Genomic DNA, 72,089 nt, shown 5'->3' with positions numbered 1-72,089 from the left:
TTGCTACTATGAAAATCTGCTCAAAATTTTATTTGTTTACTTGTCTTCTTTGTCGTGTTTCTCTCTAAACTAGGACTCAAGGTGGCTCAGAACAAGGTTTAAAATGAATATGGATGAAAACAGATGAAACTAAATGTATACTATAATATAGGTATCATATTATAATACATATACTATAGTATTTTTAACAATACAGTGGTGCCTCGCTTAACGATTTTAATCGGTTAAAAAAAATCGCTATGTGAAAACATCATTAAGCGAAACACCATTTCCCATAGAGATGCATTAAAAACCGGATAATCTGTTCCAATTGGAACAGATTACCGTCCTTAAGCGAAAATCGCCATAGGAAAAAACGTTAAGCGAAACGCGGTTCCTCCATTGAAATGCATTGAAGCCTATTTCAATGGGGGGAAAAATTCACAAAAAATTCAAAAAGACTCAGAACAAAGCCAAATTAAGTTAACAAAGATTTTATTAGGTGCACTAATGATTCCAAGCATTTTAAACATTTTTAAACATTTTAGAATATTTTAAAAATAGCGAAAACGGGGCTGTCAAAAAAACGTTAAGCGAAAAAAGGGGACCTAAAACCAAAAACGTTAAGTGAAGCATGGTCCCAAAATCGTTAAGTGAAAATCGCCCATAGGGAAAATCATTAAACGAAGCATAAGATCGCTCCGAAAAAATCATTAAGCGAATTTTTCGTTATACGAAGCAATCATTAAGCGAGGCACCACTGTAATCATGTGCTGTCAATTCTGACTTATGGTGTACATTTTCAGAGTTTTCTAGGAAGTGAATACTCAGAATCTTCTGGGCTCTTGTCCCTGGCCACTGGGCCTCCTGGCTTTTCTCCCAGGAGGCCCAGTGGAGGAATTGAACTCGGCTCCGCAAGCAGGTACCTAAACCACTGAGCTTTCCAGCCTAGCTATAGTATTTTTACCTGTGCACATATCATATATTTGCACCCTGATAATATATTTATATATAACGTATAATGCTAAAACACAATTAAAGAGATTGTAGTGTTAATTTTTGATTTGGGTCTGTAGAGGGGCCTTCTGAGGACTTGCACCTTCCATTACGCCTTGGGACACCCAGGGAGTGCTGGGACAGTTTCCTTGTTTTCCACACAAGAAGCATGGAGACAAGAGTTCATTTGGACTCCGTCTCCCAGAATCCTTCCTGGTAGATTCTGGGCATACTCTGGAAACGGGAGTCCAAACAATCTGAAAATCCCATTCCTTAGCTGATAGTTTAAAGGAAAGTTGCTGCTACATTAGTAGCTCACAGATCCAGACATGGAGAGGACACTCTTTCCAGTGGATAAGCAGATAAACTGATTCTTATCGCCTGTCAGTGATTGGAGATAAGAGCTGTTTTTACAGACACTGACATTTTACTGCATTCTGAATCTGCATTTGAGTCTCCTCCTGGTGGCTGGGAGGCTGAAAGGAATTCTCATAGGTGGAACTGTGGATCCCAGTGGATTGGTTGCAACAGGGACAGTTGTTGTAATGCTGCACAAGCAGAAAAAAGGATGGAAATGCACAGCACAACAAGCATGGTAGGCACTACAAAGTTGTTTGTACTCCTGGAAGACTTAGGAATAAATAAGTACAATCCACATAAAGAGACTTTAAATTCTCTTCAATTAGTCTCCAGATGTGTTAAGCATTAACATCTGTTTTCTAATTGACTGTGGAGGCACATGGGTTTTCCTAAAATGCTTTTCAGTTCTTGTTCCCAAGATCTCTAGCTATTGAACAACAAATCTCAGGAAAATGGTCACCAACAGCAATACACACAACCCTTTATTGGACTACAAATCCCAGAATCCCCAGACTACCTTGGCTTGGCAGCTAGTGATACTGGCTGAGAGTTTCTGAGCATTGGTACCGAACATAGTAACTTCTCCAAGCCTGAATGATATCCTGGCGTTCTTCTGAAGAGCTTCAAGCCAGTGGTTCCCAACCTTGACTCCCCAGATATTCTTGGATTAGAAGTCCTAGAAATCCTGGCCAACACAATCAATGGTGAAGACTTTGGGGAGTTTTCATCCAACAGCATCTGGTGACCCAAATTTGGGAATCACTGCTCTAAGTGGTGTGTCAAGTTCAAAAGCATGACACTTGAACAATGACTTCAAAGCACTATAAAACTTCATAATACACCTTGGTCTGGAGTTCTCTGGCACAGTTGACATTTATCCCTGAAGGAGCAAATTCCAGTGTGGACCAGATAACCATCTCAGTTATATCAATGGTGATACAGAACCAATACAGCTTCCTTGGATTTAGATGGAAAGGAGAGGCAGAGTTGGGCATCATCTGCATACTGGGGACACCAAACCCCAAGACTCCGGATGACCTCTCCCAGTGGTTTCATGTAGATGTTAAATAGAGGACAAAGCAGAACCCTGAGGGGACACCACAGGTCAATGGCCAGGGTGTTGAACAAGAGTCCCCCAGCACCACCCTCTGAGTTCTCCCCTCCAGGAAGGACCCAAACCACCGGAAAACAGTGCCTCCGAGTCCCGTCCCAGAGACATGGCCCAAAAGGATACCCCAGTCGATGGCATTGAAAGCTGCTGAGGGTTCCAGCAAAACCAACAGGGACACACACACACTCCCCCTGTCCGGTTCCTGGCGTAGGTCATCCACCAAGGCGTCCAAAGCAGTCTCTGTCCCATAAACAGGTCTGGAGCCAGATTGAAATGGATCTAGATAATCCTTCTCATCCAGGAATCCCTGGAGCTGAGAACCCAGCACCTATTCCAGCCCCTTGCCCAAGAAGGGGATATTAGATATGGGCCAGTAATTATCCAGGACTATGGGGTCCAAGGAGGGCTTTTTCAGTAACAGTCTTACTGCTGCCTCCTTCAAGCAAGCTGGGTCCCTATCCTGCTGCAAGGAGGCATTCATGACCTCTTGGGCCCACTCGGCCAGTCCCTCTCTGGCAGTTTTTATAAGACAGGATGGGCAAGGGTCTCACAGGGACCTGTCCACATCATCAGGCTGCAGAAAGTGAAACTTATCCATCAACACAGGAGAAGCAGGAACTATAATTACATCTGCAGGACGTGTATTAAGCACAGCATCTAAGGCAGAGCAGATCCAAGCAATTTTGCCTGCAAACTGCTGTGCAAATTTTTCACAGTGAGCTACCTTAGTCTCATCTCTCTTCAGATGGTGAATATAAGCCATTGTTTCACTTACGGTGACATATTCTAGACATCCACCATTTACTCTTTCCCAGATAGAAAAATTATTCAGGCCAAAATAGTCTACCTATTTTTACAAACTTTATTCATCTACATTGCATCTATGCACGAGAATCCAAGAGTTATTGAAAATATCTAACTTTTTGAAAAGTCTCAGGCATGTTGCTGTTTCTGTGTCTTCAAAAAAAATCATTCTTACAGGTGTGAGAAAAAGCTGTAGGAGGTACAAATGCTTAAAAATCATGTGAGAGTCGTACAGAATTCCTACAGCTCTGAAAAGCTGCAAACAGAAGGACATGCAAAGAGTATAAAGGCAAAACCTAAGCTGTAAGGCAGAACTTAAATAATCAAAAAGGGCAAGGAGAATGTTTTAATTACATTCTAAAAATGCAGGGATTTATAGCCTTAAGACAGAGAACATTTCTCCAAAAACCATCATTAAAAATAAAAAGCACTATAGCTTTGAGCTATATTTAGCCTTTAGCATATCCAGGCACACATAAAATGTATTAGGTTTTCTCAGCCAAACCGTTGCCATTTGCCAGCTTGTATTTATGGAGAGAAATCCATGTTCGCAGTGTGATGCCTCCGTGCTGCTGTGTCTCCTGCCTGCTCCTTGCTTCTTCGCCTCTTTTGCCTGGTACCTGGTATTTGTGCTACTGGTATTTGGTGTACAGATTGCTGCCTTTTGTTTCCCTATCTTTGCTTTTCTCTCATTTGTTTATTTTTCTCCTCAGCTGTCAACAAAACAAGCCTTGTGGTGCAGTAGTTAAACTGCAGCACTGCAGTCAAGCCTCTGCTCACAATCTGAGTTTGATCTTGATGGATTCAGGTAGCCATCTCAAGGTTAACTCAGCCTTCTAGCCTTCTGAGGTTGGGAAACTGAATACCCGGCTCCTTGGGTGGTAAAGTGTTTCTTGCATAATTATCTTGCACACCACCAGAGAGGACTATGGGGCAGTATACAGTGGTGCCTTGCTTAACGGCGATAATCCGTTCCAGGAAAATTGCCGTTAAGCGAAAACATCGTAATGGCAAAAACAAAACAAAACAAAACAAAACCACTGAAATGCATTGAAACCCCTTCAATGAGTTCCAGTGGGGTCAAAACTCACTGTCCAGCGAAGATCCTCCATAGGGCAGCCATTTTTGCTGCCTGTATAGTGAGGAATCCGTCCCTAAACACAGCGGGGAGCCATTTTGTTTACCCGGTGGCCATTTTGAAACCGCCGATCAGCTGTTTAAAAAATGTCATTTTGCGAAGAATTGGTTCCCGAAGCAGGGAACTGATCATCGCAAAGCGGAAAAACCCCATTTAGACCGTCGTCTAAATGGGGGGCAATCGTAAAGCGAGACACGACTGTATAAGTTGAAACAACAACAACAGCCAACAATTGAAGCTTGTTGGTACAAGCAAACTTCTACCCCCACGGAAGACATTTTTAAAAGCTTCTATGATAATTTTTATTGCCTATGCTAAACCCAACAAATAGTTTGCCTTTTCAACAAAACAGGGAATTGCAATAGCAGCAAACGATCCTGGCGAGTCAGTGCTGCTGGTCTGTGAATTTGCATTGGCCCACTCTAACTGCAGCTTCCTTTAGCAGAGCAAGTGGCAGTTAAGAGTAGGCTTGCTTGCATCTGTGGGACTTGATGAATCACCAAATCCCCATCGATGCAGTGGCCCCTCTCGAGTGAAATAAGGAACAGATTTTGGCCAACAGACAATGTTGAAGGCAGGAGGAAAAGTTGAGGAATAAACATGAGATGGATTGACTCATTACAGAAACCACAACCTTGAGTACACAAAATCTGAGCAGGGTTAACCACAGGACCTTTCGGAGGTCACTCATTCATGTGGTTGCCATAAGTGAGAAGCATCCTGATGGCGCATAACAACACCAACGGATGTGCCACTGGCAGAAAGGAAGTAAATTGCACCACACAAATCCTACCAAATTCTGAGTTTCTTCGTACTTGTGATTTAAGTGGAAGAAATAGGATCCTAGCAAGGTTTTTATCCCCGCTCATAGAATGACCCAGGCAACATGACCCCTGGCAGTGCAATTAAATGCACCCACATCAGTTCACAGAAATGGCTTTTGATTTGTTTGTGTTTTCGAAAAATAGATTGTCTATTTAACCGAAGTCAGCTTTGACAGCCCTTTCAGGGGCAAATGCTGAGCCCTCCTGTGTGAGTGAAAAGCGAGATTCTAAAGACCCTGAGCTTGAGCAATCTCACAAGATGCCAGTGTTTTGGCTGGTAGGGGTGGGGCGGTGAGTGAAAAAAAAAGAGAGAAAACTTTCTATCTAAAATGAGATGGCAACCACAGCACAGAAGGCTGTGTGGGTTTGCAACCATCTGAACTGTGACTGTGATTGGCAGGTGCGATTTACAGCAGGGCGCAGTGGCGAAGAGCACCCCCATTCTGTGTTCCAATGAATCTTGTTCTGATGGTTGTTGTGGTTTTTTCGGGCTCTTTGGCCGTTGTTCTTCAAAGGGGTCATGGACCACATGGGGAAATTCTTTGAAAAAGCACAACCTACAAACAGTATTCAAGCCCACCACAAGAATGCAACAAATGTTACGGTCAGCAAAGGACAAAAGGGACCCCCTCACCACTGCAAGAGCATATTGGATAGCTTGCAGTTGTGGCCAGGTATATATTGGGACCACAAAACACAGCATCCACACCAGAATCAAAGAACATGAGAGACACTGCAGACGAAAACAACTGGAAAAATCGGCAGTAGCTGCACATGCCTTAAAAGAAGCTGGACACAAAATTCTATTTCAAAATACCGAAGTACTGGACAACAACACCAGTCTGTATGTTAGACTGCACAGGAAACCCATTGAAATCCACAAACCAAACACCAGCAGAGCTTCAATAAAAAAGAAGGAAGTTTAAAACTCAACAAAGCCTGGCTCCCAGCACTGTCTCCAGGTAGACTGAGGATACTCAGAAGTAGTTTGCCATTCCCTTCCTGGGACTGTAAAGCTTGCCCAAGGCCACCCAGGCTGGCTGTTCTCCCAGGAGGCACAGTGGGGAATCAAAATCCTATACTACTGAGGTATCCAACCAGCTCACAGAAATATTCTCCCCCATGTCCCCAAGCTACAGAAAGCCAGTAATTTCCCCCCGGATGGAGATATTCTATTTCATTATTTCTGGCACTCAGTATCCTATAGCCACAACATTGCAGTATTTTGGGATCTCCCAAAGTCCCCCACCCCCACCCCATTACTTCTTTTTATATTTCTCAGCAATTTCAGATCTTAGGAAAGTTGGCTTTTAGAACTACTGTTCCCACAATCCACAACGGATGGGCAATTCTGGAAGTCATCGTCTAAATAAGTAACCACAACTCCCAGAATAAGCCTAACCAGTGTGGCCACTTATTGGACTTGCAGCCTCCAGTATTAACTTCTTCGGGCCCTGTGCAAATCCTGGCGCTTCCTTGAGCCTGCTGCTATATTTTCTCATTCCTGGAAGTTGATCTTGTTGCAATGCTTCTGGCAGGTAACTTGAACCATTGAGAGTGAAGAATGTAGAGAACTATAGTCAGGGGTACCTAATAGGTAGATCGATATGTAGATTGTAATTCCTAGGCTTGACTTCCTTCCTGCTTCTTCCCCACAAGGATACCTGTTGTCCTTTCTTTGAAAAAGGCAGCCACATGGCTCTTCTAGAATGGGTGGAAGAACGTATGTGCATCTAACAGTTACCAGTGGGCCTTTTAAAAAGCAAATATTTTTCCTCCAGGATTCTCTCTGATTGGATTTTTTAAGAAACATGTACATTTCTTTTTTTTCCCCAGCCATCTACTTGTTTCAGTGGACATAAGCTTAGGACATAGACCACTACACTCTGCTGGTATGAAAAACCCTTACTGCCTATGATGGATAATTAGCGCTCTTTGGATTACACATGGATCGGCACTGAAGTCGTGCGGAAACAGTGGCGTTCAGATGCTAAGTGGACGCCATGTCCCATTGCCCCAATTAACACGCTCAGCTTTCAGGGGTGCATGGAGATGTAGTCAAAAACATCTCCATAGATTCACCACTCCAGGAGTATAGGATTTGGATCAATGAGAAGGAACAAGGTAGCTGGAAGAAAAAATCTTGCTGCCTTATGATTCTAATGAATGTTTTGTCTGGGCTTCTTTGATGCAGCCTGGAAAGTGTGGGATTCTTCTCCCCCCTTTTTTAGTCCCTGGAGAACCAATATCAGCTTCCAGCATATCAGAGGAGCCTGCATTAAAGTTGTAGCAAAGACCTTTTTTTCCTTCAGGCAGGCTTTTCCTTAATGAACGGTGGTCTGAGAAGGGTTTTAAATGGACGGCTGTGCTCCGTTGTTTGAAACGTGTTTTCATCTTGATCTTAGTTATCATTTTAATAACGTACTGTGTTTAATTCTTTTTTAAAATGTTTGTCTACTTACTGCTGATAGCTTTCAAATACTGTTTTAGTGATATAAGCCACCTTGGGTCCTTTTGGGGAGAAAGGTGGCATAGAAATGTTTTAAATAAATAAATAATAAATAGCACACAATGTTTGAAACCAACGGGAAAGTTTCCATCCAGATTTTGCATTGAGAGAATTGAGCCATGGGCGGGGAATAGGAATATTTCCAGATATTAATGGACTCTCCAGAAGTACCGTATTTTTTCCGTGTATAAGACACCCCCATGTATAAGACACCCCCACTTTTCTAATCCAAAATTAAGAAATCTAAGTGGGGCATAGCAAGTGTAGGGGGAAAGGGATAAAAGCGCTGCAGGATCACTTTGATCCCTGCTTTCCCCTCCACTTGTTTTTGTTCTCGCCTCAGCTTACTTCCGTGTATAAGATGACCCTCAATTTTTAGTCTAAAGATTTTAGACAAAAGTATAGTCTTATACATGGAAAAATATTTTCTTTTCTTTTTTCTTTCTTTCTTTCTTTTTTGGTGGTGGTGGTGGTGAAATTATTCCAGAAAAGAGAGATGCAATTTTAAAAAGAAAAGTAACGTCTGATATAGGTGGACCACCACAGGATTATTCATTTATTTAAATGAATAGTCCAGTGAAGCAAAGTGGGCTCTTGTGGCATTTCCCAGGCTCATTGTATTATATATGGTAGAGATAATAGAGCCTATATAATGTTGCAAGGAGAACTGTCAAGCATTCACACAGTCTCAGCAGCTCACTGACAAACGATGACTACTCATTAAATTTCATTAGCCTCTTCCCAGCTATTTCAGTTCATCTCGGGTTTCCTTTCACTCAGCCACGAAGGATGAAGATCAAAACCTCCTTTAGATCTACTTTCCATAATCTCAGAACCATAGCTGGCACCTGCAGATGAGGCCACAATACAGAAAAATCATGTGGCGACTCTGGAAAAGGTCTGACTGCGTCGTGAGCTTCATTAGCAGCTGCTGAGAGTTGGCGGTGCCCTCCGTTGCTAGCTCCTGCTGGCCTTTGCAACTATCTTTATTCATCCTAGTTTCTTTCTCTTCTTTATTTTGCAATGCAAAAGCCTCATGTGCTATGTCATGTATAGGCACAGAGCGGGATAAAGCAAGGGTGAACAAAGGCTGGTCCTCTGGAATTTTTGTTTTGGACCACAGCATCCATCATCCCTTGGTACCACAGCATGCTGGAAGTTGTTGTCCAAGAACCTCCGGAGGTTGAGCTATGCCCACCACTGGGTTAAATATATCTGTTTATCCAAACAAGTCAACAAGTCAACTCTTGTGTAAGCTGCATTGATCCATCAGTCCCATTGATGGTCTACTCCAGTGGTCCTCACCTTGGGTAACCCCAGGTGTTCTGGGACTGCAACTCCCAGAATCCCTGGCCAGCACAGCTGGTGGCGAAGACTTCTAAGGAACTGCAGTCCAATAACATCGGGTCTACCCAAAGTTGGGAATCACTGGTCTGCTCTATCTGGCGCTAACCACTACAATGAATTTATTTATTTATTTATTTATTGGACTTATATACTGCCCCAAAGTACTTCAAGCACTCTCTGGGCGGTTTATAAATTAATTATGCAGGCTACACATTGCCTCCCCAACAAGCTGGGTACTCATTTTACCGACCTCAGAAGGATGGAAGGCTGAGTCAACCTTGAGCTGGCTACCTGGGATTTGAACCCCAGGTCGTGAGCGCAGTTTTAGCTGCAGTACAGCGTTTTAACCACTGCGCCACGAGGCTCTATTATTTATTTATTTATTAATTTATTTGTTATTTATTGTTGGTGTTCTATTTCTAGAGACAAATAAAGACCCGTCAGGGCTGTCTCAAGATATTTTGCTGCCTGAGGCAAAAGACAAACTGGCACCCCCTCCATTCCCGAACTGGTGGCTGAATCTTACTTTTTTGATACTGCCAACTTGATACCCTTCTCCACCTCACCTGGGAACAGCAGGTGATATGATGATGCTTCCCTCTTATCCTTACAGCATCCTTGTGAAGTAGGTTGAGTGACTGTGACTGACCCGAGGTCACCCTGCGAGTTTGATGCTCACCTGGGGATTTGGATTTACATCGTTTGAGGTGTCGCCCAAGACCCTCATATTATCACACCATTCTGGCTCTTTCTTTAGGTGGTGGAGGTAGTCATGGAAGGAAGAAGGGGCCAAGGAACCCTCTCAAAACTGGAGTCAAAAGACCATCGGAAACCCTTCTCTCAGTGTTCCTGCCTTCAAAGGGCAAGGTACCTGTTGACTGAGGAGAGGACCCTCTCAACGGTCTCAACCCACTTGTCTATTTTCTATTATTTTTATATTTGTTCAAGTTTTTTGTTTTGTTTTGTTACATTAGCTTAGCTCCTTGCCATCCTCACGATTGCACAAGCTGAGGGAGAGTGACCTGCTTAAATTCACACAGCATGTGGCTTGGATCCTGGTCTCCTGAGTCCCAGAGCAACATGCTAACCACTACACCACACTGTCACATACTTCCCTCATGAGACGCTGATTGCAAGTCGCATCAGGCGCATTTCGGTGTATTTTTTCCAGCCATGGATCTATTTGCCTCTTTTATTTACAGTATACCTATTGTTATGGGCCTTGTTTTAATACCGGTGCATTTAAATGGTCTCATCCGGATCACAAGCCCGCCTTGTAGAAGGTGTGTGTGGGGGAAGCAGTACCTTTTCAAGCAAGTTAATTAAAGAGATAGCTCAACACACAGCCTTCTCTGTGTTCTATGTACGTGCTTTGGTGAGTGTATGGCAATTTTATTTAGAAAGGCCAGGGGTCTGTCATAGCTTCTGTGAAAGCAATTTGTAATTAAAATCTGGAGAAGTGTGAAAATAATTCGGATCAGATGCACAACATGTCCGCAGATACTCTCAATTGCCATTCATCTTGTTTCCAGTTGGTGTGGGTGCTGGCAGTGAAACCAGTTTTCAATCAAATGCCAGCACGCTCAATTTCTCCTGCCTTCCAGATAGGCATTGAAATAGCCAGTGACATGATCGAGCTGCTCTCCCATTCAGTTAGAACACCGTTCAGATCAAAGCTTTCAAATTTCACTCTTTTTGGATTTCAAATTCTACAACAGGCTGGGAGATTTTCCTGCCGAATAGCTCAGTGGTTTAGGTCTCTAGCTGCGGAGTTGGGAGTTCGATTCCCCCATTCTGCCTCCTTGACAGGGGCCTGACTTGATCATTCATAGGGTCTCCTCCACCTCTGCAATTCTGAGATTATTATTACGTCTAATTTATCCATGTGAGTCTCCTGATGCAAAAAGAGCAGCAGAATTTAAGCATGAGAGCCCATGCACTGTAGGGGACAGCATTATAGGGCTATGGCTCAGGAGATCTGGATTCAGATCCCCACAGGACCCTGGAAACTAGCTTGAAGGTAGCAAAATATTAGCCGGGTGTCTCTCAAGCATCTCCTCTTGGCTCCTATCTATCCCAAATGACCACAAGGGGATTCGGGCATAGAGCAGCCAGAGAAGATTCCCTGTCCATTTGAGTCTACTTCCTCCCGCTTCTTTGTCACACTGAGACTCTTAGAGGTCTGTCTACCAATCTCACTATCTTTCCTGTTTCTCTAAAAAGCAGACATGGTGTTTCTCCTCTTCCATGTGCTTTCTAGGACACACGTCTATCTAGTTAGGATTAGGGCTTAGGGTTTGAGATCTCTTTTTTTTTTTTGGTCTGGAGGATGTAACTTTCTTAAGGTAAAGGTAAAGGTTCCCCTTGACATTTTCAGTCCAGTCGTGTCCGACTTTAGGGGGCGGTGCTCATCCCGTTTTCAAGCCATAGAGCCAGCGCTTGTCCGAAGACAGTTTCCGTTGTCACGTGGCCAGCGTGACTAGGGAACGCCGTTTTACCTTCCCACCGAGGTGGTACCTATTTATCTACTCCCATTTGCATGCTTTCGAAATGCTAGGTTGGCGGGGAGCTGGGACAAAGCGACGGGAGCTCACTCCGTCGCGTGGATTCGATCTTATGACTGCTTGGTCTTCTGACCCTGCAGCACAGGCTTCTGCGGTTTAGCCCACAGCACCACCACGTCCCTTGTAACTTTCTTAATAATGGTTAAATATTTGTTTTCAACCACTTCTCCTACTTTATTGTGTGCCTAGTATGCCTAAGCCGCACCTAGTTAGCTGTACAGAGAGAAACGTTAAAATTTTCCTTCTCTTGCACCTTCTGAACTTTCACAATATCACATGTGTTGAAAACCCTGCTATGATTGTCAGAATTTGGCAGCAATGTGATTTCACATAACAAAAACACTTAAAGCAGGCATGCTAAGGACAAATACGTGCATAATGAGAGAACGTAAGGGTGGTGTTTTTAGAGCATGCTCCAGGAAGGCTCTTCCAGTTCAAAGGACATCCCAAGGGTTCACTCCCTGGTCTCAAGATTTTACCGTGAAATCTTTAGGAACAAGAAACGGTTAACCTTGCAATGCTAGCAGAGAAAATTTAGGTCCTGTGTACCGTCTGAGAATGGCTTGTGATAAGGGAAAGGGAAGAAGTCACCCTCTTATTCCAGTTCATGAGCCATCTTTGGTCTCCATTTACTGGATTATTCCCAATAGCGGAACACAGAGAAGGATCCCTCTGGCAGACCAGTCTGATCAATAAAAGGTGGCTCTAGATCAGTGGTTCTTAACCTTTTTGAAAGAAACGCCCCCTTGAGCCATTGAGGAAGTTATCATCGCCCCCCTCCCCACGCTGATATCTTATTATTGATTGATTGATTGATTGATTGATTGATTGATTGATTGATTGATTGATTTATGACACTTAAATCCAATGACCCCTGAAAACAAAATTCAATTCCAAGAAAATGAAATGCCCCAAAAAAGTAACATTTAATGATTTAGTTGCAAGTGAATTTCAAGACGCAAAAAGAAATATAAAAAGAGCATAAAAACAAACTGCAATGCAGGAACTAAAAATTTCAAGATGAAAACTCTGAAACTAAATTAAGATTGGAGGAAAATATGTATTCATGCACATTGTAAAAAGGCTGCAGCCATCTTCACAGGTTTGGCTTGCTCCAGAGCCCCCCTACCGCCCCTTTCTGCTCCACCGCCCCCACACCGCCCCTTTTCATTCTACCGCCCCCCTGAAAAATGAAATCACCCCCTGGGGGGCATTATCGCCCATGTTAAGAACCACTGCTCTAGATTACTCAACTCAATTGTGTGCTGTCATTTCTTCCTCGTGGCCTCTGTGAATGACACTATGGGTAATCCGCGAATGTGTGGAGCCTCGTCGGAATATTCTAGAGGCTCTCCTTTCAGTTTCTTCCAACTGCCGCGTTGAGAACCTTTATCATTGCTTCTGTAAGAAATCTGAAAACGAAAGAAGGAAGGTTATTGAACTTTATTAATTATTATTATTATCCTTATTATTTTCAAAAGATACGCGCCGGCCTTAAGGCTGAAGCGTCCCCACCTCCCACCTTTCCGGTTCTCGGTTCATGGCCTTTTCAGGCCAATTTAAAAGCTGTGTAGCCTGCGATGGGGAGAGCCTTGGCGCCAAGGTACATATACCAGGGGGGAGGGGTCTATGCTAATGTATTTTCCTTTGCTACTGCAGAAGCTCTAGAATATTCCAACAAGGCTCTGCGCATGCGCGGATTACCCATAGTGTGAATCATAGAGGTCCACTCGAAGAATTACAATTACAGGTAGGTAACCTGTCGTTTCTTTTGACTGGATTTGCAACGGTCCAACCTGTAACAACAGTATGAGTTACACCGTGTCAGCTTTTTGTAGTTAATAAACCACCCTTTTAATTCTTCATTGGGCTTGGCTTGATGGCAATCATCAACCTGAAAGAGGGAGTGTCATGACTTAGTGCTGGATGGTGACTTATTTCAGGAGTTGCTATGAATCCATTCCAGGTTTTATTTTGCATATTGCAAGGGGTGTCAAAGGTGCTTAATCTTATACACCAAATAGATTCAGAGTCATAAATGGTGAAGCAGGGGATGAAAGAGGGACGTGGTGGCCCTGCGGGTTAAACCACAGAAGCCTTTGTGATGCAAGGTCAGAAGACCTGCAGTTGTAAGATCGAATCCACGTGACGGAGTGAGCGCCCGTCGCTTGTCCCAGCTCCCACCAACCTAGTGGTTTGAAAGCATGCAAAATGCGAGTAGATAAATAGGTACCACCATGGTGGGAAGGTCACGGCGTTCCGTGTCTAGTCGCGCTGGCCACATGACCACGGATGATTGTCTTCGGACAAACGCTTGCTCTATGGGTTGGAAACGGAGATGAGTTCCACCTCCTAGAGTCAGACACAACTGGAAAAATTGTCAAAGGGAACCTACCTTTTCCTAGGGGATGAAACTTGGAATGGATTCATGGTGCCCCTGTAGTTGAAGTTCAACTGCTACACCTTTTCTTTGACAGGAGTATATTAGTCTCTTTATACAAAGAGATTATTTTGAAGCCATGGTTGAAAACTATGGCCTTTTTAAGGAATAAAAGATCATTGAACATACACCGAATAAGAGTTTTGCTTGAGGATGTTTATTAGAACTCAAGAGGAAGCTGACTGAACAACATCAAAGCACATGATGTTCTGGTATTTTCAGCTTCAAGTGAAATGAAGGACTACCGTAATTGTCTCTGTAATGGTCAGGCATGGATATAAGGAGAGCAGGTAGACCGAAGGGTGACATGCTAGAGGCAGAATTCAAGGCTATCATTGCACTTCTGAGCAACATCCTTGAGAAACAACTTTGAGAACATGATGCTGAAGCTGGTGCTCTTCAAGCAGCAGGCAGTTCAATATACGTAATAAGGGGACAACCCTTGCTTTCTAATCTTGCTTATGACCCTCTTTTTTTGTTAATTGTGAAAGCGGCAAGGTCAGTAATATGATTTATAGAGCCGCATCAGTGGAAGTGTCAAGCTCCTGAGCAAACATTGTTCTATGATGAATTAATTCTAGTAGGAGAATTATGCTAATGGAGCAAAGAACATTCAGTTCTAGGGGGGAAATGGACTGGGACTACGGGGGGGAAAAGTGTATACGGATCAAGCAAGGAGTAGATCTGGGAACAGGTCAGGAAATGCAGGCACCTGTGAGCACCTGTAGCAGAGGGTGAACATTCAAGTAGGTTCCTATCCAGAGGGAAGGTTGTTCTTCAACCTGAGATTATCTCAATACAAGCAACTACTGTATTCTGAGAAAAGGATATATCACTGTGTTTTGGACTCCATCTAGTTTTCTCATGCTGCAGCTAGAATAGTTTCCTTCTGGACTTAAAAAAATATATGGCATACTACTACTACTACTACTACTACTACTACTGCTGCTGCTGCTACTACTACTACTACCACCACCACCACCACCACCACCACCACTATTACTATTACTACTACTACTACTACTACTACTACTACTACTACTACTACTACTACTACTACTACTGTGCCATCAAGTCAATTCTGATTTATGGCAACCCTTTTCAGGATTTTCTAGGTAGAGAATACCCGGAATTCCCTTCTTCCAGGGGTCCTCTGGGACTGTGCAGCTTGCCCAGGGCTACCCAGGCTGGCTCTACTTTCAGGAGGCACATTGAGGAATCAAAGTCTCAACCTCTGGCTCAGCAGACAGATACCTAAGCCATTGAGCTAACCCGCCAGTTAGATGACAAGAAAATAGACCTATTAAATCAGTTGTGAAATGGTAGGCTGATGCTTACATGAATCTATTTGAGTCAATAAGTCTACTCTGGTTGGGATGAGGAATGGCGTACAGTCTTATGTATATAATTTGATACATACGAATTATAATATATCCACCTTCCCCTGGGCATAAGGGCCAGAATTTAAATGCAAATGAAGACTGCCAGTGAATGAAATATATTTAACTGGAGGGGATGTGCTGCAATTTCTGAATTTATATACTATTTTAAAAGCTTTTAATTCAATAGTGTTTTAACATTAGCATGTAACTTTTTTTAAAAAAATGTAAAGTACTATATTTGTATTTCCAAGAACAGGAGTAGGTGATATATTTATTGAGCAAATAAAATATTAAGAAAAAAAAAGCTCTCAGCACCTTTGTATGATTACTAAAATGTTAAAAATGGGTGAGGTTTCAGAAGAGTGCCCTTTTTGTGAAAACATTTTATAGTCCTCCATTTTGGATTTTGCATAGGCTGTTTTTCTCTTTCTTGTTTTTCGTGCTTTTCTGTGTTCCTGTTTTGAAAAAAAAAACATCTTGGTGCCTCAAATCCAAAATTTGAAAGAAAGATAGCTTTAAATCAAAGCAATGATGGAGGGAATACATGAAGAGGCAAGGTGCTTATTAAAAAATAATCATGTGCTGTCAAGTTAATTCTGACTTACAGTGTTCCTTTACAGCAGTGGTCCCCAACCTTGGGCCTCTAGATATTCTTAGACTACAACTCCCAGAAGCCTTCACCACCACCTCTGCTGACCAGGATATTCTTTGCGCAGCAAGGAGAAACCTCCCTCCCTAACAATCACCTGTTCTGTTTTGCGACCCCCTCGGCCAGTCAACTGGGGGACGTGGTGGCGCTGTGGGCTAAACCGCAGAAGCCTGTGCTGCAGGGTCAGAAGACCAGCAGTCGTAAGATCGAATCCACGTGACGGAGTGAGCTCCCGTCGCTTGTCCCAGCTCCCGCCAACCTAGCGGTTCAAAAGCATGCAAATGCAAGTAGATCAATAGGGACCACCTTGGTGGGAAGGTAACAGCGTTCCGTGTCTACGTCGCACTGGCCATGTGACCACAGAAGATTGTCTTCGGACAAAAAATGCTGGCTCTATGGCTTGGAAACGGGGATGGACAAAAATTGTCAAGGGGAACCTTTACCTTTACCTTTACCTCGGCCAGTGAACTAACACAGGCTGAGCTGTATGGCAATCCTTGTGTGTGTGTGTAATCCTTGTGTGTGTGTGTGTGTGTGTGTGTGTGTGTGTGTGTGTGTGTGTGTGTGTGTGTGTGAAATAATGAAATACGGCTGACCTTGTATTGGAGTCAGGTATCGGCATGGTCACACAAAAAGACAGCAACCTCTAAGGCAAATGTTTTCTAATCATCCTCACCCCCAACATAGTATAATGCCTACTGCACATTTTCAAATATCACCAAAGAGTGCATTTCCATAGGAAATGAGGAATGGAAAACTAGATGCGGAGGAAGAAAGTATAAAACTCTGGATGTTGCAGCTCCCAGCTTATTTGCAACAGGCTCCAGTTTCATGGGTTGTGTCCATCAACAGAAGGGGGGGGGCGGAAGACCTGTCTATGCGCTAAATCTTCCTCCATACGTTCCAAGGTTAGACATTTGTAAAACGGTGCATCAAAGGCCACCAACGACGCCAGCCGGAATACAAATTTGCCATTTGCAAAGGGAACAAAGCTCTTTTGAAGGCAGCTGAAATTGCCAGGGCTAAATTAAAAATTAAAAAACAAACAAAGCCATTTTGTGAGCTGGGAGAGAATGAACGAGTCGGCCAGACAAACCTTCGGGTCAGAAAGTTTTCCAAATCCTCCCAACTAGAGTCATAAAGTTCCTTTTCTAGCTATATTTCTCATGTAAATAAAATACAGAGCAGACTTTGGCAAAGGATCATGTCTATTAAAGGCAGCCCAAATGAATAACAACAGAATCTGTGGAACTAAATCTGGAGTCCTGTACTGCCTAATTATCAGGGGGCACCATCAACAGAAGACCTTCTTTACTTATTTTTAGGGTTCACTGCCATCCCCCACCATCCAAAAAACAACAGGTTCATGGCATTTGAATATAATTAAGATTTATATGTTCATAAGCACCAAAACATAAGCCAGGAGTTCGCTCAAACAGCAAAACTAGTGCAGATGATTAATCTAAGTGAAGATCTTCCTAGAAATCTATATATTTAAATAGATGGGTCATTTTTGTGCTGAGAAGTCAAAGGAGAATATGGATAATGCTGAAGGCAGTAGCTGCTAATATTAGATCCCCAAGGCCCTGCCATGTGCTTGCCCTCACTGTAGCTGATGCCATGAATGTTAGAGTTCTTTCTGATTGTATTGACCTTCCCTGTCAAAGCAGAAGACACACCGTGTTAATACCTAACAATTTCTTCCATTTGTAGCTGATTTCTGGCATGTACAGTGCACCGCTTTTCAATAGCAGGTCAAGCTGAGGTTGTCGTCATTGTCGTTTAGTCGTTTAGTCGTGTCCGACTCTTTGTGACCCCAAGGACTAGAGCACGCCAGGCCCTCCGGTCTTCCACTGCCTCCTGGAGTTGGGTCAAATTCCTGTTGGTCGCTTCGCAGACACTGTCCAACCATCTCATCCTCTGTCATCCCCTTCTCCTATTGCCTTCACACTTTCCCAATATTAGGGTCTTTTCCAGGGAGTCTTCTCTTCTCATGAGATGGCCAAAGTATTGGAGCCTCAGCTTCAGAATCTGTCCTTCCAGTGAGCACTCAGGGTTGATTTCCTTTAGAATGGATAGGTTTGTTCTCCTTGCAGTCCAGAGGACTCTCAAGAGGTTGTATTAGCAGGTTAACTGAGCTCTCCTCCCTTGAGCTTGGAAATAACTCATGACACAAAACTACTCACTTGTAACTGGCTTTTAGAAAAGTTGCTTTTCTAGACTACAACCTCAGAATTCCCTTGCCAACGTGGCCACTGCTTAACATTTAACACTCCCAGCTCCAAGTTTGGAAGTAATAAGCCCAACCAACAGGATTCTCCATCCTGTTTCCCAGCAATTGGTATGCAGATGCATAACGATTATAGTACTGGCACATCAAGAGAAGGCACGATTCTCTGGAAAGGGGAATAACACTGGGAAAGGTGGAAGGCAGCAGGAAAAGAGGAAGGTGAAATATGAGATGGATTGTCTCCCTAAAGGAAGCCACAGGATTGAGTTTGCAAGAGCTGTGGAGGACAGGACATTTTGGAGATTGCTCGTTCATAGGGTTGCTGTAACTTGGATGACAATAACTGGCAAAATTAAAGAGAAGGAGAGAAAAATTAGGGGAAAACCCAGGCATGGACAAAATATTGAGCTACTTGAAGGGCGCCTGTGCGCCTTTTGTTTTAGTGTGAGCTTTTAAGGATCAAATTCCACTTCTTTGGACACATGGAATACTCATGCTATATCCTCTGTATTTATACATTTCTTCATGGAGGGTCCTGATCCGGTGAGGTTATGGAGAATAGACAAAGCCACAGAACATCTTTGATCCAGGAGAGGGATTGTCAGAATGTTAGAAGCTTAAAATTGCAGAGCATGTGTGTCAGATAGGTTATAATAATAATGCTATGAGATCTTTCTGGGAAAGAAGTCAGAGAAATGACTATTTTATACCCATGAAGTATTAAAGAAAAGTTGGTTATTCATACATGTCGTGTATAAAGAAGCCTTGATCTTCACTTAGACCCTTGGAGATGCACTGGAATTTGTTTACGGAGCAGTTTTTAAAAATGCTTTGCCTCCCTTAGCCCACCTTCTTTTTTTCCTTTTAATGTTGTCAACCTGCACCCTAACAAAGCTACTTCTTCAGAATCAGCTTCTGACACTGAAGGTGGTACGTAGCAATTCTGAGCTTGTAGCTGCTGAGGGTCTGCAACCCCATGAGGTTATACGATCCCCTTGTCCCCCTTAAAATGGCTTTGAGCCATCCAGCCATTTACAAAGCTCTTGACGAACCTGACAGAATGTAGACTCATCCTCTTTTGTGCTGGATTAGGCTTTGAGAATCATGGCTCTCTGACTCATTTGTAAGAGTCATTGGGTAAGCTCAGAGCCTCACGAGGCCAGCCCTTGTAGTAGGTGGCACATGCCAGGGGGCTTCTAGCCGTTCTTCCGAAGTCCATGGATTTTTCTCTCTATTGGAATAGCATCATGCCTACCAAAAGACGAATCCAGTCTGGAGTAGTTTTCTGCCTTCAAGACTTCCCAGAAGCAACTGGACATATATTGGTTGTTGTGGTTTTTTTGGCCTCTTTGGCCGTGTTCTGAAGGTTGTTCTTCCTGACATTTTGCCAGTCTCTGTGGCCGGCATCTTCAGAGGACTGGAGTAGGAACTCTGTCCATGGCATGGACATGACATGGCATGGCATGGACAGAGTTCCTACTCCAGTCCTCTGAAGATGCCAGTGAAACGTCTGATGAAACGTCAGGAAGAACAACCTTCAGAACACGGCCAAAGAGCCTGAAAAACCCACAACAACCATTAGATCCTGGCCGTGAAAGCCTTCGCAAATACATTAACTGGACATATACTTCAGCAGAAAGTCCACATCTCTCTCCCTCTCTCTCTCTCTGTATGTGTTTGTGTGCATTCATAGGGGCATGTGTCAAATGCCTTCAGCCAACCATGAAGCCTAACCTACCCCACAGGGCTGTTGTCAGGATAAAATTAGGAAGGCCATGCCGGCTCCTCAGCGCTTCTCAGTGGAAAGACAGAATGAAGAACAGAGCCTGGAAACTTTACGTTTTTTGGACTGCACACCCATAATCCCCTTGCCATAATGGTCAATATGAACATATCTCAAGTGGTGATGAAGATGCAACCAGGAGTGATACAGTAATGTCAAATCAATTTAAATGGTAAGCTTTATTATATTTTAGCTTACGCTAGCTTAGTTTAGTTACTGTTGAAAATACTTCTGTGCCGTCTTTCAGGGTAAAACTCTTCTGAGGCAACTTACAAAAGGCAACTAGTTTCTGCAAATATTTGTGCAAAGCAAGTAGAGGAGGAAACAATGAAGATGGAGCTATGAATAAACACCACTTTTAAAAAAATTTAACCGCCAGAGGGCAGGCAGGCTTAAACCAAGACCAGCTGCTGCTCAGAAGTATGGAGTTGTGAAGACAGAATCTATTCTGGAGAATTTAGCTCAGACTGGAGAGAATCTCAATAATGCTGGATGGTTGAAGAAGTATCCAATCACACAAACACATTTTCAAAGTGTGTATAGAAAATTACAGTACAATCCTTCCAAATATACTCAAAATCCAGCAGACACACATAGATGATTGGGAAGATGTTTGGATGCACAAAACTATGCTTTTTTAAATGAAAAAAGAGGTACAAATAAATCTGATTTTAACAGTGCAACAACTGCTGCCCCCCCCATTGGCTGCCTGAGGCCACCATAGAGGCCTTGTTAGGCTATGCCTGAAGGCCTGAGACAGTGTCTAAACTGAGCAGAAGTAGTGAGTCGAAGTGGGAAAAAGCAGACATCTCTGCATGTGGATTTGAGCGACATGTCATCTCTCCCCAGCATAAGTACCAAAGAATGGGAAGACATATAGGTAAATAAAAATTCTCCTGGGCATGTGGAGAGTGGCTTTTCCTTATAAATGTAAAACAACAGCTGTTGACCCATTGATGCAATGGGGAAACCTGCTGGCATATGGGGAGTGCTTCTGCAACTGCACATCTGCAGTTGTGTAACACAACCAGAAATCAGCCAGCGCGTCTCGTTCCCCTTGACAATTTTTTTTTTGACCAGTCGCGTTCGACTCTAGGGGGCGGTGCTCATCCCCATTTCCAAGCCATAGAGCCAGCGTTTTGTCCGAAGACAATCTTCCATGATCACATGGCCAGTGTGACTTAGACACAGAACGCTGTTACTTTCCCACCGAGGTGGTCCCTATTTATCTACTCGCATTTTGCATGCTTTCGAACTGCTAGGTTGGCGGGAGCTGGGACAAGCGACGGGCGCTCACTCAATCGCGTGGGTTCGATCTTACGACTGCTGGTCTTCTGACCCTGCAGCACTGGCTTCTGCGGTTTAGCCCGCAGCGCCACCATGTCCCTTCTCGTTAGCTATAGAATTGTTCAAAATTTGAAAAAGCAAAATGCAACCACCGAAGTCATTTTGGAGCTGAAAGCTGGACACATTCCAAAATCAAAGTTACATCTGAAGTTACATAAGGCATTTATAGACACGGATTAGAATCCTGTTCCTTAACACCAACTGACATTGAGTCCAGTGGCCTTAATTTCAGATAGGGAATCACTGTCGATTAAGAAATTGAAGCTGCACTGCTCGTTGTGCGCCGAGTCGTGCAAGCGGTGTGTTGTCGGAAGCACAAATGCCAGCTTCTTAACCAGGCGTAATCTGCTGCAGATTTATGTTTACCAATCGATGTCAATAGCGGGATTCGGCCCATTACTTTTGAAAAGGAAAGAAGAGAGGACATATTTGAAAAGGAAAGAGGAGAGGAAAAAAGAATCAGGGATACTGGGAAGTCTTGGGTACCGAGTCCCAAAGTCCCAAATGTTCTCAGAAAACTTAAATACATAACATCTCGGAAGTCTTTCTTTAAGATCTTCATGTTCTATAGTTTGAATACCATGTCACAGACATCTTATTTATCACTGAAAAAGAAACATATTCCACACTCCATATTTTTTTTCAATTTTTCCAGAAAAAAAAAAAACACCTTTGGGGAAAAAAGGAAAAAAAACCCTCATTTCCCCCCTAATTTTTCTGTCCCCCCCCCACCCCAGGCCTTCCCATCTCTAGCCAAGACCCAAGTCTGAGTCCCTACTAAAAGCAAGCTTCCCCCCCCAGGACAAAAGTGAAGGGAAGGGTTGGTTTCAAACCATGGGTGGAGTTGAAGTTATTGAAAAAAAAAAATTCAGCGTTGAGTCTCTGGTGGAACTTTAGTCTGACTTGAGAGTAAGTCCCATCACTTGAGTCCCCATCCCAAGAAAGGAGAGTGTTAAGCTTGGATTCGGTGGGTGAAACTTTTCCAGTCTTTGATGGTCTTGGCAGATTCTAGACTGACCTTCTCTCTGCCATCTTTCTCTTTGAAGGCAAGGATCTTTTCTTCCAAGCTGAGATCCAGCTCAAGTTTCTAACTAAAGCCAGACAATGCTTATTTTTGTATCACTTTGTTTAAAAATGGTGTTTAACCCTGTTAAACCTAGGATACCTAAGATGGAATGGCATAATTCCATGGCACTAATTCTGCTCAGATCCCCAATCCTTCCCTGCATGCACGCCGGAAGCCGGCTGGGGAGACCTGGGAAACCCTCAGGATTGCACTTGGGGCACCCCAGCAGCTGGCAGCAGCTGGGGATGGGGTGGGGACCAAGTCCCAATACAGCTTCGGTTGGATACTAAATTCTAAGATTTGACTGTTTTTGTTTATTGCATTTATACAGTACCCTGATCTTAGGTAAAGGTAAAGGTAAAGGTTCCCCTTGACAATTTTTGTCCAGTCGTGTTTGACTCTAGGGGGCGGCGCTCATCCCCGTTTCCAAGCCATAAAGCCAGTGTTTTGTCTGAAGACAATCTTCCGTGGTCACAGGGCCAGTGCGACTTAGACACGGAACGCTGTTACCTTCCCACCGAGGTGGTCCCTCTTTATCTACTTGCATTTGCATGCTTTCGAACTGCTAGGTTGGCGGGAGCTGGGACAAGTGACGGGCGCTCACTCTGTCGCGTGGATTCGATCTTATGACCCTGATCTTAGAGTGGCATAGAATATAAGGCAGTGGGACAATCCAATAGACTAGTTACAAAACACAGCACTTGAGACAGAAAGGATGTGAATCCAGGAAGGGGAAGATATTAATTTAATGTTGGAGAGATGGGAGGAATGAAGAGGAGAGGCCAACCTGGACGTGTCCTTCTCCTTGTGATTTTTGAGTGTTTGTTTAATTCTGTGTGTTATGTGTTGCATTTGATGTGTTGCATTTGATGTGTTGGGCACACCTGTTTCCAACTTAAATAGTACTAGAGTTCATCTTACTACATGGTGCATGCACTGGCCAGACTCTTACTGGTGAATCACAGGTGCGTAAGGAAATGGCATAAAGCATGGTGGCAAGTTGCCAGTCATTAACCAAGTGCTGGTTGTGTTCCTGGGCTTGTCCCCAGGGTTTATATCCAGGAACACAACCAGTACTTGCTAAACTTTGTGGCCATGACTTACACCTTTGTCCAAGCTATCAGTAGGATTCCGGCCACTGATCCATAGAGTATGTGCCAGATTAAATAGTCCTCAGCTGAGTCAGTTTATAAGAAAGCAAGTGTATCTGAGTAATGAGCAGAATATTCTTTCTTTTAAAAATCACCTTTCCATCCTACCCATCTTCCTAAGTTCTGAAGCATGCATGCCTCTGTTTTATTCTCACAACCCCAGGAGATTGTAAGACTGAGCATAATTCAGTGTAAAATTCACTGCACTAACAGCTACGCCACGAACATACTAATACACCCTCCCCAAGGGAAAAAAGGGGGGGAATTGCACAGATTTGCACAAAACGTTCATATGTTTATTTGCATGCATGGAGGTATATTTAGAAAGACTTCCTTTAAATAGAAGGCTCAGTTTTAACAGGAAATGCAATACATCTCACCATAGCAGGGCAGAATCTGACCAGGTGATGTGTACCTGCACAGCCTGGTGACTAAGTGCTAATTATGTAAGCTTTACCCTAAGTTTTTTTTTAAAAATATTGTATTTGGACTGGGTTTGAATTAGGCAGATCATCAGATGCTCCCTTGAAATACAGGGTGGTACTTTATAAAGTGGAACACTCAGTGTGGTGTAGTGGATAGGGTGTAGGGCTAATAATCAGGAGGCTTGGGTTCAAAGCCCTGTTCAGTGAACAATGGAAGTTCACGGGTGTGTGTGTGTGGAACTGGTAAAACTCTCCTTAAATATCTCACTTACCTTGAAAGCCCTGTTTGAGTTGCTATGAATTGGTTTGGACTTGGTGGCAGGCAACAAACAACTGTGTCAAGCAGGACATTTGGCTACCCTACACATCACCAGCGGCTCACCTGTTTGAAATGTGCTTATGGTTTGCTTTTGGGGGTGTGGGAGAGATACTTCGGGGAAGCTTGAACTCTGACACTTCTTAGCTTGTTAGAGGGAAATCCAGAACCATGCCCCACTATGGGGCAGAATGAGGCCGTTGTCTCAGATGACAGAAACTGGGGTGGGGGGTTGACAATAAGAGGGCAGAAGAGAGATCTAGAACTCTTGAGCTACCTCGAAGAGAGATCTAGAACTCTTGAGCTACCTCCGGTGGGGTGAAGAGCTATATTCCAAGCAGGACCCGTCTCTACCATGAGGCAGAGTGAGGCATCTACCTTGGGGAGCGCGTGTGTCGTGTGCTGAAACATCATAAGCTCTTGGCTTTTTAATTGGTGCGTGCTGTATTTTTCCTGCCAGGGATGGTTTATGGCGATTTACACCAGCGCCGGTTTGTAACCGCAAACTGCAGTGGCCCCTGGTTGCTAATTAGAGAGTTGCGGATCCCTGGTTATTCATTCCCCCCAAGTCATGTGACTGGCTCATGATCAGGGACGCCAACAGCAGCTCGTTAATGACGGGCGATTCCCCACTGGCGTTTCCATGATTCCACTTGAGCAGTTGCGAGTCTCCCAACAGGATCCCGGCAGGGAACAACACTCCCTTCTGCTGTTGACTGCTGCGCTTCGGGCAACCAATTCCGGCGTCTCTATTCGGCTCAGGCGGCAAGAAGCCTTGGGCTCCCGCGCTTTACGCACGGACTCCCCCCCCCCTCCATCTTTCTCTCCCACCCTTTTCGCCCTCGGGCAACCAATCAAAAGGCTTCCCGCTGTTTCCCCCCTCCTCCCCCCCCTCGCTTCCTTCTGCAACTAGCTTTCCAAGCCTCCAAGGGACGTGTATGTGTGTGTATGTGGGGGGGGGGGAGGAAGAGGCATCACGCGGACTTGTAGCCAACCAGCTTCACGCTGCCCTAGATCTCTCTCTCTCTCCCCCCCCCCCACTACACTTCCTCCCCCCCCCCCCCGCCCTCTTCCTTTCCCGCGGCTTACCCGGCTCAGGCTTTTAAAGAGGCGCACCAGCCACTTCGCTGGGAGAAAGGCTCGGGCGCGCCAAAGGAGCTGGGGAGACGGATCGGGTCCCCTCTCGGCTTGGCTCGCTGGCTGGCCCCGCGTCTCTGGCTTCTTCCCCGTCCTTCCGCGGCTTCCTTCTCGGCCAGCAGCTCCGCGGGGACTTGGCTACCGAACTTGGGCGCTCCCTCGCCAGTCCCGATCGCCCAGCCAGGCTCAGCCCGGAGGTGCCGCTCCGCTCTTCTCGCGCCGGCCCGATGTGGAGTCACCTCTCCTTCCCGAAGTAAACAGACTCGTCCGCCTCCCGGTCCCGATCCCCTTCCCCGTCCGGCATGCTGCTGTTGTTGCTGCCCGTCTGGGCAGGGCTGGCCGCCTGGGCGTGGGGGGCATCGGGTGCCCAAGAGAGCCCCCCCGGGAGCCGCTTCGTGTGCACCTCGCTCCCCCTGGATGCCGCCAACCCGGGCTGCCCGCTGCCCCCCATCCCGATGCAAGGCGGCGGGCTACCCCCGGAGCAAGAGCTGAAGGCGACGGTGCTGCAGCTGCGGGAGACCATCCTCCAGCAGAAGGAGACCATCGGCACCCAGCGGGAGACCATCCGGGAGCTGACCGACAAACTCGGCCGCTGCGAGAGCACCGGCGCTTGGAAGAAGGAGGTCGCCAAGGGCAAGGACACCATGGGCGACTTGCCCCGCGATCCGGCGCTGATCATCGACCAGCTCAGCCGCACCATGCAGACCCTCAAGGATCGCCTGGAGAATCTGGAGGTGAGGGTTCGGGTGGGACTCCGGGGTAAGAAGCGAAGCAGCGGCGCCACCGGGGCAGGAGCTCTCCGCGGTGCTGAAAGTTACTTAGGCGGGGAAGCGAGGGTCCTGCGCTGTCCGTGGTGCTGAAAGGCGGCTTTTTGGGTGATTCGGGGCAGCCGTCACTGGTTGCTGTCCCGGGGTCTCACGACTTTCCTTCTGTTGCTGAGGTCCGGAGCTGGCCAGCGAACAGTGAGATCTCTCCATGTTCCTCAAGCTGGCGTGGTGGGGTTGGAAAAGATGGTCTTCAGGAACGTGTATGGCTGGGTTCAGGCCAGCAAAACACGTTTCACAGCCCTGGGTGCAAAGCATGGAGCTTCTGACCAGTGTGTGTATTGGGGGGGGGGCGTTGAGATCTTTCCCTCCCCTTCTTCACCCTTTCCCCTTTCCTCCCGAGCTTAGTGGCGGTCCTGGAAGAATAGATTTTATTTTTAATAGCTGTCCTGAGTTCTTCTTGGCAAGCCACCCGGGAGCTCTCCTTGGTGCTGAAAGTTGGCTGAAAGGGAACCCTTGAGGCTGGTTGACAGCCTAGAGCTGGAAAGAATGACGGAAAAGTGACTCGACTGCTGATATTTTTACTCACGAGAAGTATTATTGTGGGGATTTTAAAAAGGTTTTCTGTGAGTCTGGGCTGCCCCAAGGGAGTGGAAAGATCCTGGAGGGATCTAATGGCAGATTTAGGTTGTGATACTTACGGCACTTTATTATGAAGTCAGCAACCTAAGACAAATGGGGGGGGTTCACTTCTCTTAATTGCATACTGTTTTGCATAGGATTGTGTGATTCGTATCATTACATTGTCATCTTCCCCTCCCTCCTTTATCCTTGTAACAACCTTCAGCTGAAAAACCGTAACAGGTTCTCAAGAGATGGTGGAAGCCTTAGGGTTTACACTCCAGTCTCTCCAAAGCTCTAACCACTACATTCCACCACCATGGCTGCTAAGTTGTTCCATATGAACCCCATTTGCTAGAGGTGTAGGAGAAACAACAGGAGAGGGTGACTGTGATGGTTATACCCCATTTGCTGTTTTCCTGTTACTACCTGCTTATCCATTATACAGTGCTGGACTTGATGAACCCACAGTATTCTTCTGTTTGATTATTGTTTTACCTCTCTTCAGTCCCTGCCACAAAGTTGAACAAATATTCAGGTGTTATTGAGATAAACCTTCTAGAAAATAGGCTCACAGCCTGTCTGTGGGGATTTGGAAACTTTGCTTTAAAAAAAAAAAAGCAAGCCCACAGTTGCCTTTATTTGAAGCAGTTGCTATATATTTTAACATTTAGCCTACAATTCTCATTCATTTTATGGATTGTGGTGCTGTATCGGGTTAGGAGACTGGATCACCTCTCTCCCTTTTTACTCTTTGGCCGCTTCTATTATTTTCATCTGAAGGTGCTGCTCTTGTTCTTGGGGGATTTTTTTGTCACCTTCTAAATATACAAGTAATAGATCCTCAGGGGCTCAATTAACAATGTTGTCATCTGTTGGGACTCTGCAATAAACAAGTGCCTTTTCTTGGAAATTCTTAGCCATGCTTTCCTCTTTAATTATTTTTTAAATGTGAAAGACCACTGGTTTCAAGTAAATCGCATTCTGACGTTCTGTATGAAATATAACTTTATTAGCACAGTTGCAGTGAAGTTATCAATTATTCCAAGCATACAGTGGAGATGGGGGAAGGGTAGGTGTAAACAGGACATTAATCCACCCTGCTCAAAGAAATAATCATTTGGAGTGCTTTTGTGACAAATTTTGTATTATACAAATGTATTGCAATAACCGAAGTCTGCAGGACTAAATTTTTTTATTCAATATTTTTTTCCTTCAATGGAAATAGTGTTTTATCTGTTTCTCTTCTGACAAATTGGATTGAGGGGAGATTTTGCTGGTTTTATTTGTTGCATTTCATTTCTTTTTCTTAATCTGTACCCTGACTAAGAATACTCCTCTTTAAGAGGTTGCAGTGTAGCCTTCACATCCCAGATTATATGACCTTGGCATGTGGTGCCAAAATAGAAACATTAATAAAAGGGGAAAAAACCCAGTGATAAATACAGTCATCAGCTGCCTTGGTAGTAATCAAATCTTTGTTGACTATAAATCCATGCACCTGATGCAAGGACAACTGTAACTGAATGACGATAAAGACAACATTTTAGGCATTAATCCCCCCCCTTCCCATGCTGACTAATGTAAAATTATTTACAACAGTGTATACTTCCATTCCAAGCCTGCTGGCCATTTTGAAAAACAGAACTGAAAGCTTTCCGTAATCAGTGCAAAATTAGATCCATTGTAATGGATCTTGTACAGTATTTGCTTGTAGCTCTGTCACCACGGAACAGGGATAGTAAAGTGACGACAGCTGGCAAGAGTGGTCTTTTAGACTAGATGGGTGGGGTATAAATCAAATCAAATCAATCAATCAATCAATCAATCAATCAATCAATCAATCAATCAATCAATCAATCAATCAATCAATCAATCAATCAATCAATCAAAAGTCTATAACAATAATATTTTTCCTTTCTTTGAGAAGCGTGTCAACAAAAATATTCACCACTTTTAGGAATGCTGGGTATCTCATATGATTAGAACCTGTGGAATGTTTAGTTCAAGCTACATCCAATTGTTGATCCAAACAAGAGTCGACCCATAGAATCAAAGCAACTTTTATAAGCATTGATGGGGGAAAAATCCCATTTGCTCAATTGGTCTACTAAAGTTCTGACTGACTGTTGGATGTTTATCATATTATACAAGGTAATCAATCTTCTAAGGTGGAAGAAAAGGGGAATATTCTTTAAGTGCTATTGAACTGATTATCCGGAGAGAACTGACATTTCAATAAGACCTGTCATATATTGAAAAATGGAATGTGGAGGCGGAGGAAAAGCTCCTAAGTAATATCGCATCTAGATTCTTTAAAGTTCTTTTTGACCAGGGATGGTCCACTGATACCGTGAAGTACCAAAATTTCCCACAGTTTCATAGAAAAGAGAAAGAAGGAATTTCTCCAAAGTTGTAAACTACACAGAGTTTGGAATATAGGTATTTGCTTCTTTTGATCAGGTTCAATGGTGTCTGCTTTATTATAAAACCTGAATGCCCACGAGAGGTCAGCTTATCTGGCCCAATGTCTTTCCGATCGCTAGACGAGTGTCTGTAGAACAGAATGGTTTGAGAGTCCTGGTATTAGCCATCTCTTTTGTAATGTGAACCACGTTCAACGTTCAAAAGTTGGCTTTGGGGAACCTTAGTAAGCATGGTTTAATCTACAAAGTCTCAGATAGTCAGGATCCTATTCATAGACTGTATTTTCTCTTCCCCACTTGGGTTCCCAGATGTTCTTAGACTACAACTCCCAGAAATCCTGGCCAGCAGAGGTAGTAGTGAAGGCTTGTGGGTGTTTTAGTCCAAGAACATCTGGGGACCCAAGGCTGGGAACCATTGACTTAGAGCAACACACCTCAACTGTTTTCCAACTGATCTGTGGGAATACTATTTTGGGAGAACCTGCTCTAAGGTGTAGCTGATGTTGAGAGTACAGCATAATTATTGTTTATTTATTGCATTTATACCCCACCTTTCCTCTAAAAGGTGGCCCTCCAGGAGGCTTACAGACTGCCTAAAGGAATAAAAACAGATGAAACCACTTTAAGCTTAAAAAAAATCAAATGAACTCCATTGTACAGCCATGAAAATCAAATAAATACATTAAAACTTTTAATTTTTTAAAAAAGATGTGGTTAAAAACCCTTCTTAAATTCAGTCATTGTGGAAACAGATTGCAATCCAGCAGGGAGTGCCTTGACAAGGCCTTCTCCCACAGGCTTCTTTGGTGAGCTTCTGAAATTGTTGCTATTTTTGAGAGGTTTTTCTCCTGAAGATCTTAAAGTCTGGACAGGCTCATAACAAAACAGGTAGTCCAGTACATAGCTGAGTCCAAAAGTGTTTAGGGCTTTAAAGGTTAATATGAACACCTTGAATTGGGCTCAGGGAACAACTGGCAACCAATGCCAGTCTTTCAGCATCAGAGTCATATGATGATGATACTGTGCACCCATCAGCAACTTAGCTGTATACATGTGCACACGTGTGTTTGTGTTATATGTGTCTGATACCTACAGTGGACCCTTGACTTACAGACGGCTTGACTTACAGACTTTTTGAGTTACAGACTTCTCTGGCCGCAAAATTTAGGTTTGACTTGCAGACTGAGATTTGACTTACAGACCAGAAAAAAACCAAAATGGAACAAAAACGGCCTGTTACGGGATTAATCGGTTTTCAATGCACTGTAGGTCAATGGAGACTTGACCTACAGACTTTTTGACTTGAGAACCACCTTCCAATACGGATTAAGTTCTCAAGTCAAGACCCCACTGTATTTGTCTATCTGTTTTTTTAACTGATGTATGCTGCCTTGTGGTCCCTTATTACACTGGTTCTTAACCTTGGGTTACTCAGGAGTTTTGGACTGCAACTCCCAGAAGCCTTCACCACCAACTGTGCTGGCTGGGGTTTCTGGGAGTTGCAATTCAAAAACATCCGAGTAACAAAGGTTAAGAACCACTGCCTTATTGGAAGAAATGGAGGGATATAAATAAAGAAAATAAACAAATAAAATATCTATGTATCTCTCGATGCTAGACCATACAGCTGTGCCAGCTGTAGTATGATCAGATGTGCCTCCAGTGGGTATTTGATGAATCCTTTCACGGCTGATCGTCAACAAGACATTGAATGTTTCTCTTCCTCCAGCAAATGTCTATAGTTGCCAGACCTAATGATGCTGCTATCTGTAGCAATAAGCAAGCTTCTAAGGGTCCTTGAAGCTCATCGGATATGTTGTTGGATAACTTCAGTTCATTGATGTAGGATGCCTACACTGGTTGCCAGTTGCTTGCTGAGCCCGTTTCAAAGTGTTTGTATGAACAGGGGCCAAGGAAGCTGCTCTTCTCTGGATGTTGTGACTATGGGAGTCATGTGACCCCCATGAATTTTCACCATTGGCTGTGCTGGTAAGAAATGATGGGAGGTGCAGCACAAAAACAGATGGAGAGCCATGTGTTCTCCACTTGTGATGCCCCTCCTAGAGAACTAACCCATTCCTTGACCTCCGGATCTCATTGCTAGACCCCCCCCCCCCGTGATTACTATAAGAATTACTAATCTTCACAATACTGGTTTGTAAAACAGCTAAGGACCAAGTTATCTAAGAAACAACATTCTTTCATAGGGACCTTCCTAGTCCTGACACTTTACAGAACATAAGAGCAAGCGAGCAAAGGCCTTGCTTCAATGGGGGTTGTGGACTTCAGTTGTATGGGCGCAGTGAATCCGCTGTGAATTTCAGTCCAAACCTTAAAGGAGTTTTCCACAGTATTGAACCTATTTTAGCAACAGGGCTCAGTTCCCCAGGATAGCTCATGCAAAGTTTGGATGAAAACCTGAAGCGGAGGTGCTGCCGCCTTGAAATCAGAGTCACTACCCACCACTTTCCTGCTAAACAGACTATGATCTAGTAAAGGTCCTTGGATTGGAGACGGCCCTTCTTTACATTACTCATCATATGGAATCATCTTCCTGAGTAGGACAAGGAAGGATCGAGAATGTAAGCTGAGTCTATGAACAACAGAAGACCAGTTTTCTCAGGCATTTTCCTGATCATTAATCTATCTGATTTCTGTGAAATATTTTACTGTTTTCCTATTTTGCCCTATTCTATTTATTTATCACTTCATTTTTTCCCCAATGTGTGTGTTTTTAACATTACAATATCGTAATCTGCATTGTTTTTTTTTCAAATTGAAAGGGATCTAAAATATAAAATCAGTCTTAAATAACTATACAGAATCTAACTCTTATCACCATGATTAACCTTGGGTAACCCAAGTGTTCTTGGATTAAGACTCCCAAAAATCCTGGCCAGCACAGCTAATGGTAAAGATTCCTGGGAGTTTTAATCTAAAAACATCTGGGGAGACAAGGTTGGGAACCATTGTCCTAGATCAGTGCATTCTAACCTTGGGTAAACCAGATGTTCTTGGACTGCAATTCCCAGAAGCCTTCACCACCCGCTGGTGGTGACCAGGATTTCTGGGAGTTGCAGTCCAAGAACACCTGGATTGCCCAAGGTCAAGAACTACTCTTTTATTAGATTGATAGGTTTTATATAAGAGAATATATATTTAGGAAGGGAATGTTCATGTGAAATATGTTATTTCTCTTTCAGATGTCTAACAGCCCCTTCTCTATACAAAATGCACTTTGATCTCCTCCAAACCCCCACCCCCTATGTTTCTGGTGGTTCCATTTGCTGTGAAAGCACCCTTCCTTCCACTTCTGTCATGAATAAATTGTACTGTCATGCATTCTGTGCATAAAGAGTACGTGCATGCCTTCCTAATCAATGTTTAGAACTGGGTAACCATTTTGATTCATGGGGGTTAGGGAGGCTTCCCCCATTTGTATATATCTTGGTTTCAGTCATTATTCTTGTTTCCCTGCACCTTTTAAAAGTTCTGATCCAACAGAATAGAAGCTGGGTGGTGGTTGGCTGGGTGAGGCACTGAGCCCTGTAAAAGAAAGTAAAGTCAGTGGTTCGGTGTAGAAAAGAAATAAGATTCAGATCTCTCTTCCACCCACCCCACGCCATGTGTTCTGTATGCCATCATTTTATCCAGAACAGTAGAACCCCCCCATCCATGGGATCACTATCCACTGATTCACTTATCCACTGCCTGAAAATACTAAATAAAACCACCCAGAAATCCATATTGATACATATTTCCAGGGTGTAGTTGCCAGAACTGGCCATTAGAGGGAGCGAGAGAACATGCAATGTTTAGCATTTGATCCTTTTGTGTTTTTCAGCATCCATTGGGTGCGCGTCTTGGAACTGATTCCCCTATGGATACCATAGTCCTACTATATTATCTCATTTTAGAACCTAAGCAGGCCCAGAATTGGTTAACAGTTGGATGGGAGACCATCACAAATGCTACACGTTGTGTTGCAGTGGGGCTGTAGCCCAGTGAGGACATGCCTGGTGTACAGAAGACGTCTTGTTTAATTGCCAGAATCTCAAGTGGTAGAAAGGAATCTTGCCTCTGACCCCGTAGGGCTCCTACCCTTCAAAGATTACAAATACTGGGCTAAACAGATCTACTAAGGAAGCTTCAAGTGTTTTCCCAAAACTGATCTATGGGAATCTAGTACTTTGATGAGGACATGCTGGTTTTTGTTAGACTATGTAAGCTGCTGGATAGCTCAGTGGTTTAGGTCTGTGGCTAGAGGTTGGGAGTTCAGTTCCCCATTGTGCTTCCTTAACAGGGGCTGAACTCCGTGATCCATAGCATCCCTTCCAGCTCTGCAATGTCTGAACATGTGCATGTGGTTTTTTTTCTATAGAATGGATGGGGCAATATTGGCCATCATTACAATCCCATACTATTAGCTATGTTGGCTGGGGCAGGTAGGACCTGGAGTCAAGGAGCTGAAGCTTCATCCATAAGGCTATGAAAGTACATAGGAAATATTCCATGAGGTCAAAAGACCACTCAGCATGACCCGTAAAGCTAGATGACAATTGATCCGCAGTTATAAGCTGGCAAATTGCATTTGACTTGTAGCAACCTTCATAGGGCCTTCAAGGAAAGTGAGATATTTAAGGAGTACTTTTACCATTGTCACCCTTTGTGGATTTCCATGTCTGAGCAGGGATTTGAACCATGTCTCCTGAGTCTTAGCCCATCACTCTATCCACTAGATCAGTGGTTCCCAACTTTGGGTCCCCAGATGTTCTTAGACTAGAACTCCCAGAAACCAGCAGAGCTATTGGTGAAGGCTTGTGGGAGTTTTAGTCCAAGAACATCAGGGGATTCAAGGGTGGGAGCCATTGCTCAAGCCACTACATCATACTGGCTCTCTAAAATAGCGCCTACCAGCCCTCTAATAGGGGCGGTGGCAAAGTAAGCGTGAAGAAAAATCCGTGTTTTTCTACCTACACTGATTGACATGCCAATCATGTGGGAAGATGTCTGATACTGAGTCACATCCTTGGTCCCTCTAGACTAGTTTTGTCCATGCTGATTGGTCAATGGCTGTCCAGGGTTAAAAACAAGACGTTTCCGCAGCCCTACCTGAAGAGGTAGCATGAGTCTGAATATTCCCAGGTTGCAACCATGTCCAGCGCAGCCTTTAATCAGAGTAGGCTTATTGTCCAACTCCTTCCCTACCTGGATGGAGGAGCCCTCAGGATGTTGGTCCATGTGTTGGTGGTCTCCAGGGTTGACTACTGTAACCCTGGTGGTGCAGGCAGGTGACCTTGGGAAAAGGTACTCAGACAAGTAACGTGGTCCCAAACCAAGGAGGGTCTTCTTATAAGTGAGCATCGCAACCTTGGACTTGACCCGGGATGTCACAAGTAACCAGCGCAGGTGAGTCAGGGCTGGTGAGATGTGATCCAAACTTGTTCACACCCACCACCGGCCTGTCAGCCACATTCTGGACCCGCTGTGGTCTCCAGATCGACCTCAAGGGAAGTCCCACGTAGAGAGTGCTACAGCTTGATGTTTTGCTGTTTTATTAAAGTTTTTGCCTGGAAACAAAACCTTTGGAAATAGTCAAGCCAATTCAGTTTGACTGGGATTGGTCAGCTTTTTCTATTTTATTGCGGTCTGCTTGTGGTTTTATTTATATTGCTATGCTGTAAACCACCCACGATAGATAGATAGATAGATAGATAGATAGATAGATAGATAGATAGATAGATAGATAGATAGATAGATAGATAGATAGATAGATAGATAGATAGATAGATAGATAGATAGATAGATAGACAGATAGACAGATAGATGACAGACAGACAGACAGACAGACAGACAGACAGACAGATAGATAGATAGATAGATAGATAGATAGATAGATAGATAGATAGATAGATAGATAGATAGATAGATAGATAGATAGATAGATAGATAGATAGATAGATAGATAGATAGATAGATAGATAGATAGATAGATGATGGACGGACGGACGGATGGATAGATGGATAGACAGATGGATAGACAGATGGATAAATAGACAAACTGATAGATAAATAAATAAATAACTGAAGAAAGAAAGAAAGAAAGGTTTTTACTGTTAAAATTTTCATGCTATAAAGCACATCTGAGATTTTTAGGTGTTATGCCAGCTGCTCTGGTTACTCAGTTCCTGCTAGTGGGTTTCCCATACGCAAGTAATTCAGCACTATGAATAAAAGCTCATGACAGGGGGCCAAACCCCAGACATTTAGGGTGTGTGTGCTTTCCCTGTTCCAGTCCACAACCCACCCCTGGCAAGATCTGATCAGGGATACAGAAATCAGACTTACAGCACATTGAATCAATTTAGCCATTTGCTGCCAGTCATAGTTGGCAATACTTCCCAATATAGTTAGCTTTGACCTTCTGGCCATGGATCTATGGGCTTCCCAGCATGATCCTTTTCTGGTCCTTCCAGGATTTCCCTGATGTTCTCCCAGGGCTGACCCTGCTTAGCAGCCCAATTGAGATAAGACTAAAGAACTTGTGTCTGTTTGTAAGCTCATAACAGTAACAGCAACACATGATGCATTAGGTGGGCCTCCTGTCTAATTCAGAAACGTTCTTCTTAAGTCCTTCTGTTCTACAAATACTGCTTTGTGTCTTTGTACTGATGATTCTCTAAAAGATATGGATGGGCTGTTGCAGATTAAGTATCTAAGGAGCACCCTACCAGAGTTAACATCTGTTAAAAGCTGCTTAATATAGGTTGGATTATTCGCCCGTTGGGTCTGATGCTGGCTATTTTGGCTAGCAGCATCCTTACAGGATCTTAGGTGAGCATCTTTCCTGCCTCCAGCTTGATGATTCTTTTAAAGTTGTGTGGCTAAATACCGTATATGCATTCAGAAGTTGCATCCCGTGTTTATATATCACCCAGAGCTTGGGGCAGTGGGGAGAGATTTTTTCAATATTTTAATAGAAATCTGTATTTGAGATACAGACACACATAATAAAAAAGTATGTAATTAGGTGGGACTGATTGGCAATAATCTGTGGTTTATGGTGTCCCTTCTCTCCACTTTAAAGCACCAGCTCCGGGCCAATGTCTCATTTGCTGCCTTGCCCAACGATCTCCGAGACATGCTTCAGAGGAGGCTTGGCGATTTGGAGCGCCAGCTTTTGACCAAAGTGGCAGAACTGGAGAACGAGAAGTCCCTGCTTCATAATGAAACTTCTACCCATCGGCAAAGGACGGAAGCAGCCTTGAATGCACTCCTCGAACGTGTGTCTGAGTTAGAACGAGGTAATGGTGACTGCCAAGGGGGGACGTCTCGTTTGTTTGTTTGTATGTATGTATGTATGTGTGTGTTGTTCTCCAGAACATCTTTTGGATGTGCCTCCATGTTCCTTGTGGAATCCTGGTACAGTGGTGCCCTGCTTGATGATGACCCCACTTGACAATGAAATCGCTTTACGATGACTTTTTTGTGATTGCTATAGCGATCGCAAAACAATGTTTCTATGGGTTTTTTTCACTTTACGATGAATAGTTCTCTGCTTCAGGAACTGTTTTTTTGCTAGACGACGATTAGAAATAGCTGATCGGTGGTTTGCAAAATGGCTCCCCTCTGTTTTCCGGATCGATTGTTCTCAAGACAGGGATCCCAAAATGGCAGCCCTATGAAGGATCTTTGCTGGACGATCAGATATTTTCCCCATTGGAACACACTGACCAGTTTTCAATGCATTCCAATGGGTTTTTTTTGCTTGACACCAATTTCACTTAACAGCGATATTAACGGAACGCATTATCGTTGTCAAGCAGGGCACCACTGTACTTGATTTGGCTGGGAACTTCGAGTTCATTTAGCAAGCTGAGCTTATACATCTGGATGGCCAAGTTTTGACTGCCATGATGCTTTGGGCTTCCCCATCCCAAATCCTTTTCCCACTGGCCATGAGAGCTGTGATGTCTAAGAGGTAAGGTTAGAAACATACCAAGGGCTCAAGGTTCCTCAATCCTGCTGTGCAGGGATTCAAGCAGAGCTATGGAGAAGTTGCTTTTTGGGTCAGTAGTTTCTAGAATCACCCTTTCAGTGCGGTAGGCCATGAAAGTAACTCCTCCAAGCTTTGGATTTCACCCCTAGCAGTGTACGATATAACTTGGGCCAATGGGGTGGAGTGGGGGAATGTGGACGTAATATAACTTTGAAAAGGCAATGTAGATGAAAAACAACAAGGGGGACGAAGAATGACCTCTCACAGTCCCCAAACACTGCTGTCCTTCTTCCTTGTCTGCTTGCCCATCATTTCTAAACATATATCCAGTCACAACGGCATGGAGAGAAAGCAACATCTTCTATGTACAGTGCCCTTTCCTTCTCAATAGTGTCTACATTATCTCTCTGTACCACTAGAGTACTGGCATGGATTGGGCTCTGAAATGCTGATACCAGTTAAGGATGCCATGTTTCCAAACAATCCGGGGAACGTTTCTGGAACAGCCTTTAAAAGATCATCTTCAATCAGTCAGTTCATGAATCAATGAATCAACCTTTGTTTGAGCTGAAAGCAAGACAAATGTGCTGCTGAAGGGGAAGGCTCAGTTGACAGAGTGCTTTTGGATGCACAAATGGGTCCACAGTCCATTCTTTGGTGAGGCTGCTTTGGTGTCCCCCCGTTATCAATCAAAGAAGAAATAAAAATTACAGGGCATTTACCGTCAAATGCATTGATGGTAAATTGCACAGTCATCGGAAGTAACCCACATGAGAGAGGTGGGGGGAAATGTGTAAGTTCCGATGCACAGATGATGGAAAGTTCAATAGGCAGTTAATAGCATTGCTCCATGAAAAGTTACAAAATGCGTCTTCCCCGTCGGCTTACGCAGCTGTTGAGATCTATGAATCATAGCTGCCAAGACTTTCTTTTCGTTTATTACGTTCCTCCCTCCTTTCCTATAATGATGGCCGGGTCTGACTCCCACGGCATCTATTTTTCTAAAAGGGTAGAGAAGATGGGCAATTGCGAAGCATCTGTTGCAGTTGGAGTAGGAGTGTTGCCGAATTATGAGGAAGTCTACATCAAGCATGTAGAAAAGTTCTGGCTTCTGGGAAAAAGTTCTGCGTGATTCAAGCATGTGCTTGAGTTCCCTCTCCCCAAAATGCAGGTTGGGTAGCTTTCATTGTTGCATTTTCATCTTCATAACAATCCTGAAGGGTAGATTACATTGAGAGATATGGACTGGCCCAAAGTCACCTAGGGAGCTCTATGGATGAACCAGGATTTTAACTTAGCATTCCTAAATCCTAGCCCAAAGTTCAACCACTACATACCACTGGTTTTCACATTGGCTGATGGCCTGGTTTACAGATTCCATTTTCTACCAGTGTCTTACACTCATAGACCATAATCCTGTTGCTGTGTCTACATATAGAGACCCAAATAAGTAAGACCCCGGGTTGTTTTCTGATGGCCCATGGAACGTAGTCCATGGAGTGCTGGGCTGCTTCAAAAGGTTGTTGTGAGAATAAATTGGAATGAAGAGTGCAGCCATATATTTTATCTTGAGCTTACTCGTGGAAAAATGGGTATAAAGGCCAAAAATATGGATATACATATAATTCATATAGATATAGAACAATTAAGACTCAGACCACATGTTTTCTAAATAGTTTTTATCCCAGAGCTATAATTGCAATTAATAATGAGCTTAAAGACCACCAGTAGTGAATAATTAGTTGGACTGTGTTACTTGGCCTGCGGTGTAGATGTTTGTATTTTTAGTGGGGGACTTTTAGTGGGTGGGGAGTGTTTGGGGAATTTTATGTTTGTGCATGTGTCTGGTCTCTGGGTGTCTGTGAATTTCGTTGTATGGGTATACTGTGTATATACTTACAATGACAATAAATTATTATTATTATTATTATTATTATTATTATTATTATTATTATTATTATTATTATTATTATTATTATTATTATTATTATTATTATTATTATTATTATTATTATTATTATTATTATTATTATTCTAACTCCAGTTCTCAATTCAGAGTAGAGGAAATCTACTGCCTGAACCCGTGTTGCTTTGCATAGCAAATTGCACTTGAGTAGGCCCACTGGACCACTGGCAGTTTCGTGAGTCCGTCGTTTGCAAGTTCCATTGATTCGAATTGAACTACTCTAGTTGTGTCTTACTTTAGCATAGTAAATTGCAACTAGAGTGGGCCTATTTGAACCAATGGAATTCATGGCGGAATCGACTCCTCGGATCCTTCCTTGATAAGCTAAGCAACTGGATTTAAGTTCTTGAATCAACGGGGCTTAAATAACCGTGAGCAGTCATTCAACAGGCCCGTTCTGTTAGAAATTAATATTTGGATCCAGTTCTCAAGAAATAAATACAGTACATGGATCCACATTACCATCCAGAAAACTTTCCCTACCTTGTCTTTCAGAAATTTGTGGGACAAGCTAAACGTCTTCCTCCCACCCATCTCTTTAATTAATTGCTGATCTTCCCCGTTGTCAACTTTCACAGACCTTGACGCAGGCCTATCCTGTCTGAAATGTGCAACCTTTGCCGTGGATTACTCGCAGTGCCACTGGGGGACACTCTTAATCCTAATCATTTAATCAGATCCTTAGATTTAATTACTGCAAAACTGCACGCTCGGCTAGAGCTTGTGTATTTAGACTTCAAGTGCATATGGTGAGGGAGATATAGCACGGGAGAAATATGCATAATCATTTTTTTTCTGTTTTAATTTTCAACAGCATAAGGCAGTGTGGATTGTTTATCTAGCGCAGTGGTTCCCAACCTTGGGGCCCCAGATGTTCTTGGGCTAAAATTTCCAGAAGCCTTCACTACTAGCTGTGCTGGCCGGGGTTTTCGGGTAGCTGTGGTTGGAAACCACTGACCTAAGAGTATTTACAGGATTAAAAGGCATGGACCATGGTATTTTCAGAAAAAATAATGATTGCACCTCCAGACTTTGGAAGCACACACATTTTTAGTGACGATTATAATATTGCTTGGAGAAACAGCACATACCTATCTGGACTCACCATTTTTATTAGTGAAAATTTTCCCTAAACATTTTTTTAAATCTTGCATTTCTATGGATATCTGTTCAGAAGTAAGTCCCATTGGGTTTGCACCCGGGCACAAGAGACAAGGCACTTAATTCTTAAGTCTAAATGTGATCTGAAGATTAGATGTTGGAATGGAACTTGGGAGGTCCAGTTTAGGTTTAAGTCCCTCCTTAGCTCTGAAACTCACCGGGTGATCTTGGCCCAGTCGCTCTCCATTTCTATCTGACCCACTTTAGTGGGTTGCAAAAAGGAGCAAATGAGGAAGAGGCGAGCAACTTGAGCTTCAGGGCAGAAGAGCTGTAAGAAAATAATAACAAACATAAATAAATACCTGCTGACAAATAAGAGGGCAGATTTTCTAAAGATAGAATCCAAGGAATGAATTGTAAGCACTTTCCTTGTCTCCAGACCTCAAGTATGGTTGGGGGGGGGATGCACTTAAGTGAGCAGAGTAAGTTAACTTCTAAAGGTCTTCTTAGATGAAGTGGTGATTCCATATATAGAAGCAGTGCACCCTGAAGACCAAAAAATGGTTTATTCTAACAGGAGCTTCTTTTGTGTCTGAGCAAATTGGACTGCTTTTGTTTTGAACTGGGAGATAGTATCCTTTTGTCTCCATGTCTGATATCTCAGGCAGATAGCATGGATCAATTTGTATTGCCTGCAGGAAGACCTGGTTTAAGAGGAGGAAATATATTTTGGTCTAACGGTATGATTTGGCCTCTGTGTTTTAGGATATACATAATCTAGGGGGTAGATCACAGACAAAGCAGGGGAGTTCATCCCAAACTTTTGGAGGGGGGAAGTGTCCCTGCACTGGTCAAGAACTGCTTACGACATCATCTGAAAAAGAAGGCACAATGCCTTTATTTCTTTTAATTGCTACCATCTAGAGAACATTGCACCACCCGACACTTGTGAAACTGGGCTCTCTTCCTCTTCCACTTTTGGTGCTGGATTCTGGGGTGCCCAAGTTTGCTCTAGAGGGTTTTTCTTGTCCTCTTGATCAGATTTTCTGGATTAATGAGGTGATCGAAGAGGAAGGGGTAGATTGCCAGTTCTGGGGAAAGCGTGAGATCCATTGGGTCCCAGCCTACAATTCCACTGGATCCAAGCGTATGACTTGTACAACCTGTCCAGAGACGTGTCTTTATTTGCTGGTCAGCCCTGTTGGTTCGGTGCAGTGATCATTTCTTTCCTTTGGGTTTTGGTTTCTAGGTACCAGCGCCTTTAAATCACCGGATGAGTTTAAAGTCTCCCTCCCACTTCGGACCAATTACTTGTATGGGAAGATCAAGAAGACACTGCCTGAGCTGTATGCCTTCACTGTCTGCTTGTGGCTGAAATCCAGTGCCTCCCCCGGTATAGGGACGCCTTTCTCTTATGCGGTCCCTGGACAGGCCAATGAAGTGGTGCTGATTGAATGGGGGAACAACCCCATTGAGCTGCTGATTAATGACAAGGTGAGGACACGATGGCATGTGGGCTCGTCAAGGTAAAAGAAATTTCCCATAGTGGTAGATGGGAATCCATAGCCAAACAGACCCGATCTGACCTGTTGAGGCCTCCGATCCAGCCTGCAAAAAGTCAACATTTGTTGAGAGGCTCCTCCCACTCTCCAAAGCCCCTCCCCTAAGGTTGGAGATTATCAAAGGCTAAAATAAATCAATAGGCACTGAGCCATCTACTTGAGCAGTCAGACAAGGTACTCACAATCAGAGCATGCCCTGATTCCATTTTTTTGGACCAGATCTCCCAGAAGCACTATCTCAGCTGGGTGGGAAATAATGGAAGTTGTAGTCCACCACCACCCCAACTTGGACAACCATTGTACTGGATTCACAATGTAAAACATGAAAAACGCCAAGAAAAATATGAATACATTTCACAAGCATCTTGGTGTTTAGAGCAGTGGTTCCCAACCTTTGACCCCCATATTCTTGGACTACAACTTCCAGAAACCCCGGCCAGCACAGCCGGTAGTGAAGGCTTCTGGGAGTTGCAGTCCAAGGATGTTTTGGGACCCAAGGTTGTCAATCTCCGGTTTAGAGCACTGGATTCTTGCATCAGCACAGATATTCTCAGGCAAAACCTGGTATACGTTTTTTTTTTTTTTTTTTGATCACAGATTTCTAGAATGCCTCAGCTAGTATAGACAGTGGCTACGTTGATTGGAATTCTAGGAGTTGTAGGAAAACACAAGCAATTGAGCTCTGGGTCAAATCCAAGAAAGTATTATCTCACACAATCCAGAGTCAAACAGAGGAATGTACTTTCGCAGGTCATACGATGACTATCAACTTGGATGACTTTAAAAAGGAACTGAACACATTTGTGGATGGTGTGATGATAAATAATTACTAATGATGATGGATATATAAACCATGCCTCTCAATACTATTTGGTGGGAAACTAAGGGGACGGATGACACCCTTGTTGATGTTTTGGGGAAACTGATCCGGCTCCAGGTTATTAAAGGAACTCTTCTAGGTGGTGAAGGTAACGGCTTTCCGTGTCTAGTCGTGCTGGCCACGTGACCACGGAAACTATCTTCAGATAAAACGCTGGCTCTATGGCTTGGAAACGGAGATGAGCACCGCGCCCTAGAGTCGGACACGACTGGACTAAATGTCAAGGGCAACCTTTACCTTTTACCTCTAGGTGCTGAAACTATTTGGGGATATGATTGAGCACATTGGGTAGATCCTATAAGGTTCAGACAACGATCAAGAGGGGATTCAGGTAATCAGCCACTAATACTCACTTGCTTTCTCTGACTGGAAAAAGCGAATGAGAGGGTTGCCCGTGGACATATTTTTCTCATGGGCTTCCCTCATGGAAACAGATGCTGAACCTGAGAAGCTTTCAGTCTGATCCAGAAGGGCTCTTTTTGCTTCTTCGGCTGAGCATTATACCAATCGATTGATTGTGTTGCGAAGCTCCAGTTGCTGAATCATTCTGCAAAGGATAACTCCTTTAGCTGAAGCAGGGTTTTGTTGTTTTTAGCGGTTCAGAAAGTGTGCCGTTAAGTCACTTAGCTATCGATCGAGGCAGTAACCGATCTGTTTGAAATGGAGCTAAAATAATTCCCAGCCGGAAGAAGCAAAGAGCTGGGGAGAAATAAGCAGGAGAAGATGCAAGGTTAGCTACTGTATTGTGATAGTTTCGTAAACACTGAATCCCTGGGTGTGTTGTAAAGGGGGTTGCTAAGAGACATATACATCAGTCTGAAGTTGCAGCCATGCAAAATTCATGTCTACAGGGTTTAAATGGAGTCTGGCACAGAATCTGATTTTTATCACCAGGGTTTTGCCTTCTAAACGGTGTGACATTTCTAAAGGATAGGGTCTCTGAGCATAGCCGAAAAGCACTCCTTCTTTCACTGGATAACCACAAGGAGTCTTTGTAAATCTAGAACCAGCTACAAGGATTTGGAAGGCAAATATATGAGTCTTTCCCACAGCTTGAAAAAAAAAAATCCTCTTTTGGACTACAATGCCCATAAGCCACCAGCAAGCATGATCAGTGGTAGCTGCCCCTATCTCACAGGATTAATGCAGTCTGTTGGGGGGTCTGATCCTTTGAAGAATGTACCAATGTGACTCACACTTTTTGCTGCTTACATGCCACATCTTAGATTTGTATCTAAAGCTACACCACCCATGAGATTTAAAGAAGTCCTTGGAGTTATGGTTCTCAACCTGTGGTTCTCCAGCTGTTTTACGCAGACACTTTCATGGACACAGAGTGGCTTGGAGCACCTCCAGGATGGGTCAGCTCTGATCTGTGTGCCTTTTATTTGGGCACAGAGCAGCTTGTTGGGTGGAGCTCCTGCGCAACTCTGTCAATCTCCTGATCTGTCTGCTTTCCTAAAGAACAGTGTTAAATAGGGATATGCATTTTGGGTGTTTTGGACTACAAGCCCCATAATTCTTTCTGGAAGTCCCACATCAGGACTCAAGCCTTACAAACACCTTAAAAGGGGCTCACCTGGAGAGAAGGCCCAGGTTTCATGCCTTAGATATGCTAATATTAGGTTTTGACTGTCCAGACCTTGTAGACTGATGTATGCCATTTTTCTGATCCCTGAGCTGGAATATTGTGCCTTTGGGTACACTTACCGAAAATAAATGTGTTACACTTTTGATTGAAAATACAAAGAAAAGATGAGGCAAAGAAAGGAAGGAAGGAAGGAAGGAAGGAAGGAAGGAAGGAAGGAAGGAAGGAAGGAAGAAAGAAAGAAAGAAAGAAAGAAAGAAAGAAAGAAAGAAAGAAAGAAAGAAAGAAAGAAAGAAAGAAAGAAAGAAAGAAAGAGAGAGAGAGAGAGAGAGAGAGAGAGAGAGAGAGAGAAAGAAAAAGAAAGAAAGAAAGAAAGAAAGAAAGAAAGAAAGAAAGAAAGAAAGAAAGAAAGAAAGAAAGAAAGAAAGAAAGAAAGAAAGAAAGAAAGAAAGAAAGAAAGAAAGAAAGAAAGAAAGAAAAAAGAAAAGGGGACGGGGGGAGAAAAAGAGAAAAGAAGGGAAAAAAAGAAAGTTGTTTTTTCTGCTATATTACGATTTTCAGAATAATACTGTATATTGGCCCTTCCAGTCACCATGTGTGTGTGTCCTATTTAGAGTATTTTGTAAGCATGCAGACTGTTTTTTGAGGACAAATTAATTCCTACTCAGATCCTTATAGAAAAGCTTGTGTCTCTCCGTTGCCTCCAGTCTGGCATTCATGAACCTTTCCATGACGCGTCCGCCATTTTCTCCGGCAGGTGGCCCAGCTTCCCCTCTTCATCAGTGATGGGAAATGGCACCATATCTGTGTCACGTGGACAACGAGGGATGGGATGTGGGAAGCCTTCCAGGATGGAGAGAAGCTCGGCACTGGGGACAACTTAGCTCCTTGGCACCCCATTAAACCTGGAGGGATTCTGATCCTTGGACAGGAGCAGGTGAGTAGCCGGCCAGGAATAGGCAGAGGCAGGACATGTTGGGTTGGGGCTGGGGCATTCTGGGAGATGTAGTTTTTGAAAGTTTCCTATCTCTGAAAGCACTCTTCATTTCTACCACCTTCCTTTTCTTACACTTCCTTCTTTAGGGCACGAGGATTTCCCCCTCTTTTTAATAAGTATGCCATTTAGCATTTATTAGATCTCTGTGTGCGTTCTCCCGTTTTGGTCCCACGTGACTTGTGACCCATCTGATGAAATGTCTCTTTGAGATCTGAATCGATTTGTAAAGCCTCCCACTTACCTTCGTTGGAAAACCGAAATGGCTGTCACCTTTTTTTGTTACGACAATGAGGGGCATGAGACAGCCCAAAGAGGGGAATATCATCCTTGTCGTCTGCCGCCAAGTCAGTTTGGACTTATATTGACCCTTTCCAGGGTTTACCAGGTAGAGAGGTCTCAGTAGTGGTTTCCCATTCCCTTTCCCCGGAGGTGCCCTGGCATTATGCAGCTTGCCCAAGGACACACAGGCTGGCTCTACATACAGGAGGCACAGTGGGGAATCGAACTCCAACCTCTCGCTCCACAGCCAGATGCCTGAACCAGGCAGCCAAGAGAGAAATAAACTTGCCAAATTTCACAGAGTTATATTCAGAGGCTTGTCTGGCAGGCACTTTTTCAATTATGTTTTTTTTAAAAAATACGTTCAGAGAGACTGATGTACCAGCTACGTTCTGCGTCCTCGATCTGAATCGCTTTGCAAATCTGCTTTGCTTTACCCCTGGAACCGGGTCTAGCCATTCCACTTTGACCTCTTACAAACTAACTTGAATCAAGCTGGTTTGTTTAGTAATTCAGGTTTCAGCCACATCTAGGGCATAAGCGTAGCGTTCGACCTCTATCTGTATCTGACTTGTGCAAAAAAGTATTTTTGTAAAAGAAATGTTCTCCGCAGGGAAATGCGGCAGGAGGAAAAGATGTCTCGTCCTCTCTCTATGAAAGATTTTCAGCTGTGGGGTGGCTGAGGGAGAGAAGAGCTTTGAAATTTAGTTTCAGAGTCTATTAGAACCCCCTCTCAGAGCTGCCAGTAAACAGAGTAGTTTGGTGTGGTGGTTAGTGTGTCAGAACGGACTTGGGGAGACATGGGTTCATATCCCTACTTGTTACTGAAGTTCCCTGAATGACTTTGGCCCGGTTACTATCTCCCAAGCTTCTTTATCTTCCAGTGCTGCTGTCAAGATAAGAATGGGGAAGATTCTTATCCATCTTCCATGGTTTGGCCCTCAAGTAGCTCCCGTGGCCTTCACATCCTGCTGGTTCGACAGTGCGGCCAGTAGATGCTATTAGTCAACTAGTTAGCCATTTCAGGATAGTTCTTTGACCTGACCCAAGAAGCATGGCATTCTCCCTTGTTTTTAAGGGCAGGATATAATCATAACAAACAAACTTTGTGTAGTTAAGCAAATGAAGACTGTGGCATCCACAGTACAATTCTATGCCTGACTGCTCCAGATTAATTCCATCGCACCACCTAAACAGGTTGCTTTCATCAGATTGTGGAATCGAAGCAGAAGTTAGGCTTGGTTGCAACTTGGATAGGGGACCATGGTGTAATTTCAGGGATCTCAGAGTAGGGCTAAAAATCCCCGGAGAGCCATTGCTATCAAGCAGGTATTGGGCCAGATGAACTGATGTTCTGATTCAAGGTAATGCAGCTTTCCCATTCTTACATACAGTATATCCTGCAGAGTTGTATAAAAAGACTGGCTGAACCCTTTTATTGCTTCTGAGGACAAGGCAAGACAAAACTTTCCATTTTCAATGAACTGAACCGTGTGTCTTCTTATACCTGCAGGACACTGTTGGAGGAAGGTTTGATGCCACTCAAGCGTTTGTTGGGGAGATGAGCCAGTTCAATATCTGGGACCGGGTCTTGAAACCCGAAGACATCATGACTATTGCTAACTGCTCCGCCAACATGCCTGGCAATATCATCCCTTGGGTTGACAACAACGTGGATGTCTTTGGAGGTGCATCTAAGCTGCCTGTGGAGACATGCGAAGAGCGGCTGCTCGATTTATAGCCATGCCCGTTCCCCATCAAAGTGCCCCGTTTTTATTGAGACAATCTCTGTTGAGGTCTGATGCTCTTTATGCCCTCTGTTTGCTTCCTTGAGTTATGACTGACTCCACTGCCAGGGTACCAAAACAAAGAGATAAAATGTACAGGATGCAGATCTCACGGGGGGGGGGAACATCTGCACCAGTGCCACTGAAACCACTGTGAGCATTTAGCTCACTTCTGTGTTTCTCGTTTAGCTTTTGATACTTTTCAGTGGAGCTCCTGCAGAAAGCATTTATGGCAGATCTGAGTGTTTGTGTCAGTGTTACTGGCATGACTTTTAAACACAATCGAGCTCTGTTTGCTAACATGGTGACCACTGGATGTGTTGAACTTTGACTGCCAATGCCTTCCCTGGCCAACATCTGCAGCATCATCTACTGGGCAGTGTAGTAGATCAGTTAGGGGTTGAGGAATGCACTTTCATGGGGTTGGTGAATCCATTCTGGAGCGTAATTCGAATTGTACAGGAGCTCTCCAGGGTGCTGAAACACTATCCCAAATATATGTTCAGGACCCTGGAGAGCTCCATTAAACTAACAGCTGGGATGGCTTCACCACCTTTCTGAAATTGGAATCACCAATCTCGGCTGGGTTAAGAGGACACAACTAGGATTGGGACCATTGTTGAAACTCATGGGGTGACCTCTGGCTGGACATGTTCTCTATCTCAGGCTGATCTACTTCACAAGCTACTGTAGTTGTGTGTATGTGGGGGTAAAGTGGGGAGGAAGGCCACCTATCCTGCCTTAAGCTCATTGAAGGAAAGACGGGATATGCATGTTAACTGATACACAATAAGTAAACAAACATGGCCCATGGCTATGCTGGCTGGGAAAGATGGGGGTTGTAGTTGAGCACAGCTGGAAGGTGTCAGGTGGAGGAAGGCTGATTTAATGGGGTGGATTGGTTCCCAATATTATTGTGATCCATTTGAGAAATATCTGCACTAGCTTCAGTTGGCACTGGAGCAGTATTTTGGAGCAAAAAACAGTGCCCCCCGCACCCATTTCATCCCTGTCAAGTGACAGAATGAACTCTCTTCTAACAGGACATGGTTAAATATAGTGTCAAATAAAGCACAATCATGGCAGTCAGGGGCATTGCTAGGCTTGGGCTTATGGGTGTATAGTCTCGATTCTATTTCCCCGTCCTTGGATCTATTCCTATCTGTATAGTACAGAGATACATATTTTGTCATGTCCAGTTTGATGTGCTGATTTGTGCCCCTATTGACCTGGGTCCCAAATTTCCCAAGTGCCTAGTAATGCCAGTGATTGCAAGGATGAAGTTGAATGAATTATTATATTATAATGGCTCAAAACTCTCCCACCTTTGAGGCTGATACACCTAGCCTAACATGTATGGCTATTTAGAAGGGAGAAGTGGCTACAGAGAAGAGGGGACTTAGCCCATCCTCTGCCTACTGCATTGCACTCAAGGAACTTCCCTCTCCCTCCTGCCCACAGTCCCCATACCTTCCACCTGTTTCACACCTATGATGCTTTTGGGTTTTGGAGTCTGGGTGGAGAAGCCACAAGAGCTTGGGAATCTTGAGGGACATAGCAAGCAGAGAAATTGCTGTGTTTCTCTAGTGCAAATATGGTATGCACATGGCTGTAAGGAGGCTCACATAGGCTTAATAATCCTGTGTTGGCCATGTAATGTCTAGGTCAAGTTTATAGAGCCACTTTTGTGAAGTATGTGATGTATACAGTGGTGCCTCGCTTAACGGGCGCCCTTTAACGACAAATCCGCATAGCGATTAAGTTTTTGCAATCGCAAAAGCGATCACATTGCGACGATTTAGATAGTAAAAAATCGCTTTGTGATGATCGGTAAGCTGTTTCACTTACTGATTTTCGCATAGCGATGTTTTTAGAACAGCTGATCGGCGGTTCCAAAATGGCCACCGGGTAAAAAAAATGGCCACCCGCTGTGTTTTTGCGCAGATTCCTCACTTACCGGGCAGTGAAAATGGCAGCCGGATGGAGGACTTTCGCATAATGGTGAGTTTTTTGCCCATAGGAACGCATTAAACGGTTTTAATGCATTCCTATGGGCTTTTTAAAATTTCGTATAGCGACGAATCCATATAGCGACGATTTTTCCGGAACAGATTATCATCGCTATGCGGGGCACCACTGTATTGTGCTTTGATTTATTCTGAGCCTCCTGAGTGACATCGCCTTGCCCAGTCTGGTACTACAGACAAGACGGCAAAGTAGTCCAGACTGAGACCTGTTTAGGCATTAAGCCTGAGAGAGTGAGATTTCCCAAGAGATATCTCAGGAGAAAAGTCTTACAGATGGAAATTCCAGCACAGGGAGAAAAGGTGATTCTTTTCCCTGCCCCAGTTTCTGAAGACCAAGAGGCTGAGAGATAGAATCATCAAATAATTGAGTTGGGAGGGGCCTATAAGGCCATCCATTTGAACCCCCTGCTCAGTGCAGGACTCCAAATCAAAGCAGATTTGGCAGAGGGTGGTCCAATTTTCTCTTGAATGCCTCAAGTGTTGGAGAACTCCTAACACCTCCCAAGATAATTGGTTCCAGTCATACTGCTCTAACAGTTAAGAATTTTTTTCCTGATATCCAGCCTAAATCTGACTTCTTGAGCCCCTTATTACATCTCCTGCACTCTAGGATGATCAAAAGCAGATTCTGCCCCTTCTAGAATAACACTCCTAATTCAAACATATATGCTCAGAAATAGTCCATATGAGTTTATGAATCAGGTCAATTTCTTGAGTGAGGAGATAGAACATTTTGCCTTTAAGTTTTGTCAGGACTGTGATGGCCCAGAATCCAGGCCACAAAGGTATGGTACCGAGGAAGCCCTGTTGATATCTTTGGTCTGATTGGAAATAACATCTAGTTTTCTCCTTGGACACCCCTCTTCTCCCCATACATGAAGTGTATATGGACGGTCCCTGCCCTGTTTTTATTCATCCCCCAAAGCCTGAGGGACAACATACAAGCACAGTTACAACCAAGATGGAGAAAGGAGACAGCTATGGTCTGTAATAGGCTGCAGCAGTCAGAGGCCAGTTACTGAAGAAGGCAGGGTTAAATGGGGAAACACAGATAAGAGCAGCTGTCTTCAGCAGGAAAGAGGGGAGGAACAATGCTTAGCAGGGAAGAGAACTCTGGGAGAACAGAAATGTCGTTGTCCTAAAGCCCAACGTTGTCTGAAGAGCAGCCAGGGCCACTAACAAGCTGATTTGCTACCCTGGCGGAGAGTGAGCCCGACACGCCATGGGATTGAAAGGACTTTCTCAAACATCTCCTTCATGCATGTGCTGCTGTAGTTTGAGGTGTAGACTGAGGCTTAGGAGGCTGACCACCGCCAGCTAAGTGAACAAAGTTCCCCCTTCCGTGTCTTACCTGCATCGTGCCCCCAAACCAACCACATTCTGGTGGCCAGTGAGTCAGAAGCTCAACAACAAAGAATCAATTTCCCTTTCTTGGCACCAAAAAATCTGCCTCTTCCAACTAATTTTGGAGAGAAAAAAAACCCACTGTTTCTGGCTCTGTATGAGCATCAAGCAGTACTAATGCCACCAAGCAGTACTTATCCAAGTCCTGGATTAAAAATTAAAACAAAAAGAACTTTTCAAGTGGAGCTACCAAAAACAAGCTTGGGAAAGTTATATTGCTGGCCGAGGGATTTTGGGAGTTGTAGTCCCAAGATCCCTTTAAAAAGTTTTTAAAGTTTTGTGAACAACAACAGCAAGCACAAAGCAGTAGTGTTTTTCAACCATAATGGAAAAAGAAGCTGGTTAAATAATTTACCAAGACTGCATGGAGGGACCCATGCCTATAATGCAGTGGTCCCCAACCTTGGGCCTCCAGATGTTCTTGGACTTCAACTCCCAGAAGCCCTCAGCACCACCTCTGTTAGCCAGGATTTCTGGGAGCTGAAGTCCAAGAACATCTGGAGGCCCAAGGTTGGGGACCACTGCTATAATGGATACACATGGTGCAGAACAGTGTTTCCCAGCCTTGGGTAAATCCGGTGTTCCTGGACTACATTTCCTAGAAATCCTGACCAGCACAGCGAGTGATGGAGGCTTCTGGGAGTGGCAGTCCAAGAACACCGGGGTGACCCAAGGATGGGAACCACTGGTGTAGAAAATTGTCCCTAGATATCTGTGCTAAGCTCCAAAGGACATGTTGTCATTTTGCACCATCAAGTCAGAACTGATTTATAGTGACCCTAATAAGGCTATCAAGGTAAGTGAGGCATTTAAGGAGTGGTTTGACCAGTTCCACTCCCCCAGTGAGCTTCCAGGACTGAGCAGAGAATCAAACCCAGGTCTCCTGAGTCCTTGTCTGTCACTCTATCCACTACGCCACACTGTGTACTTCTAATAATTGTGCGGTGCCAAGTCAGTTTTGACTTAGGGGGACCCTTTTCTTCTTCTTCTTCTTCTTCTGGGGCCACCCTGCCCAAGGCCACGCAGGCTGGCTCTTCTCTCTAGAGGCACAGTTGGAAATAGAAGTCCCAACCTTGGCCACCACATACCTAAGCCACTGAGCAAGACGATGGAAAACAGATGGTGGCTGTTCTGCTGCTTTCAGCCCTGTGTTAATTTCTTTAACTTGTTGTTTCTACAGCAACTTATCCCATGTCTCTTCTACGCTAGTCTGCTCTTCCCCTTCCTCTTTCTTTGGTCTTACAACTTGATGCACCTCATTACAACCTCTGCAATGCCCATGTTAGTGTGTTAAGGCAGTGGTCCTCAACGTTGGGCCTCCAGATGTTATTGAACTACAACTCCAGGAAGCCTTCACCACCACCTCTGCTGGCCAGGATTTCTGGGAGTTGAAGTCCAAGAACATCTGGAAGCCCAAGGTTGGGGACCACTGTGTTAAGGGACTCAGCAGGTCAAACCACGACAGTGGCCACCGCAACCCCACAACCCTTATGTGTGTCGCATGCTCTGTAACACACATCCAGTTCCTTTCATTCTGATGTTGGCCACTGGGCATCAAGGGGGTTGTGGTCGTTCACGCCGTACTCCCTTTCCGTCGTGTCATCATAGCAACCAGTAGGGCACCCTGTGAGTCAAACAGATCCAAGTTCCATGAGGCCAGACCTTTTTGCCATGTGCAAAGAGTAGGTTATGCTTTTCGTATCGGTTTACCAACATGTTGTCTTGATGGCAGACATGGCCAATGCCAAGCAGAGGGAATAAGAGTAGGCGTGTATTGGAGAAGTTGGACTGCACTCAGATTAAGCAGGGCATGGCAGGATTTAGCTGCAGGATGTGGAAAGCAGGACTCCGACAGGGCAGTGGGGAAAACAGTGGGCAAAATGGGAGGAAAGTGGGTGCGCCTTTGCTCAGACACCAGCATCCCCTGGGAATAGGTGTCTGGAGCACATCATCACCGCCTGGAATACTATCCACCTGAATATTGAACCTGAGCCCAATAGGAAGCATAAGACCCTAAAACACATCTAAGTCATTCATCACATTCTGGGAATGTGGCAAACATCAGTGTCCGTTATGTGTTTTCCAGCCCAAAGAAGAATAAATCCCATCTCTGATTTCCTGCGGAGACTGGCCTTCCGTCTGTCATCCTACCAACAGTAAAGGCTGTTGGGTAACTTCTATGGAGTAGACTCAATTGAAGGCAGCGGGGCATATTTCCAGGCAAACCCCATCTAAGACCTTTCGGGGAAATGGGTAATAAAGCAATATCACATTCTTCCTCCCACTTCAGCCCCCCAAGACTTTCTGGAGCCCTTCCTTAGACAGCTGTTGAAAGTCTATAAATTCCCAAGAGAGGTCCAGTCTTTGCTCATGCTTCCTGACCTCCTTTCTCCCTGTATTCAAATCCTTACATTTTGGTAGCCCTTTCTGAAAAGAAGCACTGTTTCATGGTGATTGTGACCTTTTCTTCACCTTGTATTGTGATGGTCCCCCCTTTTTTTTAAAAAAAAAAAAAAGCAAAAATACGCACTACGAGGCATTGCAAAAAAAGGTTGCCCTGTGGCTGGGAGTTGGGGAACATTTGTCTTTTTGGCCGGGTGGTGTGCGCGTCTGTGTGTCAGCATTTCTGTGATGCAGCATGATGTGAGGATGCTGGGACATAGGCTCAATTTGCAGGAGGCGTTCCAGAAATCCAGACTTCGTGCAAGGAATTGGAACTGTGTCTAATCATTTGCAATGCTTCTGTGCAGTTATTGTTCATTTCAATGGGGCGTATAGTTGAACTTCCTAAGTGGCTTTTGACGGCAGTTTCTGAGTTTAGCCAGCAGAAAACCTGACCAAAGTTCTTCCTTCCTTCCTTCCTTCCTTCCTTCCTTCCTTCCTTCCTTCCTTCCTTCCTTCCTTCCTTCCTTCCTTCCTTCCTTCCTTCCTTCCTTCCTTCCTTCCTTCCTTCCTTCCTTCCTTCCTTCCTTCCTTCCTTCCTTCCTTCCCATGCAGTTCACTCAGATTTACTGGCTGTTTTTGCATGGCGCCTTCCTCTTTTTACCTCTCCCACCCTGCTAGGGCTATGATTTACTGATTGTATTTGTCTTCGGTGCTGGCTAATGAATGTAGGGGAAAACATTCGCTAGATTTTACACAGAAATATCTCCCAGACCTCCCTTCACTATGTATTTCTCGCTCCTTGTGCATGGAAATATCCCCAGCTCTTCTTTTATTATTTATTGCATGCTTGTGTCTCAGAGTGGTGTTCTTAGGTAGTGTCGCCAACTTTGAATCATAGAGTCACAGAATCATGAAGTTGGAAGAGGCCTATAAGGCCATTGAGTCCAACCCCCATACCGGACTAACTGAATCTTGCCTGCTCTTCTAAGCAGCTTGATTGGCATTGATCAGTTCCATAGAGAAGGTAGGCTTGAAATGTATAGTGAAGCTAGACGGAGTCATTCTTACAGGAGACCCATTGACATAAGTGATGTTTGAGTCAGCCATTTCAGTTGGATCTAATCCCTAGCACAGCTGTGGGGTTTTGGATTGCAACTCCCATGTTCCCCTAACCAGCATGGGGAATGATGAGAGATCAAGGGAGATACAATCCAGCAACATCTGGAGGTCAGATCCCCCCCCAGGACTACGGTTTTAAATGCACTTTTCCTGTATTTGAATACATCCAACATTCCCCTCGCAATAGGGGGAAATTTCCTTTCCCCCCCCTAAAGTGGTACATTCCAGGAAAAGTCTCTTCCCATGATTCTAGGAGTGGGAAATTGGAAGCTTTCCAGGGTGGCCAACCTTAAGCTCCCATCATCCGACCATTGGCCACGGTGGTTGGGGTGAATGGGAGCTGAGATCAAATAATGTAGGGAAAGTTATAGGTTCCCCCAGTCCTGGTATAGCAATTGTCCCTCCGTCAAGGGTGGATAACTTGTGACACTATAGATAATGGGTTGTAGTTCACGTTAGCCAATGGTGAGCGACAATGCCAGCTGCAGGCCAACAATATCTGGAAGGTTGCAGGTCAGCCGGTTGTACTATCGTTGAAGATGCAATGACTGTACTTGCTTCTCCCTCTGAGACTTGCCAGCAGACCAGGAATGAAAACATTCACTATCATCTTCACCTTCAAAATCAGTGGATAAAGCTATTCAGTGCATGGCATCTCTGTGGCCAGAACCCAATGACTTAACTCTGCTGGATCTTACTGACTTTGCCAGTACATCAGCAACCTTCCCTTCCTCCTGTAGCTCCCCCATGTTCCCTGAAAGGCTGATCTGGAGGGAGGGCATGGATATCTCATGCAGCAGGCTTTTGGTGCTACGGAGGGCTGCAGAAGGAAGGAGAGAGGGAGAAACTCCCAAGGCTGTGCCCGAGATTCAGTTTTTATTCACTGGTAGAGTAGAGTAGAGTAAAGTAGAGTAGACCTAGTGAATGAGTTGTTGAATAATACATCATAATAGCTCAACATGTAACTAAAATTCCATTAAATTAATGGGACTACCAATTTGGATTTGAGCCAAGAATTTTAAATGCTACCATGCCAAGCCCTCTTAAATGCTCAATCATAGGAGTCCACTAGAAATGGTGGGCAACTGTGCCTGCTAGACTTTACCAGGGCTGATCTCGTCACTCACCCTCTTGACCTGCCCCTTCTTGCTCAAAACTTGAAGACACCAGGGAATAGGGAATTATAACATCCTTGGAGGAGGGTTGGCCGCTTGTGCTATCATTGAAGATGCAATGACTGTACTTGCTTCTCCCTGTGAGACTTTCCAGCAGACCAGGAATGAAAACGTTGACTATCATCATCACCTTCATGTTCCTTGATTTGACGGCCCCTCCGTCTTCAGAGGTAAAACATCACGAGACTCTTTCAGACTTTCCCCCATCACCAGCTCCCTTTCTGAGGCCTGTTTTTCCCCAAACAAAGTGAACAATTTTCCAGAGGAGATTTTATATTTCTTTTGATTTCAAAGGCCTTTATCAAACATGTGCCAAAGTTAAAAATATATATATCTTTTTTTGGAGGGGGTACTTATTTCCCCCCTCTTATCGCTTGCTAAGAAACTGAACAGTTCTTCTGCAAGATCCCCATTGAATGAATGGGCGTGTTTATCCTGTTCTAAATTTCCCAGGCATTTCAAGGGAGTGTATGCAACAGCATTTCCTCCAGAGTGGGTTTATTATTTTCCTTCTCATTCTTCATGAAGAAAAGAGATCTGTTTTAGAAATGAAGCCTCTCCTTCCGTACACCTTTGTGCTTAAAATATTAAAAAAAATCAGCTGTGTTCATCATGACTTCAGTAACCATGAAACTGAATTTACAGGTTTTTTTAAAAAATGCCCCCTTTTTCAGTACCATGCAGAAGTAACCGCTTTCCCATATTTCTTGTTTGTTTGTTTGTTTGTTTGTTTGTTTATCTATTTATTTCTTTGAGTCTCTGTGATTATTCTGCTTGTGGCACTACCAGTACTTACATGATGTACTTGAGGGAGGGAAAGCCGGAACTTTTAAGGATTTTAGAAGAAACTAATTTTAAAGGGGGGGGGGAAGAGGGAATTTATATTTTAAAACAAATCATATTTTATTTTTCATATGTTCGAGTTGTATGCGCTTTATTCTAGTGACTGTATTTCCATTAATATGTAGTATGATGTTCTTAAAAAAATGAAAAAGTTAATTAAAAAAATTGCACTGTCCTTCAAATTATCTTGGTAATTTTGTGGAACGTGGAGGATGGCTTGATTTTCCACATTGTCATATACACTCCATCCTAAGGAAAAACATTGGTGTGTTGGTTTCAGTTTCTTTCTTGACATTTTTATCTTTGGAAATGTAAAGCTGAAGAGCATAACCTAGACCAAAGGGTGACCAAAGATTTCCTCTGTCCTTGTTTTAAACTCTCCCTTTTGAGGATTCAAAATGGCAGGGTTTCCCTTTGATAGGCTGTGTGTCTTTGCTCCTGGCCATTGTGGCTTGGAGCTTATGGACTTCGTAGTCCAAAAAGTAACATTTCCAGTCCCTGGTTAGGCTGATCTTCCATGGGTCATATACACGCCTTCCTTTCTTGCAGTGCTATGTCCTGATCCTGGATTAGCCATGGACTCCCCACTTTCTCAATACCAAAGCCTCTGTCATATAATGCTAAAATAATTGGGCTGGCATTTGAGAGAACCAGGTTTGAATTCTCACAGAGCTATGGAACTCAGAATCCTGTTGCAGAGTTATGCAAAAGGTATAAGTATTAGAGGCAAATTCCTGTAAGTCAAGAAATTTCCCTTGTGGCACACCAAGTTGTGCGACTTGGCAGACAACAGTTTCTGCTACGGAGATATCTTAACTTCATGGGAATTTGCCTCTGAAAGTGATGCCTTTTGTGTAACTGGGCGGTAGGAGTTTGGCTGCTGGATCACTGTGGACCTCATTCTCTCTCTCTTAGTTTGATCTAACTCACAGGATTGTTGCAAGAACAGAGTGGAAAGGAGGAGAACATTGTACACCACTATGTCATCTAGAGGTGTTACAGAGTGCTTGCTGTATATATCATTCAATCAAAGCCCTTCCTTGATTGGACTCCACCTATGATGTGGCGACTGATAAGGACAGATGGGAGATTAGAAGACCAGCATGATGCTCCTTCTCTTATTAACTTCAGTTCCTCTTTGAATAGCTGCTCATTCTTTGAGGCATTCGGCATAAATCACTCCTCCTTCTCTACCTTAACCAAGCCTAAGTTTGAAAAGCTGGAGAAGATTCTTCAGACCTTTATTTATCCACTTTGGCATTAGAGAACCAATGGGATGTAGCAGGTAGTGCTAAACTAGGATTCAGGAGACTTGAGTTCAAATCTCCCCTTGGGCACAGATGCTCACTAGGAGGTGACAGTGGTAAACAACCCCAATTGAACATCTTAAAGGCCTTCTATTAAGGTCACTACAAATCATAAGTAACTGGGTGACCCATAACAACAACAGCAACATAACAGGAGATGGATAGAGGTATGTCTAAGAGAATCAGAACAAAAGATGGCTGGAGTCGGTCAATGGCAAAATGTCACTTCAGATGTGCAAATGCAAAGAGATCCACCAGAGGTTCTGCCTGTCTTTGTAAGACTTGTAAAGAAGTCTTCCAACTGCACGACTGAGTTCGCCCTTTTCCTGCCCACTGCTGTGGGTGCGGGTTAGAACGTTGTGTACAGTATTGTTCCACTGATGTCAGAGACAGGGGGTGAATACCAACAGATCAACACAATATCGCCATGAGTACAAAAAAAGAGAGTAGCAGACTTAAAAAAATCTCTGAGGTTCACAGAAGACCGAAAAGGAATAATATTGTGAAGAAGGAGAAGAAGAAAACATCAACCCCAACGTCAAAACCTAAGGGCGAAGCCCATGAAGATGGATGGCTGAGTTGGAGAACCACCCCAACTTAGCGAAGGGTCATTTGACGGAATGGACACCCACCAGTTGTTGAGACATGAGCACGGGAACTGGATGAAAGGTGAGGTGATGTCGGGAACAGCACGCCAAGGTTTCCATGTTCCGCTTGAGGGACAGGATGGAAATCTCAGACTGTCTGATGGAGAGGATCTTTGAAATATCCCTTCCCACTCCTTGATCTGAGTGGAGTATAAATTGACGGCTCGTAACAGTCAGCTTATTCTTGAACTCCCTTGCTCTGTTGATGTGTCTTATTGGTTCTCATCTGTGACTATATTTATCACCATCATTTCTGACTACTCAGCCTTGAAGATGACCTTATTGTGTGTTGATATCTCTGCGTTCTTTCTCTTTCACTCATGCCAAGGCTATTCATCTGCCCTGGATCGAGAAGGGATGTTCACAATGGCTTCTCGAATGCTTTGCAGAGTCAGAAACTCAGGTTGTTATTTATTTCTTTGTGTAGGCATTGTTCTCACCACAAACAAGAAAGCCAAGGTTAGGAGGCATCTGCAGAAGGCAGAAGCCTTGGGAACAACAATCCAATCCTTGCCTTCACCTTCATGCGTCGGATTGAAAGCTTGGTCTTACAGGTTGAAACGTGACTGAATGTTTCTGAGTAACCATGGCACCGTGTTTGAACAATGGCAGAGCTCTCCTCTAACAGGATGAACGAGTAGGCCAGTGTGTCCCTTCCCATGTGAGTCTCCCTGCATCAAGATCTTCAGAAGAAGCCTTTCTTCCTGTCCCATCATCTGCGCAGGTGAGGGCAGGGAAGGGCCTCCTCAGTGGCTGCTCCATGGCTCTAGAACTCCCCTTCACAAGATGATGACATGTCTCCTCTTCTCTGTTGTCATCCTGCCAGCAAGTGCAGCTATCCTTACCAAAGAAGTGCAGATTTAAGTCTTGGATTTCAAAATTCCCAGAATTCCCCTAGCAGGATGAGAATTGGCCATGCTGCCCAGGGGATTCTGGGAGTTGCAGTCCCAAAACACAAATGTGCCCTCCATTTTGTTTGTTTGTTTGGATGGGGCTTTGGCCACTGCTTGGTTGATGAGGAAGGTGAGTGTGCTATACTTACTGCTGTCTTTTTAAATGACTTTTAAATCATGTTAATTCAGTGTTTGTATAATGTGGCAAACCATTTATGGGGAAATGGGATATAAATAAAGTAAAAAAAAAATAGGGCAAAAGAGGCATTTGATGGGGTGGCAGTGTACAAATCATTTCCAATCTTGGACCTGTGTGTACGAATGAACAGGTACAATTTGACATAAATCAGTTGTCTCTGTTTCCCCACTGTCTTATTACATAGAGGAAGCCACCCTATAAATCAGGATGGAGAAGAATTGTGTTTAATCTGGGTTTCTTTGGGGGTGGGGAATTCAAAATAAACCAGAATTGCAAGTCTGCAATAACAGTTTTGCAATAGTTTATTATTTCTCTTACAAATATGAGTTATTGAGACTGTAAGTGCCTGTTGATGAGAAAGAAAAGGTGGTATGTTCTGCGGAACTAGTGAAGCTATTCTGCCCTGTGAATCCCTGCACGTCTGGAAAACTAGAGGAATTTAACCAAAAAAAGAGGCAAAACTCTGCAACAACCTATTTATAAACTTGGCAAGATGGTTTTTAAGAAATTGAATGTAGGATAAAGTGACATTGACATATATCCAGACCGAGGGCTTTGAGTGCTTAGCTTGACGGATGTCAAAGAAGAACCAGATAACCACACTCTGCAAATAAATGGGAAATGTCAGTGGTGGCACATTCTGGTCAGTGTTCATCCGTACAACCCAGGATTTAGTTGTTCCAGCTCTCTCAGAGGACGGCTTGAAAACTAAGCCCTGGGCTGTTTCTAGTTAAGGTTTGCACAGAGGGGTAAAAAAAAAGTCAATCATGAAACAAACAACGAGGCATCGGGGCTAGTGACGTTAAGAAGATGGAGGAAATAAAACATTTCTGAATCATAACATCTTTATTGGGTCTGACTCACTACTTTTTAACACTCGGACGTTGAAGTGGTCAATGTCACAGCTTCCTCCCTCCCTGCCTGCTTGGAAGCATAATAAAATGGAAGGGGGAATATTAACTATTGCCTTATATTAAAGGCTGGCTGGTAATTACCCAGATCAGCAACCATTAAAGGGAAGGAGAGGGCTGGCACTGTTCTTAAATGTTGCTTTTCAAAATAATGTTAATTTGTATACACCACGTATGGAATTTGAATAAGTTACACCATTGTTGATGGCACTTTGTTATCCTTGTAATCGTGTTGGTGACATGGGTGATTTCAGCAACAGATTAAGACTCCAGTAAGGCTTTGCAAAGGAGGGGGTGGAAAGGGTTTCTCCCTAGCAGTTTATGTGCTCTTGGGAAAAAGAAGTGCCTTCAATGCCATGGAAAGAAGGAAAATGTCATATGACAGTCTCAGCAGGAAAGAAATACATAGTACCAGTTTTCATTCCTAGGTGTGCTGCAGCTCAATAGCATTGAATGCACAAGATCCGGAGTTCAAGCCTTGATATTGCTAGGGTGGAAGCTGTGACATTATTTTTCTAGGGACGGTGAGCTGGCTTTGGGTTTCAGTCCGAACTTTAAAGCAGCTCTGCAGGGTGTCGAAACCCCATGGGGGGGGCTGTTGTTCAGCACCTTGGACAGTACCTGAGCTGAAATACTGAGATGGGTTCATGAGATCAGAGTCATTCCCCTTCCTTTGGGTAGATAGGGTTGGGACAGATTCTGACTTGAAACCCTGGAGCGCCATCGCTGCTGTCATGGCACACCTGCCCTCCTCATCCAGACACCATCCATCGGGGTTTAACCACAACGCATGCTCTTTAGCACTAAGGATGTGAAAAATGCTTGCCACATGGTGTCTCCTTACTGACCTTTGCTGCCTGTACCTATTGAGGTGCCTTGCAGAGCAATTTGATAACCATGCAAGATCCCTTTTCTTCTGCCAAGAGCGAGATGAAAGATTTTAGAATTTAAGGCCCTTTAAAAAAATGGAACGTCTCCTCTTGAGAAGCAAAGCCCGCAGGTACAGAAGGCCCGGCCGATTGTTAGAAAGATAGAAGGGACCTTACAAGAATTGTCCCAAAAACAAAGAAGTGGTCCTCCCCAATCTTGGGCGATTGATGTGTGCAACATACCATCTTTTGTGAGAGGGAACTGTTTTATCATCCTTGCAATGGTGCAGATCATTTCACAAGACCTGGACATTGTGGCTAGACCTCACCGGTGACTTCCCATCCCTCCAAGGATGGAAGAAGGGATTTCGATCTCTGTCCAACACGTTGGATTATGTTGCAGATTGACATGAACTAGAGGTGATTTGCTGTCAGTTAGCTTTTCCAATTTATCCCCTTGCACTTAATATTGGTGTAAAGAGCCAATCTGCTCATGGGGGTACTCAGTGTGGTGTAGTGGGCAGAGTGGTGGATTCGAATCAAGGATATCTGAGTTCAATTCCCTGGCTCTGCTAGGGAAATTTATTTGGGGCATGGAATTGATAAAACCTCTCCTTAAATACCTCACTTACCCTGAAAACCCAATTAAAATAATAGTAATCATGGGCCGTCAATTCCGATGTATTCCAACCCTTTTCAGAGTTTTCCTCCTAGAGAATACAGTGGTGCTCCACATAGCGATGATAATCCGTTCCGTAAAAATCGTCGCTATGTGGAATCGTCGCTATACAAAACAAAAAAGCCCATAGGAATGCATTAAAACACGTTTAATGCATTGCTATGGGCAAAAAACTCCCAGTTCTGCGAAAATCCTCCTGGTGGCCATTTTGGAACCGCCGATCAGCTGTTCTAAAAAACATCGCTATGCGAAAATCGGTAAGCAAAACAGCTTACCGATCATCGCAAAGTGATTTTTCCCTATTTAAAACATCGCAATGCGATCGCTTTTGCGATCGCAAAAACTTAATCACTATGCAGATTCATCGTTAAACGAAGCGCTCGTTATGCGGGGCACCACTGTACTCAGAAGTGATTTAACCTTTCCTTCCTATGGGGGCAACTCTGTAGCTGGCCCAAGGCCACCCAGGCTGGCTCCTCTCCTAGGATGCCCAGTGGGGAATCGAACCCCCAACCTCTATCTAAACTAGTGAGCTGTCCAATCTATTAGGGTCATTATAAGTCAGTTATGACTTGATGGCAGATAATAAAAGCAAATAACGTAGGAGATTCAGGCCAATGAAATACAGTAATGCGATCCGTTGGAGTGAGAAGCTTGAAACATTTGTTGATGACCGAGGTGACCTTTTGCAACCGGATGCAAAGAGGGATGATGTTTCTTCCCCGTCAACACCAGATGTCAGCCACAATGTCAGTCTGACCCGCCTTTCAGGTCCAATCTGCATCATCTGAACCTCCAGGGCTTGTGGCCGAACAGTCTGACTTCCACCCACTTTGCCTGAAGGTCGTGATTGTGTTTTTGCAAAAGCGCATGGCAGGTGCCGGCTGCGCAAGCCCATTTGTTTTCATTACAGATCTTCTCGGGCGAGACGGGGGGAAATGAAAGGGCTTAATAATTATCGAAAACACAACCACTTCTTTCTCAGGATGTGGATAAAAAACAACCTCCGTAAGGCAGCGGCGAAAACATGATGACTCTTCGAAAAGATACGGTGGAGACAGTTGGGTTATCGCCACTGGCCGGTGAATTGAGAAAGAAAGCTACTCAGATATATTCCTGGAGGCTTGAGTGACATTAGGGTGGACAAACCTCTTTCCACTCAGCTTCATCTACGCTCTTCTGACAGCTATTTTTACATCAAGAAAACTTTCCCCAAGATGCTTGGCGAGCTGCAGTGAATCTGCAGTGGCAGATCTATTGTGGGGGTGTGGGGGTGTGTCGGTTGGTGACACTCAAATTAGCTAGCCACAGATTACACCAATGGCACGCTCTGTGAGCTTGGAGACGGCTGTCAGGACTTCCACCATGAGGCTGTGCTCCAGATGTCAGGAACCCAGAACTAGTTGGAGAGTAGTTTTGGAAATGTAATTAGTTTACAATTGCAGCTTCAAAGCCCACCCCCTCCAGCACTTAGTTGTGGTTACTGTTGCAGAGAGTGGGAAGTACTGCCGTCCTCTCTCATTATTCAAAAGTAAGAATTGTTCCCCTGAATACCTGAAGAATCATTGTCTCATTGGTATGAGACAATGATTCTCAATAGCTCTTCTATTGATTCAGATAAGACCCATTCCATATAATACTTCCTATGGCAGATTCATCACCTGGTGACGGCCCTTCTCCTAGTAAATTTCAGTACAGTCGTGCCCCGCTTAACGATTACCCCGTATAATGATGAATCCGCTTCACAATGATGTTTTTGTGATCGCAATTGCGATCGCAAAACGATGTTTTAAATGGTTTTTTTTTTTTGCTTTACGAAGGTTGGTACCCTGCTTAGGGAACTGATTCTTCGCATTACGACGATCAAAACAGCTGATCGTTGGGTTTTCAAAATGGCTGCCAGGTGCTCAAAATGGCTCCCTGCTGTGTTTTTGGACGGATTCCTCGCTCTATAGGCACCGAAAATGGCCGCCCCTATGGAGGGTCTTTGCTGGACGGTGAGTTTTCAGCCCATTGGAATGCATTGAACAGTTTTCAATGCATTTCAATGGGCTTTTTTATTTCGCTTTACGACGTTTTCACTCTACAGCGATTTCGCTGGAAAGTATTAACGTCGTTAAGCGAGGCACCACTGTACTTGGACTCATCCTTGGGGAACAGAGGAACATGGAGATCTCTGGCTTGGGGTAGCCTGGAAACCTTCTTGGCCCTCCAGCTGTTCAGCTGCCACCCAACCTAGCAAGACAAAAGAGGTTGAAGAGGGAACTCATATTCCAACAGAATCCTGAAGACTGCAGGTGGTCCCCCCCATTCTCTGAGTTTGCTAGTTATTTTCCATTTGTTTCTTTTTATATTACCTGGGTTAGTGGAAACCCACTACTCTGGGCAGTGAACATAAAAGAAATTAAAACAACCCCACAATGGCACAACAATGTCAGGCCGCAAATGCCAGCATAGAAAACAAAATAATATAAACAGCATTAAAATCGTACAGTGACATCAAATTAAGCTTCAAAACAGAATAATGTAATGTCCTATCTCAGAGGAAGTATATATTTAAAAGACTCATGATAAAGTTCTGCCCGAACAAGTTTTCAGAAAGTATGGAGCCCAGTGTACATCTGGTGGAAGGGCATTCCAGGGCGATGGAGCCACCATGGAGGAGGTACTGTTCCTAGTTGACATTTTTCTAGTCTCTCTTGGTGTGACCACTGTAGGGAGCAAGGCTGGGGGAAATGGGTGAGACAGGCCGTAGTTCTGCAGGAGAGATGGCCCTACAGATACCAAGTAGGTAGGAAGGAAGGAAGGAAGGAAGGAAGGAAGGAAGGAAGGAAGGAAGGAAGGAAAGAAGGAAGGAAAGAAGGAAGGAAGGAAGAGAAATAAATAAATAAATAAATAAATAAATAAATAAATAAATAAATAAATAAATAAATAAATAAAGAAAGAAAGAAAGAAAGAAAGAAAGAAAGAAAGAAAGAAAGAAAGAAAGAAAGAAAGAAAGAAAAAGATGTATTTGGATAGAAAAGCAAGGAATTTAAAGCAACAGGAAGAAATGGGAAGAAACTAATGAAAACCATAAAATAAGGTTTTTTAAAAAGAGGAATAAAATATTGCTACAGTAGGAGGGCACTTTAAACTTCTGGCTTAAGTGCAAGCCTCTGGATCCACACCTGACTCCACACCATTTAACTTGTCTCCTAATATTATGTACAATCCTCAGCCTCAGGTAATGTTCATCACATCTCATTAGCGTAGCCCTGCCATTTCTATATATATTGATGCTGATGTGTTCATATGTTTCTGCTAGATAATGGCTTCGGAATACAGAAGTAGGTTTATTAAAAGCCATAAAAATGTAGACTTCTGAGAAATGTTATCTCTCTTACAAAAAGACAGAGAGAGTGAGAAGAAAAGCAAGGTTTTCTAAAGGGACAATATTGTACATTGCATATACAGTGGTGCCTCGCTTAACGGGTGCCCCGTTTAACAACGAAATCGCATAGCGACGAAGATTTTGCGATCGCTTTTGCGATTACATTGTGATGTTTTATATGGGAAAAAATCGCTTTGCGATGATCGGTTCACTGTTTCGCTTACCGATTATCGCATAGCGATGATTTTCCAACAGCTGATTGGCAGTTCCAAAATGGCCACCGGGTTAAAAAAATGGCCGTTCGCTGTTTTCGCGCCGATTCCTCGCTTAGCGGGCAGCGAAAATGGCAGCCGTATGGAGGATTTTCACTTTAAGGTGAGTTTTAAGCCCATAGGAATGCATTGAAGGGGTTTCAATGCATTCCTATGGGCTTTTTAATATCGCATAGCGACGAAATCGCTTTGCAGAGATTTTTGCTGCATGGATTATCGTCGCTATGCGAGGCACCACTGTAATAATAACCATGTGCCATCAAGTCAATTCTGACTGATGGTGACCCTCATTCCGGATTTTCCAGTTAGCAAATACTCAGAAGTGGTTTCCCCTTTCCTTCCACTAGGGGCGCTGTGGGACAGTGCACCTTGCCCAAGGCCACCCAGGCTGGCTTCAGTCTCAGGAGACACGGGGAACTTGAACTCCCTAAACCACTGGGCTATTCAACCTGTTTGCATTGCATATAGCCCATTTTTTAAAAAGCAATTAAAAATAGGAACTGATGTGACAGGAGGAGATTGTGAGTGCAATTTCAACAGGCTGAGATGGCCAAGGACTAGCTGGCTAGATGAAGCTGTGCTGAATTGTAACTCCCTGTGGCCGAGGAGTCTTGGAAATTATTTGGGACTTCCTTCGCCCTGGTGTAAGTTGGTGTCATGATCATCGCTGTGCTCATGGGCTGAAATACGAGAGTGGCAACTGAAATAATTGGACACTTCCCTCGTTCTCACCTTCTCTGGTTTCTTTGTAGCAGCTGTGTGCTCTTCTGCCACCAAAACTTAACTAATGAAGTATTCCGTTGGCAGATCTCTTGAGATCAGGCAGAAGAAAGTTCTGCCAGGAGAACGGCATGATCTGTCAACAGGAAGAGCCTTTTTGCTGACTCGTCAGATTTTGTGCTTGATCCTAACACTCCCAACAGTGGGTGTCGCCTTTATTTAGGGCTCTATGCTATGCTCCACGGTTTTGCTGGATTCTGGAAAAAATCTGCTGAAAAGACACTCCCTAAACTGGCCCTGTTTTTCTCCCCATTTAACAGAATAGTAGATGGAGAGGTGATCTAAAGCTAGGAAAAATCTGACAGGGACACAAGTTTGGAACGTTACTTTTAGAAACTTGATTTGATATAAATATCAATACCGGCTGATCTCATTCCAAGATCTGAAAAATAGTTGATTACTGCTATAGCCACAGCTTTTTTTTTTTTTAAATGTCTCTGCTTTCTCATTGTTCCGAAGTATCTAAAATACTGCCTTCTGGGTAGTAATGAATCTGTCTTAATTGCTGTCCAGTAACTGCTCAGAATTATCACCCCTGCTAGTTATTAATATGTATTTTTGCCGTGCTTGTATAATTAAGAAAGCAGAACGAAACTCTGTTTCTTTCTGGGAAAGCAATATTTTTCTGGCTAACCAGGCAGAAACCAGAAGACACACTGGTGAAAAGATCTTCCCCTCCCTCTTGCTCTGACATACATAAACAAGAGTATTAGATATGATGAATTCCCCCATGATGAAAGCGGGCAATCTGGTTCATGTCTTCTAATCAGCTTTAAGAGAGCTGCCTCAGTTCCATAGAGTCAACCCAAAATAACTTGACCTACCTCGGTCCAGTAATCTTTAAATACCGCTCAACATCTGCCATTCAGAACTCGGTAATAATTAATGCAGTGTGTGGTGTGTTTTTTTGGGGGGAATTTTTAAGAACCAGCCAAACTCCAGGTTCAAAAAAAATACAAACACACACGCTGGCTGATCCTGGCAGGAAAGTTCATTCTCCCGGTTCAGCTGCTGGTTGCTGATTTGGAGAGATTTACAAACGGAAGCTCCCGTTGGGCTGGTCCTGTTATGTAGTTCCAGTCCTGCTTGCCAAAGGGAAAAGTTACATTTTTTTTGGACTATAACTTTCAGAAGCCTTGCATTAAATGCGTTTTTACATTAAATATGTGTGCAGCAACTTGAACTAATGTATGCAAATATCATCACATTCATTCATTCATTCATTCATTCATTCATTCATTCATTCATTCATTCATTCAGCTTTTATTCTGCACATCTAATGGAATGGCAGTGCTAAAGGGCAGCTTAAAGACATGAACCATAAACATAAAAAAAACCCATAGACAAACCTTTTGTCAAAGAACACCCCCCCCCCCAAAATCCACCTCCCACTATGGCAGGGGTGAGGGAACTTTTTAACCTTTTACCCCCCCCCAATGTATATACACCGACATTACCCCCTTGATGTGAAAGGAAGGAAATCATACATTATTTGAATTCAAAATCTTATTGAATCTATTCAAAATTACTTTGAAAGTTTCAACTTACTTGAAAACTTCAGGTTTTGGAGAAATGGTGTTGCTTCATATTGGATATGAGAGCATCAATATTGGGGCTCTGCTCATCCTCATTACCCCCAGGATTTTCATTTTTACCCCATTTGGGGTAATTTACACCTGTTCCCTGACCACTGCACTATGGTGACAGAAGTCAGAAAACAAATTAAAATATCAGATCATAAGGAGGGAGGACATCTTGAAAAACTTTTCCAAAAAGATGCATTTTAACTGATTTTCTAAATGCTGTAAAGGAAGGAGCCTGATGCACCTCGACTGGCACGGCATTCCACGATGAAGGAGCCACCACTGAGAAGGCCCCGTTCCTCATTGTCAATTTCCGGGTCTCCATCCGGGTGGCAGCCCACAGCATCGTCGCTTGAATGGATCAGGTGGCATGGGCGGACGACCTCAAGGCGACGCACTCCAACAATTAGATGTTATTGCCATGATTTAAGTGGAAATAACATCTAATTGTTATTTATAAATAAATAAATAAACAAGGCATCATGTTTAATAACATGCTGAAGTGCTCTGGACCTTTAATTTTCTATAGCTTATAGGGTATAGACCTATCAGAAGTCACTGTAGTTTTGCTGAAATATCTAGCTAGCCAACAATCAGTTATTGTAAAGATCTGATTTACATACATTGTCCTGAATGTCCAGAGTGTCCTAGGACTGAACCATATATCTGAAGTTCATACAGAATTCATACAGGAGATTGAGAGAGAAAAGAGAGAAAGACTGGAATGGAGAATAAGAGAGATGAGGAGGAAGAGTTACAAAGAGGATCCTGGGAGAACTGAGACCCCGAGAGACGAACCCTGTGGAATGATGATTGGGATGACGAGAACGTGCCCTTGCTGGAAGACTCGATGGGGCAGACCAGAAGAGACTGGGTCCCTTCAAATCTACCGGGAGCTTGGAACACTAGTTGCGGAAATCCGTTCCTGTCTGAAGATTGGAAACCCCTTCGGGACCCGTTGGCCGAAGGAGAAAAGACTCACAATCATGTTGCGGACACTCGTTTATGGTTAAATGCACCCATAAATCACCTGTTTTGAAGCAATAAAAATCTACTGATATCTTTGAGGGAGCATGGAGCCAAAGGTCGAACCTTCGCACTTGGAGAGACTGTCATGATTGTTACAAGCCTGCCTGAAAATGCGGGCTCTCAGCTGTCAGTGGAAGGATAAAAGGGAGGGGGCCAACCTGACCTCCCGAGGGAGAGCATTCCATCACTTGGGAGCAGCCACCGAGAAGGCCCTGCCTCGTGTCCTCGTCAACCATGCCTCATCTGAGGATCTGAAGTGATGAGAAGGATTATATGGGAGATACGTTCCTTTAGGTGGCCTGGACCTGTAACACTCTTAAGTTCTATGGGGCTATTTCCTTACTTGGATATTTATTGATGAAACTTGCAAACACAATTCCACAAAATGAGTCTTTTCTTATTCACAGTTACATAACAGGCAACGTGAGCAATTGTAACAGAATGCTACATGTGCTCACGTTGCCAAGCCCTAGGCAACAGCACCAATCCCAAAGCCGCTGGTAGAACTGCCAAGCGTCCCTCTGAATTCAAAATCTTCAAAACCCTAAACCAAGTTGGCAATGGCCTCAGCAGTCCAAGTGGCAACAGCAGCTCTGGCTTCTTCAGTTCTCCTGCTCTTCCTGATTCAAAGTCCATTACTCACAGCCCTGCTCTTTCTTAGCCCCACCCCTTTTTGCTGAACCAATACTTCATAGAGGTCACAGACCCAAGCCACATAAGGCTTTATAGGTAATGATGATCAACGCTTTGAGCTGGGCCTGGAAATGGGCCAGTAGTCATGATGTCTCTGGATTTATTTTTAGACTCTCAACCCTGTCCTTCACCTTTCTAAGCAAACAGTCTCATTAGCAAGTAAATAAAATTTTCAAACAACTATCAATTATGAAGCAGTGTGAGGAATACACAAAACACCAAGCACCTTCTCTCAGCCTGTATCAGAAAATGTTATATCTCGGTGTTTCTGTACAACACAGCTAGATTTGACTCATTTTCTTTTCTAGAAGCTGCACCGTCTCTTTGCTAAGCCAGCCATTTTTTTTTATCTGCGCGGTGGCAATTCTTCGTATTGATTTCCCCAGAAAATTTTGGCAGGCAGCTCAGGTTTCACAGCCGAACACCTACTCAATATTTCTTTTTGAAGTTTTCTTTACTTTCCGGGAGAGACCTTTTTTTCCTGGGCCTGATGAGATGAAATGAGGCCGATCTACGGGACTACTTAACATGTCACCTGAAAAAAAAAGGGCTGGAAAAAAAAAGGGCAAGAAAAAGGAGACACAAAGGTATAAAAACTGGCATATTAAATCAGAGATGTGTCAATGGAAACTTTGGATATCATTACAATAATGGGAATGCTTGTCCCAGCTCCTGCCAACCGAGCAGCTTGAAAGCATGTAAAAACGTGAGTGGATAAATAGGTAACACCACGATGGGAAGGACGGCGTTCCATGTCTAGTCGCGCTGGCCACATGACCACGGAAACTGTCTTCGGACAAACGCTGGCTCTATGGCTTGGAGAAGGGGATGAGCATCGCCCCCTAGAGTCGGACACGACTGGACTAAATGTCAAGGAGGACCTTTACCTTTCAATGATTGGCCTTCAGCCTTTTTAGAAAGAAGTTACTCACATACCCCTTACAACCAGTGTTTTTGCCCCTGCCAATTTGGCACGTCCTATATCCTTTTTCTCCTTTCGGTTTCCCCAAGTGGCATTACAGCTAAGATTGCAAAATTCTGTGCCATGGCTGCTTGGGTGATAAGAAAATAGATGATTAAATCACTGCAGTTTAAGAAAGCACACCAAACTGTAACTTGAATTTAAACCTGTTTTGTATTGATTGTAAGTACTATTTGATTATTGCATTTTAGTCTTCTATTGTGTATCTAATAATGCTAGCCTGTGGTTGTAATCATAAAAAAGTAAACAATAAAAGTAAAATACTGTAGCAGGGTTTTTTTTTTTATAGAGACGCCTGTTAGGTTTCGTCTTGTACGAATATAAAATAAAGCTAGGAACCCCCTTTGGGTTCAGAGTCCAAATTCAATGTTAGAGGCGTTATATGGGGCCATGTGCCAGTAGTGGGTGGAGCCAGAAACAAGGGGTGGGGCCAACAATAGCAACCCAGGTAGAAGCTCTTACTGCTGGTAGATGAGAAGCAGGGGAGGAATCTCAATAATTTGGAAGGGGGCAAAAAGCCCACATGAAAACTGGAAAAAATCACCGAATGATGGTGTCATGGGAAAATATACGTGACCATATAGGGAAGCTCAGAAGGATCAGAGTCAGATCACGTTAGGGCTTTATTTCTCTTGCGTGTTTGTTATGTGTCATCAGATTAGTACTGATTTATAGTCCTTAGTAGGGCTTTTGAGGTAAGTGAGGATTGATTTTATTAGTCCCCCACCAGTGAGTTTCCATGGGTGAGCAGGGGGATTAGAACCCAGGTCTTTTGAGTTTAAGTCCATCACTCTATCCACTACACCAGTGGCTCTCAACCTTGGGCCACCAGACATTCATGGACATATTTGTCCTCTAACCTGAGCTTCTCCTCCTCTGAATGGAAAGAACATGTGACCCATTGACTTCTCAACTATTTCAGAATGGGCTATTCAGCAGTGGCTCCTGGTCTTTGGTCTCTAGATGTTCTTGGACTACAACTCCCAAAATCCTGGTCAGCGCAGCTGGTGGTGACGGCTTCTGGGAGCCCAAGAACATCTAGGGACCCGATGTTGGGAACCACTGGGCTATTGCACAGTAAATGAATGCATCTCAGAAGACATCTGATGCCCAGTTTTTAGCCATTAGAAGGTGCATCAAAGATTCTAAAAGATCCCCTCCTGGCTTAATTCAAGAAAGGCATCCAGACTGTTCTTCCTTAAAGGATGAATTCTTTTCCACTGGTTTTCCAGATGGGTGACAAGCTTCCATCCAGATGTTTCTGGACTACAGATCCCATGTTCCTTCAGCATTGGCTAGTCTGGCTACAGCTGATGGGAGTTACAGGATTTCCTTATCTTCCAGAACTGGGCCACTCTCTTGGACCTTGGAAAGTGTACCTGACCGAGGCT

The 72,089-nt window shown here is 43.9% G+C and overlaps 1 protein-coding gene across 1 annotated transcript; it reads left to right on the top strand.

Annotated features, from left to right (window-relative positions):
* The first annotated feature begins 25,556 nt into the window (after positions 1-25,556).
* Positions 25,557-51,293, top strand: NPTX2 (neuronal pentraxin 2). The gene is made up of 5 exons (XM_020799612.3): positions 25,557-26,292; positions 36,457-36,673; positions 41,685-41,929; positions 45,223-45,402; positions 47,255-51,293. The coding sequence occupies exons 1-5, from the start codon at positions 25,861-25,863 to the stop codon at positions 47,480-47,482; spliced, it is 1,302 nt and encodes a 433-aa protein (XP_020655271.2). The 5' UTR covers positions 25,557-25,860; the 3' UTR covers positions 47,483-51,293.
* Positions 51,294-72,089: the final 20,796 nt, after the last annotated feature.

The sequence above is a fragment of the Pogona vitticeps genome, chromosome 13, assembly GCF_051106095.1.
Source record: "Pogona vitticeps strain Pit_001003342236 chromosome 13, PviZW2.1, whole genome shotgun sequence".
In the NCBI taxonomy this organism is placed as follows: Eukaryota; Metazoa; Chordata; class Lepidosauria; order Squamata; family Agamidae; genus Pogona; species Pogona vitticeps.
The sequence above is the reverse complement of the archived record's forward strand: the minus strand, read 5'-3'. Positions and strand labels throughout refer to the sequence as shown.

Bases quoted from the DNA above. Each gene is read 5' to 3' on its own strand.
- NPTX2 (XM_020799612.3), top strand. From the start codon at position 25,861: ATGCTGCTGTTGTTGCTGCCCGTCTGGGCAGGGCTGGCCGCCTGGGCG. The intron at 26,293-36,456 runs GTGAGGGTTCGG...TCCACTTTAAAG, and splicing joins ATCGCCTGGAGAATCTGGAG to CACCAGCTCCGGGCCAATGT. The intron at 36,674-41,684 runs GTAATGGTGACT...TTTGGTTTCTAG, and splicing joins TGTGTCTGAGTTAGAACGAG to GTACCAGCGCCTTTAAATCA.